The sequence below is a fragment of the Pleurodeles waltl genome, chromosome 4_1, assembly GCF_031143425.1.
Source record: "Pleurodeles waltl isolate 20211129_DDA chromosome 4_1, aPleWal1.hap1.20221129, whole genome shotgun sequence".
Taxonomy (NCBI): domain Eukaryota; kingdom Metazoa; phylum Chordata; class Amphibia; order Caudata; family Salamandridae; genus Pleurodeles; species Pleurodeles waltl.
Window position 1 is genome coordinate 776,190,204 of NC_090442.1, and position 72,089 is coordinate 776,262,292.

Sequence of the window (72,089 nt, forward strand, 5' to 3'; positions counted from 1 at the left end):
GAACACATACACAGGATGACAGGTCCAGCAGCTATGATACCACATATGTGAGGGTCTGCATAGGCAGTCACACACGTGTGGAACAAGAAAGTTGTATCAAAGGTAACATCCTCTATTGTACACCTCCCTGGGTGGTCAGGAACAGGTACTTGCCACACAGCAGCTGACAATGCAGCATGAAATGCTTACACAACAGGACAAGGCTGATAATTATCCCTAACATATCCCACACATGTATGTATCAGCAGTGCATTACCACTACCCCTCATGGTAAGTCTACTACCCTTCGAGGTCGGAAAACAAGATGCATGCAAATACTGGCTAGTGACTGGCTTCAGCAATACATCTTCCATGTGCAGATGACATACAATTCACACATACCTGTACATCATTGAACGTTGTGACGAATTCGGTCAGTCCTGTTGTTGTGTGCCTCATCCTCATCTGCCTCCCCATCAGCATCAGAGTCGCCGGCCCCAAACACTGCTCCAGCATCAATGTCCCCCTCCTCCAACAGTGGGATGTGCCTTCTGAGGGCCAGATTATGGAGCATGCAGCATGCAACAATGACCTTGCAGACTTTCCCTGGTCGGTACTGTAGGGCACCACCAGACACATGAAGGCAATGAAATCTAGCTTTCAAGAGACCGAAAGTCCGCTCAATCACTCGTCTTGTCTGGCCATATGCCTCATTGTACCTGTTCTCCCCTCCTGTGGTTGGATGTCTCAAAGGTGTCAGAAGCCAGGGCAGGTTGGTGTACCCTGAGTCACCTCTGCGGGAAAGGGAGCATGACCATAGGTAACAATGCTAGGCAGAGTGCTGACTGTGTTATGATGGGTACAAACGTCTAACATGGAGGGCAGTACACATGCAGATGAGCCAAGCCCTTTCTCCCTGTAGCTGTGAAATCATTGCAGGGACACTGCTCTTCCTCAGGACATAGGAATCATGTACTGATCCTGGGAATTTTGCATTCACTTGTGTTATGTACTCGTCTGCAAGACACACCACTTGTACATGGAGCGAATATGTACTCTTTCTGTTTCTGTAGACCTGTTCATTGGTCCTCGGAGGTACCAAGGCAATGTGAGTCCCATGAATGGCCCCAATTACATGTGGTACTTTTGATATGTTGTAGAAGGCTGCTTCTACAGAGGGCAATTGTGGAGGTTCTGGGAACCTAATGTACCTGTGCACATGCTTGAGTAGGCCATCCAGCACATGCAGCAACACCTTACTGAACTGGGGCTGTGACATTCCTGCAGCCAGTCGCACTGTGACCTGAAAAGAGCCACTCGCCAGAAAATGACAACACCTGTACTGTTGGAGGAATGGCTTGGGCATTTCTCAGACCCGGCAGGTGCTCTGGCTTCAACTGGGTGACCAATTTCCTGATGCAGAAACTGTTCAGTCGATAGGTCAGGATGATGTGGCGCTCTTCCTTTGTATCAAGATCCACAAGTGGCCGGTAGACTGGTGCATTCCTCATCACTCCATTGTGGCGATATCTGTGCAGGGACACAAACAACAATCTGGGAACCTCTCACAATGTAGGGCACCATGTACGACATATGTCATTCATGCAAGTTGGCTGTCAAGTTGTGGGAAGACACATTACTCCAGACTCCATTCCTAACCAGACAATGTCACATGATCTCTGTGGCAATGGACGTATACAGGACATGTACATGTATCCTTCCATGTGTTCCACTATACTGATCATATATGCTGACAACTGAAGTGACAAATGTGGTTATGTCACCAGACACTCACTACATGTGTCATTATCCACAAAGTGTTACCTGATGTATCTATTTGTGACGACATGCAGGTAATGTTAGAGACTAATGTGGCATCCGCCTGTCCGGCTTGAAGTGACCTCCTTTTGCCGGCGGATGTCGTAATGGCGGAAGGTGGTCTGAACCGCCGTGCAACTCCCCATTGGTTAATATTGATGTTTGTGGGAGACTGGGACCAATGACGATCACCGCCGGAGTTGATGGTCATGATCGCTGTAGTCGTAACCACCATTTTGTATGGGCCAGCTCACTTGACTCCTGGCTTTCAGGCAAGACAGACCTTCACTTCGTGTGCTGCAGTGTCCTGGCACTTGGAGCAATGATGGCGCACACTGCAGGGGATAGGACCCCAGCCTTCACTACAGAAGAAGTGGAGACATTGGTGGAAGGGGTCCTACCCCTATATAGGCGGTTGTACGGTGCTCCAGGGCAACAGGTCAGTACAACGTCCTTTGTCCCCCATGTCCAGTGGTGTTTGATGATGTATGTGTGTGCACATTGACAAGTCATGACTGATCAGGTGTTTCGCAGGCACAGGATATGTTTGGAATATTGGCAGTGTGCATGGTCCCTGTTTGTTGTGTGTTGCCAAAGGTTACTGCTGCATTGTTGTAATTAACATCATGTCCACCCTTTTCTGACTGATTCCCATGAAGGTCGGCGCCCACCAGATAAAAGGGTTATGGAGAGCCATTGCCAAGGTAGTGCGGACCCTGTGGGTCCATAGCCAGCAGAACACCCACAGCAGGAAGCGTTGGGAGGACCTGAGGTGCTGGGGCTGAACGACCGTGGAGTCACATCTGGGGATGGCCTCCCAACGTGAAAGGGGTGCCCGTAGGACCCTGACCGCCATAATGGCCTGCATACTGGTGGTTTCATACCCAGAGTTGGATGGGCACTTGGGGACAACACAGCAGCCACAAAGGGGGATAAGTGTTGACTGTCAGGTAATAACTGCATGGTTGTGTTCTGTGACCCTCACTGGATTAGGAATTGACATGGTCAGAGGTGACAGTCCTGGTTGTCACACCCATCATGTAGGAGTGTGTGATGATAGGTATGTTGAGCCATGTAGGAGAAGAAGTGGTGGTACTGTGACACACATTCACCTGTAGGTATGGGTCCCTCATGTATGCAATGATGTCACTGGCTGCATCCTACAACTCTGTGTGTACTTTTGTAGGACAAGGTGGTCATTTAGGCACTGTATATGGGTTATGACAGGCATGTTACATGAACATTGCAATTGATTGACTTGCTGCATCAATGGACCTGTGTAGCACATGTACTTCACACATTCCTGTCAGTTAGTTAGTGTTCCCAGCTCCTCTGTGCTCAGATTTGTATCATCCCATAATGGATGACATGTGGATGGGCATGGTGCTGGGCTGGTTTGTTGGATAAGTCATTCATGCAGTTCATAGCCATCTAGTGGTCTTCATTCAGGTGTTTAGGCTGCAGGGATCAGGTGAGTTTGGGTATCGCTTACATGACCCAATAGTACATTATTGCTAAATGGCCTCTTGTTTCCCCAGCAGGGGCTGTAATCTGTATTGTTTGTATGTGAAGTGGATGTGTGGGTTAACATAATTTCCTTCCTTCTGTTCCTCCCACCCTCCTTCTCTCGCTCCACCTCTATGTGTGCATTAACATCATCTGGTGAAGGAGGAAGGACACCGGCGTGTGGGGATCCAGCAGCCTGCATGACCCAGGAGGCGGACACCAGTGAAGCCGAGGGGACCAGTGGGACGCAGGGCAAGGGGAGCACCATGGGGGAGACTGGAGCTATCAACACATCTGATTCAGATTCCTTCTCTAATAAAGGCTCCCTGGTGGTGGCAGAGCCATCTGGGTTCACCCCTATACCATCCATGTCCGCCACTCCCCTTACCAGCACCGCCCTCCCTGTGGCACCCACCCAGTTGCCCATGCCTGCTCACCCAGGAGGGTGGGCGTCTCCTTGGCGCAGGCACCTCTGCCCCTGCCCCAGTCAGCCCTGCTACCCTCAGTGAGAAGGCTATTGACCTCCTGAATGTCTATCTCTGTGGGGCAGACAACGATTGTGAATGCTACCCAGGGACTGGCATCCCAGATGCAGCAGTCCAATGCATTCCTGGAAGGCTTTCAGGGTGCCTTGTCTGGCCTATAGAGATCGTTTCAGGCTCTGTTCTCCTCGTTGACGGTATCCCTTCATCCTCCGTCCTCCCTACAGCTACCTGTTCCCAATCCACATCCCCTCTCCTTACACCCGTCCAAAGCACACATACATGCCATAATACACCCACTACAACAGACAAGCTGCGCAGAGACAGTCAAAGGCATCACAAACGTTCCCACAGGCATGCACACACACAACACACATCTGCAGACATAACAACAGATACTTCCCCCACCACTTCCTCCCTTGCAGTCGCATCTCCCCTCACACCTGCCAACACTGCATCATCACACACTGGTCCTACTACCATTCCTGTCATGCCCTCAATCAGCACAACAGCAGACTCACAGACACACACCCCACGCACCACATCCACACTCACCACAACTACCGTCTCAGCCACCTGCAGAACATCCACCTCACTTTCTCACACCACCACAACATTCACTCACACATCTCCCATTCCCTCTCCCTGCATCTCTACCCCGTCCTCGCAATGTATTCACACACACCCGCTCACCCACCCAACATTCAGCCACCCCACACATACAGACATTGCACCACCAGCATCCACATACAGCACACCTTCTCATCAGATGAGCACTCCCTCTACCTCCACTTCCAACCCTCAATCATGTGACCACCCCAGTGTACCTAAGAAAGTTTTCCTTGCCACCCTTGACCTCTTCCCTACTGTTCTCCCACCCTGTTTTCCCCATATATGTAGTGTTCCCCTTCTCCTCCCAGGATCTTCCACCTCCCTTTCCTCGGGTACCCCCTCTGGTGTTCCCCCTGCTCCTCCACCCAGCAAGAAATCCACCCCTCCCAGTGCCAAAGTCAACCCTCCTAAGCCCAAAACGAAGTGTGCCCCTTCTACATCCAAGCCTCCCCTAGCACCCCCACACCCCTGATGTGCCTGCCTGTCCCATTGATGCCCCTATGATGTGGAGGCCCATTTGCTGTTAGAAGTCAAGTTGGGGCCATGATATCTGGACAATGTATTCTGCATTACCGGACATTGAATTTGCCATTTGCCACATTTTGCATATAGTTTTTTAATACATTTTGTATATGAATATATCTGCCCACATTGCTATGGTTGGCAAGTTGAGATGCTTGACCTGGTACATGGTGGTGTGACATCTGTGTGCAAAAATATGTGAGGTTTGTTGTATGGATTGTGTCTGTGTTGTTGCATGCGAACCATGGTGATGTTGTCATGTGTCTGACTGCTTGCTTGTGTGTGTACGTGTGTATGGTGCTGCATGTGTGGATTTCCTTGATTGTTGGTTGTACGTGTTGTGTTAACTGTATCATGGTTTGGATGTGTGTTCACAGCTATTGATTGTGTGTCATTGCTAAATAGGGTTTATGGTGTATGTATTTGTGGTGTTGCACGACGTGCCTGTGTGTGCGTGCGTTGAGGTGTTTGTGGTCTTGTTGTCATTGTGTGGTTATGGGGTGTGTTGGTGGTGTTGGTGTGCATTATGATGTATGTTTGGCACGTATCAGCTTGGCTTTGTGTGTGTATTGGGTACTTGCCATTGATGTATATTGTGTGTGCCTGTATGTGGCCTTAGCTGTCTGTGCGAGGAATGTGTGTTATGTGTAGGATTGTATCACTGCCATTTCCTCCCCTCTGTGTTAGGCCTACTTATGGTTGTCATCTTCATAGTTCTCAGTGGCCCTGCAGGTGTGTGGTAAGATACAATGCTGGGAAGACCATCAGTTTGTCTGCCATGGCTGCCGCAGAGGCATCTCTGTGCCTGGAGGTGGGTGTCTCCTTTTGTACTTTCTGTTTCCACAAAGTTTTTCGTGGCAGCCAGCCCGCAATGCATATTCTGGCGGTGTGGTGACTTGGAATATGGCGGGCGGGGCACTGACTTCCGCCTGCATGAAGTTGGCTTCCGATGCCAGTTGCTGCTCGTTGGAGGTGCTGGCGGTGAGTTGTCTGTGTTACATTGGGTTCACCACTTTACTTGTTATATGCACCACCAAACTCAGAATGGCCACCTTTGTCACAAACGGAATGGCTGTCCCGTCCGCTGTATTACAATCTCCTTAGGATATATTGGATTGTAATACGAAGAACAGGATAGCCATCATGTTTGTGACAGAGTATTCCCCTCCACCAAGATATAAATCTACCCCTTAATCACAAATAAAATAATACATAACTTGCATTAAAGATGCTAACACATTGAACACAAACTTAAAATAAAAATAAACTTTAAAAAAAAATCATCAATAATTTAATAATATGTTGTTTTAGTGTGGGTGTGTTGTCCCTTGGCAATGTGGGCATTCTAGGTTAAAAGAAGTTAGTAAAACATGTTTTAATTTACTTTTTTTTTTATTTAACATAAATGTTTCTTGAAAGTTCACATTACTTGGTATTGGGAGATATCCTCCTTGGTGGCAGAGATCTCCACCAACAAGCGCAAAGTTACTAATAGTAAATTTTCAAGTGTAAATTCAGTCATAGGAGTCTCATAAACCTACATCTAAATGAACTTCTAACCCGGATCTGGTTAAATCTATCCATTACGATATTTACTCTTATGTAAATGTGTAGATCTATAAGAGAGTAGAACTACACATGCAAACTTACTTTTATGAATAGGGCCCTGTGAGTTTAAAAGATATTTATATGAAAAACAATTCAAGTAAAATGTGAATTTTCTCCAAAAGTTAACCTATATTACTAAAACATGTTTATATAAATTATATCATCCATGGTTCTCAAAATGTTAAACTAACTAAACTGCACAGCATTGCAAAAAGTGCAGTCCCTTTCAAGCTAAATGGGATATACATACTCAATCGAAAGCACTATAGAAGTCCACTAAATATTACTCCAATAGCTACTATAGTTATTTCATTAAAATAAATGACAGCACAGAAAATGTAAAAGAGCTCAACTATGTACTTTCAGTGACAGAAATGAAAGTTAGAAACATTGCAATGGACCTAAAGGAAGCATTTACCTGCAACAGTGGCAGAAACAATAACTGAAACTTATGCCCTAAAAATCACACCTCAAGCGGTTGGACAAACCTGAATGGAATAATAAGCCAGAAAAGGAGAGAGACATGTCACTCCAACATCTAAAACCTTTTCTGAAACAGATATTCCACCCCCATTTACTGTTACATACACCAAGGAAGAATTGATTACATGTAGCATTAAAAAAGACAATACAAGAATTATTATATTCTGTCGTACTAAACTACATCCAATCCTTTAGGGCATTTAAATCATGATCATCAGCAACATGTACACAATCAATGGACAGTGCCACATTAAAAACATGACTTCAGTATTTGAAATCCTCCCAAACAGTTTAACTGTTACCATGCATTTATTTCTATAATGCAGCAAAAATAACAAATATGCCCCAACCATGTTTTAATTCTGAACAGGGTATGATACACAACATTTTATACCCTATTTCCATTCTAACTAAGTACACCACCTCAGCCAATTTGCCTTTGTGTTAAAAAAAGTTAATTGCCTAGTACTAGTCCCTACTAACACAGAAGTGAAACACTATGATCTAATAGTTGACCCCCAATATTTTAAAGCTAACGAAGACAAACAGCCCTTTCATTGGCTACTTCAAAGACACCAGAGTTTATACTCATATTACAATTAGGGCACAAGTGTCAACCCAGATTCCTCATCTCATGGAGCAATGTCTTTGAAAGTATCCTTAACAAGGAAGCTAAAACAAACAATGGAACAGAAGGGAGACATAATTCCTTCCAAGGAACAATTGGTAGACATCACCCCATCTTTTGCCCATTTGTGGAGGTATTACAAAATGAACATGGCTACCAGGGCCACTGGCAGAAATAATCTCTAGCCCTAACTTTATGAATTAAAAATTGTAAGTAAACCAAACAAATGCATCACAATCTTTCTCACACAAGTCCAACTATTTGAAAACTTCAGAGGCCTAGATTTAGAATCAAAGGCCAACAAATTAACCAAACCTCAACTTAAAAATCATTAATAAATCAAACAAATCTTTATGCCTACAAGCTGGAGTGTAAATTCTGAAAATAACTTGTAACAGCTTTCCCAGTGTAAATTTACCTATGTGATTTTTATGGAAATAATTACTATATGTCCCATCATATAGTACAAAGGAATACTAGATAATATATGAACAAATAATTCAACCTGAACAGTAAAAAGTAAACCCTAAGCTAAAACCCCCCCCACACACAAACACAAAAAAGGAACATATTTGCTAACAGCATTTAAAATTAAATACTATGATAAAAAATAACACATATGCTAATATTTCAATATTAAACACACATCAAGTTCATGACAAATCAAACCCTTTTAAGTTAATTCAACCAATATAATATGACTCAAATACTACCAGTTCTGGTAATGTAATAAATCTCCAACCCAGAAATTCCACAATATAATTCTCAGAAAATGTAAAAATAAAATTCTCAAAATAAAATACATCAGGAAGGTAGTTTTATATCAAACCCATCAAATCTTTTAAGAACCCCAAAAAAAAGTATTTAAAAAAAAGAATACAGCAAAACCAAAAAAAGAGAATGATGAAATTAGTTGAAAATGAAAAATCCAACTAATTTTCCTAAAATAAAAAAATGAAGTAAGAAATGAGAGCAACTCCCCAAACAATATTTTCCAAAGATATGCTTCTTTTTTGATAAACCAATTTTTATTGTTTTCTTTATAATCAATAACACAGCATATTTCAAATGTAGCACATCAAAAGTATGGACATACCACCCTACTGCCTCCCTGTCACATGCCTATCATCTGCATTCTACTGACCATAAAAATACTGCCACTTGCCCCAGATTTTTGTGTTTATCTGTGGATAGCCCCTGGAGTTGTATATCGGCTGTTCCATCTTGGCACACCAGTCTAACCCCCTTTGCTGTTCTACCAAGGTAGGGATTTGGGCAGTCCTCCAATTTCGGGCAACATCCTGCTAGACAAATATTGTGACCACGTCTATCTACCATTATCCACTCATAGCAGGGGCAACTACGATCCCCCTGAACAACAAGTAGGCCCGCCCTCAGTGTTAGGTCCATTGCTCTGTCCAAAATTTGGGACAACGTCCGTGAAATGACTTGCCAAAAGCCCATTTTTTGGGAACAGGACCATACCACATGAAAGAAGTCAGCATCCAATTGGGAGCAGCAAAAGGAGGTCAGTAGAGAAATATTTCCCAGCTTACCATGGGTGCTTCAGTATGAAGTAGGCAGCATGTAGATAATCCAGTTGGATCAACTGCATCCAGGAGGCGATGGCTCTTTTACAGGGGGCCATCTGGGCATCCTGCCAGTCCACATCCGCCATGGGACCTATCCATCCCTCCCACTTTCGTTTGAGGCGTAAGTACACCTTTGGCCAAAGATGCTCTTCTTGGAAAACAAAGCAAGACATATTTCCCACTCCCAGCAGTCAAACCAAATCACTAAATACAACAAGCAATATCCATTACTTAACTTCTAAAGTTACACTAATATACTATTTAATTGCTAACCACACATTGCCGTATAAGGCCCACTCTAAAAACACAAAGTGCTAACAAGTCTTAACTGATACAATATTGCCCACCCAATCACATTTAAAATGCTTTGATGAACACCCACTCAACTCATTATTTATAGAATCATAAAATTTTGGTTTCTTAATTTGATCCGAAGTGCCAGGAACCTGAATCCACCAACCTCGACATCCAATGGTCAATGATGGTAAAACTACGAACAATGGACTTTCTATTAAAACATAATGGTAGCAAAATAGAAAATAAAAATAAACCACAACTGCATTTGAGTAAATGGAAAAATAATAAAGTATATTTGTTTTAAGTACTTGAAAAGCAACTTAAAAACTTTAACATCATAAGTACAAAGCATATGCCATTTTTAAATGCATGTAAACATATTTTAAACAAGGTTAATTTGAAAAGCATACTAAGTCAAATTGTAACTTATCCCTACATTTTCCTTATCATTAAAACTATTAAACAATCCACCTCCCTTTCATTTTTTCTAATTTTGAAATAAATGTGTAATATTGTCTACAACTGACATTGTATATACTGTGAAGAAACAGCTTTTTTTTAAATATCACTTAATGCATTGCTAAGATTTTTTTCTGTTCATATTACATAAAAAATACCTCTAATGTTTGTTTATATCTATTTATACACAACTGGTGACTGATGGACTAATGAATCCACTCAGGTAGTTGTCTTTGACTTTATAGCCATGTAGTCGAATCCCAGCAGGTTCTCTCAGTCTTTCGTCTTTGCGAGGTCAATGAGTACCAATAAGTTCGGTAACAATAGAGGGGGTCATTCTGACCCGGGGACGGAGGAAGCACCGCCAACAGGCTGGCGGTGCTTCAGGGGCAATTCTGACCGCGGCGGTAAAGCCGCGGTCAGAAAAGGGAAACCGGCGGTTTCCCGCCGGTTTTCCCCTGCCCCAGGGAATCCTCCACGGCGGCGCTGCAAGCAGCGCCGCCATGGGGATTCCGACCCCCTTCCTGCCAGGAAGAGGCTGGCGGGAACGGGTGTCATGGGGCCCCTGGGGGCCCTTGCAGTGCCCATGCCACTGGCATGGGCACTGCAGGGGCCGCCTAATAGGGCCCCATTAAGATTTTCAGTGTCTGCAAAGCAGACACTGAAAATCGCGACGGGTGCCACTGCACCCGTCGCACACCAGCAACTCCGCCGGCTCCATTCGGAGCCGGCTTCATCGTTGCTGGGGCTTTCCCGCTGGGCGGGCGGGCGGCCTTTTGGCGGTCGCCCGCCCGCCCAGCGGGAAAGTCAGAATGACCGCCGCGGTCATTTGACCGCGGTACGGTCTTCTGGCGGGGGAACTTTGGCGGGCGGCCTCCGCCGCCCGCCGAAGTTGGAATGACCCCCAGAGTCTGTTATTACAGGGCCAAGATATAGTTCTGGGCGAATTGATGCGTTATAAATACACATTTTTTTAAAACTATATTTTCTATTGAATGTGGATAAATTGTTACAACGTTATGAAGAACATAACTGTTTTTCATACTAAAAATGTTTTTTGATTTTATAATAGAAATATGGCTACATTTTAATTAAGGATTAAGGAAAATCAAATTAAATGTAAATTTGTCTTTTTTATTTTAGGCATATCAATGTCTAACATTAATAGTTTGTTGAACTTTTAATCTATTTACTAAAAGTATGTGTTTGTAAAAGTACAATATTGCAGATATTAAATTATGATACATTAATTCCTCTCTAGTCATTATAACAGAAATTGCACACAACTAAATTTTTTTTTTTTAAATGCATTCATATGGCGTTTAGCATGATAATTATATTTCCACATATATCGGGGAAAGTGCAAATCTTGGGGGGCGTCAGATGTAGAATTCTAACTCAAGTCACAGACATTTTGGGGAAAGTGCATAGGTTGGCAGGTGAGTTGAGGTTTACTCTTCTAACTCAAATTCCACAAACCTTGGGTAAAGTGCATATATTTCATGCTGATTTACTTCTCTAAATCCATCCCCACAAACAATGGGAAAAGGCTCAATTTTGTGAAGATTGAAAATTCTCTTCCAACTTCAATCTCACAAACATTGCAGAAAGTGCATATATTAGGTGGAGTGAGTTTACATTTCTAACTCATTCCCACTAACATTTGGCAAAATGCCTATTTTGTAGGGGTTATAGTTACTACTCTAACTCCGAGGTTATATTTACTACTCTGACTCCAGTCCCACACTCATATGGAATCTGAATTCTTTAGGGAGGTCCAAAATGCTGTTCTAATCCCACAAGCTTGGAGGAAAGTGCATGTATTTAGTGCACTCAAATTCCCATTCTAAATCAATTTGATAACCAGTTGAAAAAATGCACAGATTGGGGAACAGGGAGTCAAATATGCTATTGGAACTCCAACCCCACAAACATTTGCTCAAGTGCACTAATAATTTGTTGAGGTTACTAGTGTAACTCCAAACCCACACTCATTGGTGAAAGATAATATCATGGGGGAGCGGGGTCCTCATATTTACTATTCAAACTCCTCCAATCTCATAAACTTTGACAAAGGTATATATATTTGTAGGGGTCATACTTTATAATCTGACTCCAATCTGACAAATACTGCTGTAAGTGCATATACTGAAAGGGTTACATTGACTACTCAAAATCCAATTCCACATTCATTAGGGAAAGTGCATATACTGGGTAATGAGGGTGGCGGGGTCAAATTTACTACACTGACTCTAACAAACACTTGAGAATATCCTTAAATGGAGTGGGCCATATTTACTATGATAACCACGATCCTACCAGTATATATTGGGGGGTTATTAACTATTCTAACTCCACCCACATAAACAATGTGTATAGTGCACATATTGGAGGGTTTTATTTATTACTCTTACTCCAACCCCTAAGACACTGGTGAAGTATGTACATTGGGAGAGAGAGGGAAGTTTAGATGTACTATTCCAATTCCCATCTAACAAACAATGGGGAAAGTGCATCTATTAAAGAGCCAGAGGGGTCAGATTTAATATTCTAACTGCAATTCCATAAACATTAGAGAAAATATATTTTGAGAAAGGGAGATTTAATATTCTAACTCCAATAACACAAATATTAGGAAAAGTAAATCTATTTGGGAGGGTGGGGTGTAATTTACTAGTCGAACTCCACACCCTCAAACATTAGGAAACTTGCATATATTGAGAGGTAGATTTACAATTCTTACTCCAAAGCACTGCGAAAAGAGCATTTATTGGTGGGGATGGGGTAATTCTGTTACTACTAACCCCAATCCTGCAAACATTAGGGAAAATTAATATATTGGGGGGGGGGGTTGATTTACTATTTAATACTAGTTCACTTTCCCACTAAGCCTGGGAATATATACATATGTTGGGTTGGTTCACATTTATTACTTTAAGTCAAATCCTATAAACATTATGCAAAGTGCATATATTGGGGAGTCAACTAACTACTGTAACTGCAACTGTTCTTCAATATTACATTTCGCCACCACCAGGCAGTACAGATCGCCACGGTCTTCCGGAGGCACACACAGGCCTGTGGAGACCTATTACGAGGTTGCACACCACCAATGTGACCGCCGACATGGATCAGCAGGCAGAAACGACCAGAATAAAAGGAGACACTCATCTGCAGACAGCCTTACATGTCTGAAGCCGCCATGGAGCCATTCCTGAACGTCATGCCGCTGCTCATGCTCATCCAAAGACAACGATTCCAACGCTGATGTGGATGACACCAAATGTAAGTACACTCATCTACCTGTAACATTGACATGTATAACAAAATTGTACTGCTACGAAAAAACATTTTAGGGGGAGAGCGCCAAGGACAGCAGCTTCAGCTATCATTTCAGACACACACTCACATACTGCAACACACACCCACACCCACACATTCACAACATGCATACTTCAGCCATCACACGCACACACTGCACGGCAATACCACATATATTGGAATGGCCACACAACACAGGTTCAGGGACACTGAAGGCCACACAGCACACACACACAGCAACAACAACACACTATGGCACAAATACAAATACATTCCACACACTCACACCTAACACTGGCCACACATACAACATAGAAATACATTCATCTGCCATGGCACACACACAACACCACCAACAAACAACACTGCAAGTGGCGCATAATCACACACACATACATAGCACAATGGACCAACAACGCCATGCCCAATGCAAACAGAGACAAATAGACAAAATATATAAAGCGCCCCACCACAATAACAGCTGCACAGCTGTGATGGGAGCAGCAGGACCATACTTGGAAGGAGGCTGCAGTGTGACACATATCATGCTGAACAAGGCCCCAAACAACATGCGCACAGCAGTTGACCACAATTGATTATCAGGAACAATGAGTACCAATATTAATTGTCATGCATAGGCATACAATGGGCGAAGGGTAAGGCAACAGAGCACACACAATTCACACTCCATGGGACATACTCCTAAACCAACCAGCTGTGAGGGACACACACCTAAATGGACATGTGCACTCAAATGCAAAGAAAAACCACCACAACTCAACACATTCCAGCTCTGCACTGACAAACTTCAAGGACACGCACACCACATGTAGACAATAGCCATATCAGAGGACAAGTCAGACACAATACATGCGTGGATCACACCACACAAAAAGAAACACATACCACTGCAAACACAACACAATCCCATTACACCAACATTCATTCTACATAAACATACCCATCACACAACACACATCCCTACCCTTGGTACCGCACACAAACTCACATACTGCACAAAACACCACATGGAGCAGCAAGCAGCACACACACACACAACTGAAGGCACAGAATCAGTGTCAGCCAGGAAGAACAGAAATCTAGGGAATGAAATGCAGGACAAATGTGTATCCAAAACACCAACAACAGTTAGGTTTTAATTAAGCAATAATACATTTGCATAAATGCAACATCCAAGCCCACATGCCACTCCATTAAATCCTAGGGCCAAAAGCCACAGTCCACGGCCCCAAACTTAGTTCCTGACTGCCAAGTAATCTCCACATTTCGGGGCATCAAGGGGCGGCAAGCACCTCTGGGATGATCTGGGGGAGTGGGGTTGGGAGGGGTTTGGGCTTATGAGGGCGGGTCGGGTTTGGGCTTGTGAGAACCTTCTTGGGAGGGGTTGACTTCTTCTTGGTGGAGGAGTGGCATGGGTGCTTTCAGGGGGGACACGGGAGGCTTTGGAGGTGGAAAGGATGGCCTTGGGGAGAGAAGCCGACCTTCTGGAGGTGGTACGGGGTGAAAAGGGGTACGGTCAAGCTCACAGAGGAAAATTTCTTTGACACACGGGACGGCCATAAGAAGGGGGTCACGATTTGGAATTTGAGGGAGTGGTTGTCTGACGTGTCAGTGTGGATGTTTTGGGTGTGTGTTTGTGGGAGGTGTGCTTGTGTGTGTTGGGTGTCTGTTTGGTGGGCGAATGAGGGTGTTTATATTTTTTGGGCTGAGGGGGTTATAGGTGCTGGGGGATGCCATAGTGTGTGGGTGGGTGTCTGTTTGGGTGGTGTCTGCAGGTATGGTGGATGTGTTGCATGTAGGTGTGTCTGTGGTTGTGGTGTCTGAGGGTGTGGAGACTGAGGTGGATGTCTGAGGGTCTACAGGAGTGGTGGTGTCTGCGGGTATGATAGGATTGATGGCTGGATCAGTGACTGTTGATGTGGTGTCTCTAAGTGTGCCAGATGTCATGTGTGTGATGCTGGGGGTGGGGAAGTGTCAGGGCAAGTTGTGACTGTTGCTGTGTCTGCAGGTGGATGTTGTTTGTGTGTATGCCGGTGGTGGATCTTGTGGTGAGTATGTTTGTCTGCACTTCCCTTGGCTGTGGATGCATGTGAGTCTCTCTGTGTGCTTTGGGTGGATCAGGTAAGAGGGGATTTGGACTGGGATGAGGAAGGTGGAGAGAGGACGGAAGACAAGGGGTGACTGGCTGCCATCAATGTGTAGGCCAGAGCCTGAAATGATCTCTGTAGGCCAGAGATTGCACTGTGAATGCCCACCAGGAAAACATTGCTCTGCTGGAAATGGCTTGCCAGTCCCTGTATGGCATTCACAATTGCAGTCTGACCCACAGAGATTGACCTCAAGAGGTCAATAGCCTCCTCACTCAGGGCAGCAGGGCTAACAGGGGCTGGAGACGCCCACCCTCCTGGGTGAGCGTGCACAGCAAGCTGGGTGGGGAGCAACAGAGAGGGCAGTGATAGAATGGGGTTGGCAGACAAAGATGGTACTGGGGTGATCCCCAATGGGCCTGCTACCACTAGGGACTGGCCACTGGAGGAGGAATCCAATGATGTAGAGGCAGATCCGGTCTTCACCATGGAACTCCCCTCGCCCTCCGGGCCAGTGGGTCCCTCTCTGTCAGTGGTCTTGTGACCTGAGGGCCTGTGGCCAAATGCTTCCCCACTTGGCTTGGCCCCGTCATCTTTGCCTGTCGGTGCTGATGTTGTAAAAAGAAAGTGGAGTAAAGTCACAAGGTGTACAAGAATGACACATCAATTACAACTCTGATAGTCAAAATATTCCATCATGTCAAGTGGCCCATCACATGAGCTGACAGTAAAGTGACACCATCATGTGACAATATAAACCCATGCATGCCATCTGAAAACACAAAGGTAACACATGAGTAAATCTTGCTCTCAGATACCTACAATAGCATGGCTGAAGTCAGGGTACTGCACTGACCACAACACAACCTAGTGACCTCTACACCCCAAAACTGTGCCACATACAGCACACCTCAGTGAACCAGTAGCCAACAATTAGATCCCTTTGTTAGGTACCATATAATTTACACTGACACAAACCTAGTCACACATCTAATATGCACCAGTATGATGTTTCTACAATAAGTGATGGTGGTGAGGAAAGTCAGACAACACTGCTTCAAACAGGCAATACCTGGATTAGGTGACATGGAAATATCCATGTCACTATGTACACCTCACAACATTGTACAGCTCCACAAGTCACACCTTTCCAAAATGAGTCAGAGAGTTAGTAGCAAAGTTACCCACATGTGCACCACATGTGGTTATGAATGGAACAACAATGAAGTCAGGTCCAAAACCCGTGGAGGAATGTCTCCAGCATACACACATGAATGGTCTAGCTAGGCCCAGGATATCCCCCACCAATGTCTCACGCCCAATTCCATGTTTACTTCTGAGAGTGGTAGTAGTAGGCAACTGTACAGTGCAGGAAGGAGCGGAACAGACCTTGCTATCACTTTCAGGAGGATACCAAAGTATTGAATAGTGAAAAGCAACATCACTAACCACATCTCAGACATGTCAAGCATGGCTTCTGTCTGTGGATGAATCCCTGACCCCAAACACATGTCACCCAAACTTCACTGGAAGTCAATTCACGATGGATCCATACAATCAGGGCAAAGTTCCCAAACAACACACAGATGCTGTGGATCTACAACAAGCATACCACATCAAGGATACACATCATTAAGTGGATCAACACCCTGTCCCTACATGTCGTGTCTATCATAGCTACTGCAGTTACACATGACTAAGGACATACTATTAGGCATGAATGTTTCTGTCTGATTACACATGATGGTGACACAGTCCTTTCTGGGACATGACAGTAACTGGACAACCATTGCAGATGTATCATAGCAACAACAGGACCACATAAACATATATGTAAGAGTATTTCAACATCATCCCATCTGCATGGCTAGCACAGGTCTACACCTACTGCATACATATTTATCCTAGTGAGAATGGAGCACACGCAGACACATTGGCACAAGGTATTTTTGCTACACTGATGACACATCACCCATGTCAATGTACATTCCCCACTTAATAAGGGAAAGTACTATGCTACAGCTGCCAAGATTTAGCCAGGTAAATCATGTCATATGTATGATTGACACCCATGCATCACAGACTCCTGTGAGGCACCAGCACCCAAAACACAATGGAGAAAACTTGCACCTGGTTTGCAGATGTCAACCTACACATATCCCCAGACACATGACAGAGGACAGTGACCCACATCCTACTTACCTTGGGACTGTAACATTTGTGAGGAGTGATCTGTTGGTGGAAATTAACAACCACCAGGGCAGTTTAAAAAGTGTATTTGGACACTAAAAACAGTCATAGCTGCTCCATGCTGGGCAATTCGACTGAGGGTTCACCTTAGTGTAGTCCTAGGTCTCACGTCCAAATGGATAAGCACACCAGTTGGAAACACATGGCCTGTCTACACCTATTTGACTCCAGAGGATATGTAACACATGACATATGCCACATTGTCACGGGGAGCAGTCTGTCCCTCTCTCAATCACCTGCTAAAGATTCAATCAAGAATTTGCCTTGTGCTCACTCCCGTGTGGTTACCGTGCTACCATCAAACGCCCATCCAAGGTTGGGTAGGCCACTGACAAAATGCGGGCTATTAGGGGGCCATGATCCGACAGTCACCCCGTCCTCGTTGGGAGGACATCCCCAGCTGGGCTTCTGCGGTCTTCTGTGCCCATAGTCTCAGGTCATCCCACCTCTTCCGACTGGGCGCTCTGTCAGCTGTGGACCGCCCAGAGTCAGCACCTTCTTAGCGATGGTTCGCCAGATCCTCTTCTTATGATGGGTGTTGACCTGCATGGATGCAAGTGACAAGACAAAATATTATGTCCACAAGTCGCATACAAAATGGCTGTGTCACATATATGGCAGTGCACCTAGCTAATGACATATTGTCCTGGCAATCCTCTCCACCTGTGGCACATAGCATGCATTGTACACAAGAACCTGACTGCAAACACTCCCTGTTATGGTGCACTACACACACCATAGCTGAGGCCCTGCAATGACCAGGTAGAAAAGCAGTGACCTTGGTGGGGCATGAGGCAATCACATGACATTAAAAAGGAACACAATGGCACACATCTCACAAAGTGGCTAGTGACAAGTAAAGCACACTTCAAAACAATGGACAGAAACATCCACAACCTTTAAATGTCACACGCTGCACACAGTCCTGACATGTCACAATAAGCCTACATACAGACCCACTGTTCGTTGACCACATTGAAGGGAGTGAAATGTTGAGCACACAAAGAGGCAAGCCTCCCCATGTGCGGACAAGTGCAGATATAGATGGAAGGCACCTGCTACTTCTGGTGGTGGTTTGTGTGTCACATCAACATTAAGGTACACAAATGCGTATTCACTAAACTTATAGTACAGAGAAACCTGGCCATGCAGTGTACACATCCAGCTTCACTAAGCACAGAGTCTTAAATCACAGCACATCATTCACCAGCACACTGCGTGCAGGGGTGCTATGTAAAAATTTAAAGGTGCCTGTGCTGGATGAAAGAGACACCAGGGCTGTGGGACCAATGGATCTATTAAGGCTATGTGACACACATAGTCAAAGATTATATGAGCATATCAGTTATAGATTATGTGCCTCCCCCAAATCAATTGAAAACAGTCATCATTGGGCATAGACTCAACAAGAAATGTGATGGCAGTGAGGCATGGTTTGGGCATTACATGCTGTCCAGGGATACACGGAGTGGGAACAGTGTCACACTTGTAGTATAAAATGGAATCAATACAAACCAAGATGTCCAGTTGTGGAGTGAGTGACAATACACTGGCCTCATTCTATGCAGGCTGTAAACCATGCCCAAACAATCACATGCATCACAGTACATAGGCCCTCATTACAACCATGGCGGTAAATCCCGCTTTCCGCCGTGCTGAAGGCACCCAACATACCGTGGCGGTGGTGGAATTCCACTACAGGTATTACGACCCACATCTCGGAATCCGCCACAATACAGACACCGACACAAGTCCGCCACACCAAAGGTCAGTGATAGATTGGCGATACCAAAACCTACACCGTCACGCCAACAAGAATTTGCCCTCACTCTCACGACCCACAAATCAACGAGGTGGTCTTACAACCGCAGTAATCCATTGGCGGTACACACCGCCGCGCTCAAAATACACACACATTTACAAAACACAACCACATTGGACAAATCGAAATACACACACCTGATACACATACACACACCACACCCACACACTCACTCCACTATAAAACACACACCCACATTACCCACAAACCCTTACAACAGCATTTTTTTGAAAAAGCTGAGAGAGAGAATAGCAAGCACAACACCAGCATTCACAGGCACACAACACCATCACTCATACAACATCCACGCACCTCAAAGAATACACACCAACACAACACATCACACAGCACAATAAACAGCACCTCACACACCACCCACACAACATCATGGCACCTCAAAGATACTCCAGGTTTTCAGAGGAGGAGCTCAGGGTCATGGTGGAGGAAATTATCCGGGTAGAGCCACAGCTTTTCGGATCACAGGTGCAGCACACCTCCATTGCTAGGAAGATGGAGCTATGACGGAGAATCGTCGACAGGGTCAACGCAGTGGGACAGCATCCAAGAACACGGGATGACATCAGGAAGAGGTGGAACGACCTACGGGGGAAGGTGCGTTCAGTGGTATCCAGACACCAGATTGCTGTACAGAGGACTGGCGGTGGACCCCCACCTCCTCCACAACTAACAACATGGGAGGAGCAAGTCTTGGCAATACTGCATCCTGATGGCCTCGCAGGAGTAGCAGGAGGACTGGATTCTGGTAAGTCATATCTTATTTACCATATCCCCCCACCCCACCTGCATGCCATCACATACCCCCACCCTCACCCTCACCCCCATCACTCCAACACCTCACATATGCCCCACTATCACAACCCACACATCCCAATACCAAGGCCTTGCATGCAACACCTATGCATGGACCCCATCACCAAAACGTGTCCAGTACAGATACCCACACAGACCCTAAACCAACTATCACAAAAGGGCAAACACAATAATGCAAGCACAGGAGTAGAGGGTACCTCACCCAATGCACAAGATGGCACACACAGATACTACAACTATGCATTTACACCCCAACAGGACCCATACCCAACGTCACCAGACAGGAGGTGCCAGACATATCCAGTACCCCCCCCAAAAGAAGAGGCCCACAGTGATGACAGCAGCTCTGCACGCCTGGATCAAGATGACCAGCCCGGCCCATCAGGGACCTCTGGACAGTCGGTACCCCTGCCACTGTCACAAGCCACCGCAGACCCTCCCCCGTCAGGATACACCACCACAGCGCCCACCCAGTGGGCCCATCCCCCTGTCCCCAGGACACATCAACCACCACTATAGGGACCCCAGGCAAACCCACCAACCCAAGACAATCAGGGACCTAGGATCAGTGGCAGTGGGCACACGGTTCAGGGGACATAGGCACAGGATAACAGGGAAGCTGGGAGGACTGCTGTGCGACAGGGGAAGGACAGTCCCAGGAAACCAACCTTCCACGAGGCACTCTCCAACATCCTGGGAGCATACCACCATTCCCAGGAGACCCTAGGCACAGTACTGGCCAAGTTTCAGGAGAATCAGCCGCTGCAGGAGGAACACTACCCTCGGATCAGGGAGGACTTGAAGTCCATTAACACCACCCTGGTCACCATTGCAGGGCGGCTGGCAGACCTTGTCAACACCATGAGGGACACAGTGGCACACAAACGGGCCCCTGGCACTAGCCTGGACGATAAACAGCCCTCCGCCTCCGCCGGCGCTAGTGGACAGGAGGCACCGCCACATGCACAACAGGCCACCAGCACCCCACCCACTGCAGAAGGAGAACCACCCAGCAAACGGTCCCTGAGATCCAGGAACAAGACAGAGAACATTGCCAAGACCCCCAAAAGGAAATAAGACCCTCCTGAATGTCACCCTTCTGTCCCACTTTGTCACCCTGTCCACCTTAAACTGCCATTGCTCCCCTTCCTATGCCCCATTGGACAATGCACCTTTGAGACCAAGAGACTGGACTCAACCATGGACATTCCTCCATCCCAGCCCAATGCACACACCCCTCCACTTATTAGCACAGAAAGAAGCACCCTTGAATCACAAATCAATCTGGAGTCAGTCCGTGCTTTCACAAATGTGTAATTGCAACCTCTCTGAAATATAGCAATGTCAATGTACTTGTTCCCATACCAATGTTACACAGTTGTTGGCCATCAATAAACATAGCAGAGGGCACAAAGTGGGACCCAGATCTGTGAAACAGAAAGTCAAAGTGACATGTCAGGGTCCATACACAGAGGTAAGAATGCAGATTTATGCTAGGTCCTACAACAGTATGAGATGTGGGAAGCAGTGCCATCCTCTTACCTGTGTCTCACTGGAAGTATTGCATGATGATGTTGTTACGGTTGTCTACATCTTCTTCTTCTGCCTCCTCTTCTTCACTGTCCACAGGCTCCACAGCTGCCACAAGACCACCATCAGGCCCATCCTCCTGCAGAAAAGGCACCTGGCGTCGCAAAGCCAGGTTGTGCAACATACAGTAGGCCATGATGATCTGGTACACCTTCTTCGGTGAGTAGTATATGGATCCACCTGTCAGATGCAGGCACCGGAATCTGGCCTTCAGGAGGCCGAAGGTGCGCTCTATTATCCTCCTAGTTCGCCCAAGTGCCTCATTGTAGCGTTCCTCAGCCCTTGTCCTGGGATTCCTCACTGGGGTCAATAGCCATGACAGGTTGGGGTAACCAGAGTCACCTGCAAAAATCGAGGAACAACTGTTAGACATCCTCCAAACATTAGGGAATCTCCCATACCCAGACACCAAATTAAACAGTGTGGGGACCTTGGGCTCACCTATGAGCCACACACGGTGCCTCTGGAGTTGCCCCATCACATAAGGGATGCTGCTATTCCTCAAAATGTAAGCGTCATGCACAGAGCCTGGATACTTGGCATTCACATGGGAGATGTACTGGTCTGCCACCACACCATCTGCACATTCATTGAATGGTAGCTTTTACGGTTTCTGTACACCTGTTCATTCCTGCGGGGGGGGGGAAATGCCACATATGTACCATCAATGGCACCAATTATTTTGGAGATATGTCCCAGGGCATAAAAGTCACCTTTCACTGTGGGCAGAGCCTCCACCTGAGGGAAAACGATGTAGCTGCGCATGTGTTTCAGCTGGGCAGATAACACTCTGTACAACACGTTAGAGAACATTGGCTGTGACATACATGATGCCATGGCTACTGTTGTTTGAAAAGACCCACTTGCCAGGAAATGGAGCACTGACAGGACCTGTACTAGAGGGGGATTCCTGTGGAATGGCAGATAGCTGACATCAGGTCTGGCTCCAACTGGGCACACAGTTCCTGGATTGTTGCACGATCAAGTCTGTAAGTGATAATGATGTGTCTGTCTTTCATTTCGACAGGTCCACCAGTGGTCTGTACACCGGAGGATGACGCCATCTCATCACCTGCCCCAGGGGAGGTGCCGGGCAGACACCACATAGGTTTCAGAAGGCTGTTTAGCACAATCGTTACATTTTCTCTATGTGCCTTTGTCTGTCCGTATTCCTGGCCTAAATAGGTGTGACGCAGTTAGTTGGCCTGCCATGTGGCCCCCTGAAATGGCGGCTGCCTGACCTGTAAGGTGAGACAAGGGGAAATTAGGTAACTGCGCTGGCGGTGTGCAGCATTGCGGTAGGCGGTCGAAGATCACTACGCAATTCAGCATTGGTTATCATTGGGCCCTATGGGTTCCAGGAGCCAATGACGATGTACGCCGGAGGTGACGGTATGCACCACCGCGGACGTGACCGCCATTTTCTATCTGTTCCCTCACTTGATACCTGACCTTCAACAGGAGAGGACCTACACTGCAAGTGCTGCTGTGACCTGCGTCTGGAAGCGACAATGGCTATAGTGTCTGGGGAAAGGGCCCCTGTCTTCACTGCGGAGCAGCTGGAGAAACTGGTGGATGGGGTCCTCCCCCAGTACACACAACTCGACGGTCCTCCAGACAAACAGGTGAGCAAACTGTGTGCATGGTGGATGGCACATGAATGTATGGAGTGTCGTGGATGGAAGAGACAGGGGGGGACAGGCCAGCATTTGAGGATGATGTGTGAATGTTTTTCATATGGGAGGTTTGTGGCCAATATGTGATAAGAACTGTACGGAGCACCCACTGCCGGAAAAGATGGGAGGACCTGCGCCGCTGGAGCAAGAAGACGGGGGAGGCCCAGCTGGGGATGGCCTCCCAATGTGGAAGGGGTGCCCGTCGCACCATGACCCCCCTGATGTACCGGATCCTGGCGGTGGCATATCCTGAGTTGGATGGGCGCTTGAGGGCATCACAGCATCCACAAGGGGGTGAGTACACTTTCATTCAGCTGACTCTGCTCGCATGACGAGGTGTCTGGGTGAGGAGGTGAGCTGTGGGTTTCCCTAGGCCAGGGTAGACGTGTAAAGGTAGATCCATTGATTTGCAGGCTCTGTCCCACTCCAACCCCAAAGGTGGTATTTGCCCTCTACACCTAGTCAGACTCCTATGGGTTCCAGCTGTGCATGAAATGGATCTAGACAGAGTCCTCCATGGGCATGTGCTTTTCCCCTGTCCTGTTAGTGCATGGCTTAGTGCATAGGGCTGCTTCCTGTGTGTTGTGTCTGCCAATGGTAGTGGTGTTGCACGACACCCAGCACTGTTTGTACCTGCATGTGGCAGGCGAAGTCGCAGCACGGTGGAGTGTGTCTCTGCCTCCATGGAGTATCATGCTACCTGTTCCCAGGCACTCTCGTGGCACATACACCCAGGTGAGGGAAAGGGACCTGCCACACTGCATGTGAAGCACAATGCCCCCTCCAGAACCAGTGGAGAATCACATCCACTACCTCTGTCTTTGGCAGGATGAAGCACTCTGGGCACAATGCCCCCTCCAGAACCAGTGGAGAATCACATCCACTCATCTAATCCTTGGCAGGATGAAGCACTCTGGGCAGAATGCCCCCTCCAGAACCAGTGGAGATTCACATCCACTTTAGAGACTATGGGGGTCATTACAACATTGGCGGTATAAGGCGCTTACCGCCGTGCAGAAGACCGCCAATAAACCGCTGTGGCCGCGGTAGACCGCCACAGCAATTAAGACACACATCACGGAATCCACCGAAATTCAGACACCCACACAACACCGCCACACCAAAGGTCAGCGATAAACATGCGGAAACAAATCCTCCACCTCCACGCCATCAGAAACACGCCCATGCTATTACGACCCACGAATCCACGTGGCAGTCATTCAACCGCGGTATTCCATTGGCGGTACACACCGCCGCGCTCAAAATACACACACAGCTCCAAAACACCGCCACATTGGACAATTACAAATACACACACCTGATACACATGCACACACCACTCCCACACACCCAACACAATATAAAACACACACCCACATCACCCACAAACCCCTACAACCAGAAATTCTGAGAGAAGGCGAGAGAGAGAGCACAGCTATTGACAACCCCATCACACAGAGGCACACAACACCATCACCCACACAACATCCACGCACAAAACAATACATACCACTACACTCACCACACTCATCACCACATACACCACTCCACACTCACACACACCACCCCATGTCACGCCAAAGACACCCCGCTTCTCCGAGGAGGAGCTCAGGGTCATGGTGGAGGAAATCGTCCGTGTAGAGCCACAGCTATTTGGCTCACAGATACAGCACACATCAATAGCCAGGAAGATGGAGTTATGGCGCAGAATAGTGGACAGGGTCAACGCCGTGGGACAGCACCCAAGAAATAGGGAGGACATCAGGAAGAGGTGGAATGACCTACGGGGGAAGGTGCATTCCACGGTCTCCAGGCACAACATTGCGGTGCAGCGGACTGGCGGCGGACCCCCACCTACTCCCCCACAACTAACAACATGGGAGGAGCAAGTCTTGACCATCTTGCATCCTGAGGGCCTCGGAGGAGTCGGTGGAGGATGGGACACTGGTAAGTCAAATCTTAACTATCACATCCCCCACCCTACCTGCTGCTATCACACACCCCCACCCTTACACCCTCCCTTTTATCACCACAAATCCTCACTAATCTACCCATAACACAAACCACCCATCCCAACACCAAGCCCTGCATGACACAACTAAGCATGGTCACCCCTCACTAAAGCATGCTCACTGCACATACCCAGAACACCCCCCCCAACCATCATCACACAAGCCCCCACACAGGAATGCTTGCACTGGGGTACACGCACACCCACCCATTGCACACCATGACACACACACATGCAATAATCATGTACTTATACCCCTGCAGGAACCCGAAGGTCCGTCACCACACCTGAGGGTCCAGACAACACCACTCCACCCCCAGAAGAGGCCCACAGTGACGACAGCAGCTCTGCCCCACTGGATCTTGATGACCAGCCCGGACCATCGTGGGCCTCAGGACAGTCGGTTCCCCTTGCCCAGCCACAGCCCAACACTGAGCTTCCACCCTCTGGTAACACCAGCACAGCACCCACCCTGCGGGCCCAAACCTCCCTACCCAGGACAGGTCTATCAGCGGTGTGTCCACCACTACAGGGCACTCAGGCTAACCCACCACCCCAACAACAACAGGGACCTGGGGGCAGTGGTAGTGGGCACACGGTCCAGGGGACGGAGGCACAGGAACACCGGGGAACTGGGAGGGCTGCTGTGCGACAGAGGGAGGACAGGCCAAGGGAACCAACTCTCCACGAGGTCCTCTCCTCCATCATGGGAGCCTACCACCACTGCCAGGAGACGATGGCGACGGTCCTGGACAAGTTGCAGGAGAACCTGCGTCTGCAGGAGGAGCAGTATTTGGGGTTCAGGGAGGAGCTCAGGACCATCAGCTCCGCCCTGGGCACCATCGTAGGGGTGCTGATGAACATTCAAAAGACCTTGAGGGACACCGTGGCACTCCAAGGCGCCCCTGACACTAGCCAGGATGATGAACTGCCCACCACCTCCGCCGGCGCTAGTGGACAGAAGGCACCGCCACAGGACCACCACACCAGCACCCCACCCCCTGCAGACGGCAACCACCACGCAAGCGGTCCCTGAGATCCAGGAACAGGACAGAGCAAGATGGCAAGACCCCCGCCAGGAAATAAGACCACCCTGATTGTCCCCCCACTGTCCCACTTTGTTACCCTGTCCATATTCGAACTGCCCAAGCTCCACTTCCAAAGCCCAGATGGCCAGTGCACCTGTGAGACTAATAGACTGGACTCTGCCATGGACATTCCTCCACCATCACCCATCACCATTTTACAACCCCCCAACATTTTATGAGCACTTAAATAAACACCCTTGAAATACCAAAAAATCTGGAGTCAGTCTATGATTTGGTACTTTGTATTATCAATCACAGTGTCATAGTGGGTTACCCATTGTAAGGCTAACATACCTATGTCACACATCACAAGCCCTTGAAGGATGCAAGCAGTTGACACATATGTTACCACACTTGTGAAACTGAAATGGAAGGGTACAACTCAATTAACAAATAGTGAGTGAAATGTAGGTACAGGATAGAGGTAGACGTGTGAAAGTTAATGTAATGTCAAACCAGAAAATGTTCTCACCTGTGTGTCACTGGAAATATTGCTGTATGACTGACTCCCTGTTGTCGTTTTCTTCTTCCTCAGCTTCATCCTCATCACTGTCCACAGGCTTCACAGGCTCCTCAGCTGCTACAACACCGTCATCTGGATCATCCTCCTGCAGAAAAGGCACCTGGCGTCGCAATGCCAAATTATCGAGCATGGAGCAGGCGACGATGATGTCGCACACCTTCTTCGGTGAGTAGAATAGGGATCCACCTGTCATATGGAGGCACCTGAACCTGGCCTTAAGGAGGCCGAAGGTGCGTTCGATAACCCTCCTAGTCCGCCCATGGGCATCATTGTACCGTTCCTCTGCCCTGGGATTCCTCACTGGGGTCAATAGCCAGGAAAGGTTGGGGTAACCAGAGTCCCCCAATAGCCATACACGGTGCCTCTGGAGTTGACCCATCATATCAGGTATACTGCTATTCCGCAGGATGTAGGCGTCATGCACAGAGCCAGGGAACATAGCATTTACCTGCGAGATGCACTGGTCTGCCAAACAGACCATCTGGACATTCATGGAATGATAACTCTTCCTGTTCCTGTACACCTGTTCACTCCTGCGGGGGGGGACCAGAGCTACATGGGTCCCATCAATGGCACCTATGACGTTGGGGATATGTCCAAGGGCATAGAAGTCACCTTTCACTGTAGGTAAATCCTCCACCTGAGGGAATATGATGTATCTCCTTACGTGTTTCAGCAGGGCAGACAACACTCTGGACAAGACGTTGGAAAACATAGGCTGAGACATCCCTGATGCCATGGCCACTTGCAAAGAAATGGAGCACTGACAGTACCTGCACGTCAGGAGGGATTCCAGTCGGATGGCGGATCGGTGACAACAGGTCTGGCTCCAACTGGGTACATAGTTCCTGGATAGTGGCACGGTAAAACCTGTAGGTGACGATGACATGTCTTTCTTCCATTGTCAAAAGGTCCACCAGCAGTCGGTACACTGGAGGATTCCGCCATCTTCTCATATGTCCCAGCTGACGGTGCCTACGAAGGACAACAGCGAAGAACCAGTCACTATTCCTCCAGGTATGTACCCACAGTTACACACAAGACTACACCAGACACAAAACCCTTCCTGTATGTGTGTTGAGTGTAGGCCTAGCTATGTGTGACGCAGTAGTAAATGAAGCCATGTGGGCCCCTGAAATGGCGGCTGCCTGACCTCAATGCTGCATTGGTTAACATTGGACCCTATAGGTCCCAGGAGTCAATGAACAGGTGCGCCGGGGGTGATGATGCGCACCGCCGCGGACGTCACAGCCGCGGACGTCACCGACATTTTCTATCTCTTCAATAACTAGATACCTGACCTTCGACAGGAGAGGACCTACACTGCAAGTGCTGCTGTGACCTCGGTCTGGATGAGACAATGGCTGCTGCATCTGGGGAAAGGGCCCCTACCTTCACTGCACAGAAGTTGGAGAATCTTGTGGATGGGGTCCTCCCCCAGTACCCGCTACTCTACGGTCCTCCAGACCAACAGGTTAGTACACAGGGAGCACGTTGTATGGGCTAGGCCTGGGTGGAGAGGGCTGGGTGGAAGAGAGAAGGGGGCAGAGTACATAGAACATTAATGCATGTGAATGAATGGGCCACATGGCCAGAGTAGGGAGGGGGCCACTCACATTGACGGTGCAGTTGGTAATGACTGTTCCTCTTCCCTTGTGCATGTCATGTAGGTCAGCGCCCACCAGAAGAGGGACATTTGGCGTGCCATTGCCAAGGAGGTCCGGACCCTGGAGGCCCACCAGAGACGGGGCACCCACTGCCAGAAGAGATGGGAGGACATTTGCCGCTGCAGCAAGAAGATGGCGGAGGCTCAGCTGGGGATGGCCTCCCAACGTGGGAGGGGTGCCCATCGCACCATGACCCCTCTGATGTTCCGGATCCTGGCGGTGGCCTACCCGGAGTTGGATGGGCGCTTGATGACATCACAGCAGACACAAGGGGCTGAGTACAACCTCATTCTGTGGACTTTGCGTGCAGTGGAGGTGTCTGGGTGGGGAGGTGGGCTGTGGGTGTCCCTAGGCCAGGGCGAATTCGGTAGGCAAGGCCCCTCCGTAATGTAGGCCATGTGGCACTCAACCCCACCTCAGCAGAGTGCCAAGTTGAGGTATAGTTGCCCCTGTGGCATCCATGTGCGCAGATGTCCACCATTGCCATGGAGGCCATATCCCAGAAATTGCATGTGCAGAGGGCAGGAGCACGGCGTTATGCAGGGGGCTGCTGCATCTGTCTTGTCCGCCAACGGTAGCGGAATGCCATGCACTAAAACTCTCTTTCTTCTGTCTCCCTCCCTTTTCCTGCTCTCCCTGTCCTCTTGTACATCAGCATCATCAGGCGGAGGTACAGTGGCACCGGAGCACGAGGGAGCTGCATCCCACATGGCCATGGAGGGCCACACCACAGACTCTGAATGCACCAGTGGGACGGAGGGCGAGGGGAGCTTCACGTCGGCCACTGGATCACCAACCAGCGACACGGACTCGTCCGCTGATGGGAGCTCCCCTGTGGTGGCGGCACCATCTGTGCGCCCCACTTCTACAGGCACAGCCGCCACCTCCCCTACCAGCACTGCCCTCCCAGCAGCCTCTCGGCATTCGCCCCGTGCCCGCTCACCCAGGAGGGTGGGCATCACCTTCGCCCCAGGCACCTCAGGCCCTGCCCCAGTCACCCCAGCTGCCCTCAGTGAGGAGGCCATTGACCTCCTCAGGTCACTCACTGTTGGGCAGTCTCCTCCTCTTCTCCCCCCTCCCTCCCAGTCTCGTCTACACACACACCTGCATGCACCACATCTACAGGCACTAGGACTCGCACCAGGACACCCAGCACCACAAGCCGCTCACCTGCACTCACCACCTCCACTGCCATTTACACGTCCCCTGTGTCCTCCCCCAGTGTGTCTGTGACACCCCCTCCCAAAGTACACAAACGCCGGCAATCACTCACCAAACATCCATCCACCTCACGACAGCCTCCAGTACCTGCACCTGCACCCAAAACACCTAAAGTGACACCTCCTACAACCACCTCCTCTTCCTCCACTCCCAGACCCCCTCCAGCTACCCATCCCAGTGTCCGTCAAAAACTGTCCCTATGTCAAATTGACCTTTTTGCCCCACCCCCCCCTCCAATTCATCAGTCCCGTCGTAGCGCCTCAGCCAAAAAGCCTCCAATACCAGTGGTGCGTGTTCAAGGTTTGTGGAGTGCACCGGCCACCAGGGCAGGCAGTAGGACCCGGAGCCAAGGCACTGGCAGCCCACCCCCTGTAAAGGCTCTAAAATTGGAGAGTGGCCGACGGGACCGTGTTAAGACTCCTGGTGGGACTACAAGTGAAATGGGTTCAAAGGGGATTGGTGAGTAACCTGTAACTCCAACAAAGGTGGGGAAGGTCCAGAGGAAGTCTGCCCAGCCAGTTGTGAGTGTCACGGCGGAGAAGTGCGCCATCATTTCCGGCGGTCCAGACACAACCGCCAGCACTGTCGTCACTGGTCCAGAGACTACCGCCACCGCCGGAGTCACAGCCCAGGAGGGCCCAAGTATCGTCACTGGTCCAGAAACCACCGCCAGAGTCACAGCCCAGGAGGGCCCAAGTATCGTCACTGGTCCAGAAACCACCACCGGAGTCACAGCCCAGGAGGGCCCAAGTATCGTCAGTGGTCAGGAGACCACTGCCGGAGTCACAGCCCAGGAGGGCCCAAGTATCGTCAGGAGACCACCGCCGGAGTCACAGCCCAGGAGGGCCCAAGTATCGTTACTGGTCAGGAGACCACCGCCGGAGTCACAGCCCAGGAGGGGCCCGGATGCCACAGCCCCGCTGGGCAATGATGGAACGTCATGCCACCCACCAATGCCCATTGTAGAGAACGTCATGCCACACACCAATGTCCGTATCAGAACCGCCATGTCAAAGCACCGATGAACAGTCCAGAACCGCCATGTCAAAGCACCGCTGAACAGGGCAAAGACCACCATGGCAAAGCACCGCTGAACAGGGCAAAGACCGCCATGGCCAAGCACCGCTGAACAGTCCTGAACCGCCATGGCAAAGCACCGCTGAACAGGGCAAAGACCGCCATGGCAAAGCACCGCTGAACAGTCCAGAACCGCCATGTCAAAGCACCGCTGAACAGGGCAAAGACGCCATGGCAAAGCACCGCTGAACAGGGCAAAGACCGCCATGGCAAAGCACTGCTGAACAGTCCAGAACCGCCATGTGAAAGCACCGCTGAACAGTCCTGAACCGCCATGGCAAAGCACCGCTGAACAGGGCAAAGACCGCCATGGCAAAGCACCGCTGAACAGGGCAAAGACCGCCATGGCAAAGCACCGCTGAACAGTCTAGAACCGCAATGTCAAAGCACCGCTGAACAGGGCAAAGACCGCCATGGCAAAGCACCGCTGAACAGGGCATGCACCGTGTAGGAATGAAGAGGCCGCCACATCAGGCATCCTTCTCCCATGTGCAGCTGGGACAGTGACAGGACATGAACTTTCATGGGGAGACTCATCCAGTCTGGGCACCAGTCCCACCCAGTACCAGTAGAGAACTGCATCTACTTGAGAGACTGTGGCTTTGCACTCCCCAGGATGGCACAGTGGGCAAGCCACCCACTGTAGAGACTTGAGAGACTGTGGCTTTGCACTCCCCAGGATGGCACAGTGGGCAAGCCACCCACTGTAGAGACTTGAGAGACTGTGGCTTTGCACTCCCCAGGATGGCACAGTGGGCAAGCCACCCACTGTAGAGACTTGAGAGACTGTGGCTTTGCACTCCCCAGGATGGCACAGTGGGCAAACCACCCACTGTAGAGACTTGAGAGACTGTGGCTTTGCACTCCCCAGGATACATCAATGGGCATGGAGCCCCGTCGTGGATCTGGCTTCGCATTCATGTGGCTGAGGTGCCCCCCCTTCCCTTGCCCCTGAGGTGCCTGTAGTGTTCCTATCTGATGCCCCGGCAGTGTTCTCTCCGATTTTGGTCAGGTATAGTGTGTGGGCCTCGCCCATGCATTTTTGGACTGTTGGTGCACGGACATTGTTGTGTACATATCTGCACTACTTCTCGGATTGTATGTGTAAATAAGAGTGATTTTGAGATATATATATCTGTATATTTTTGTATGACATGTATATTGCCACATTACAATGTTTGCCCGAAATTCGCTTTGTGTTTTCATTCTTCCGGGGGGATTGTGGGTTGTTAGTGTGATTTTTGTGACTGCATTGGTGTGTATGTTGTAATATGCGAGGGTGGGGGAGGGGGTGTTTGTTGGGTGTCTCCCTAACTTTTGCCTCCCCCCGTGTCGTAGGTGCAGTACTCACCGGTGTCTTCGGCGCCTACGTAGCTGTTGGTCGTAGAGGAGCAGAAAGACAAGGGCAGGTAGGATTTGTAATTCGGGCTCCATGGTGTCCTCCTTCCTCGTGGGATGTGTTCAGGTGAGCGTTTTCCATTAGCAAAAGCTGTTTCCGCCGTGTTTTTATCCACGGTGAATCCGCCCTGGAAAAGGTGGCGGATTGGCGGGTTGTAATTGTGTGGGCGGTACATTGTCTCCTGCCTGTCTGTTGGCGGTAACCGCCGCGCTGCTTGTCTGTACCGCCGTGGCGGGCGGTGTGTTAAAGTGGCTGTCTTTGTTGGGGGTTACCGCTAGGGTCATATTTCCCTTTTTTTGTCCGCCGGCCTGTTTGCGGTATTTATGCAGCTTTAACACCGTCCGCCTAGGTTGTAATGACCCCCTATGGCTTTGCACTCCCCAGGATAAAGCAGTGGGCAAACCACCCACTGGAGAGACTTGAAAGACTGTGGCTTTGCACTCCCCAGGATAAAGCAGTGGGCAAATCACCCACTGGAGAGACTTGAGAGAATGTGGCTTAGCACTCCCCAGGATAAAGCAGTGGGCAAACTACCCACTGGAGAGACTTGAGAGACTATGGCTTTGCACTCCCCAGGACCAAATTGTGGGCATTGAGCCCCCTCGTGGAGCAGTGGTGTAGTCCGTTCATCCGGCTTAGATGTTCCCCTCCTCCTCCCCCTGAGGTGCCTGTTTATTTTCCATCTGATGCCCCTGCAGTGTTCTCTCTGTTTCGAGTCAGGTATCTTGTGTGGGCTTCGCCCGTGCATTTTGGGACACGGATCCACGGACAATGATGTCATTCATATCCGGACTTGTGTAGTTGGTGTACATATTTGTATATACTGATATTTTAATTTGGCCTGTCTGATTTTTCAATGATTACACTCGTTACAATCATTTCCTTTTATCCTTGCGTTCTTCCAGGGGGTGACGGGGTGTATTTGTAATGTTGCTGCTTGTATTTGTGTGTATGCTGTTGCGTGTTGCATCTGTGTGTCACTCTCTTTTCCCTCCCCCGTCCCCTGTGTGCTAGGTGCAGTACTCACCATGGCTGTTGCCGGCGTCTTTGCTGCTCCTGATACAAGAGGAGGTAAAGCAACATGGGCAGGACCTGTAACTCGGTCTCCATGGCGTCCTGGGTCCTCGTTGGGTGTTGAAAGGTGAGTGGTTTCCGTTCCACAGACTGTTTCCACTGTGCTTTTGATGTCGTTGGTACCGCCCCGGAAAAGGTCGCGGATAGGTCTTTTGTAATACAGTGGGCGGAACCTTGTCTTCCGCCTGTCTGTTGGCGGTTACCTCCGTTGTGTTTGTTTCTACCGCCATGGCGGTCGGAGTGTTAAAGTGGCTGTCTATGTTGGTGGTTTCCGCCATGGTCGTGATCTCATTTTTTTTAACGCCGGCCTGTTGGCGGTATTACCGCCACTTTAACGCCGACCGCCTGGGTTGTAATGAGGGCCATAATGTAGCCTATAGCCAATTAACATTGGCTGCCTAAGTGCAGAACTGAGAGGCATAATGAGTCAATACTTGGCTTCACAACAACAGTCCAACAAGGCCAGATGTGGCCAGAGATCACTGTTCAACCACAGGAAGAGCTCAAATGTTGGCCAACCTGCACATACAACATACATTCAACCCTCCTGCTGTCATGCAACAACATGTGACTACACAATACAAATATTTAGTGGCAAGATTTCACAGGGGATGGCAGGCCTCAACACCACACCTAGCCATGTGCATCAAACACAAGTTGTTTCTGGGAACACTCAAGGCACACTCACCACATGGTCTCTGGGCTACAAACCTGTCACTTGACATAGCTCCATGCCCATGAACTCAACCATTAATGCACACTGACAGCACTTACAGGACTTAGCAGAAGCAATCACTGGATTAAGCCTAGGATGACTAAAGCTAAGTTAAGTAGAGGCACAAAGTAGACTGTGCACAAGGTGCACTTTCCTGCTCTTCTGGTGCACCGTAAAGCTGTCCATACAGGGGTAGGAACTCCTCCACTATATTCCCCAGCTCTTCGGTGAGAAGGCAGGGGCTCTATCACCTGTTAGAAGTGGCATGATTGCTCCCAGAGGCAGAACACAGCAGCTCAGGCCGTGGAGGTTTTGCTGGCAGCAGTGTCAGGAGTCAAGTAAGAGTTCTGTAGAAAACAGTGATCACATTCACCAAGTAAGCGCTCGTCACTGCCAGCAGACACAGCCATTGGGCCACGACCACTACAGGCAGAAATATTATCATAGGACAGTGCCCGCCGCAGTGGCATTCGCCTACCACTATGACAACTTCCACCAGCGGTCGCGGGCGGTTCCTAATGTCCAGGGGAATAGATCAGGCAGCAGCCATTTTAAAGGCATACTGTTAGAGATGGGGTCTCTGGTTGGCAGTCAGTTTGCACTCTGTCCAAGCAGGGACCCTCACTCTAGTCAAGGCAATGAAGTTACACAATAAAGATAACCCCTGCTCTCCCCCTTGGTAGCTTGGCACAAGCAGTCAGGCTTATCTCAGAGGCAATGTGTGAAGTATTTGTACCAACACACACAATAATACAGTGTAGGTAATATTTATCTAAATCAAACATGACCAAAAATGACAAAAATCCAACATACACAAGTCAAGATATTAATTTTCAAAAGAAAAAGAGTCTTACTCCATAAGAAACTATGGAAATGTTGTTGTTACACAAAGTAACTGGTTTGTGTCACAAATACAGCTGCACGGGCGAGCGATGCGTCGATTCCTTACACGCAAGTGAGGCCGTGCATCGTTTCTTCTCCGGTCAGGTAGGCGATGCATCGTTTTCCTCCCTGGCAAGAGAGCGATGCGGCGATTTCTGGACAGGGCACCCCGGATCCGCGCAGATTCACAATGACTTTGTCGCCCAGCGACAGCGCGTAAGAAATCCGGTCACACGGTCACACGGTGTTGGGAAATCACACTGTGTGGGGTTTGTGTCGTTATCAGCAGCCGCAAGTGGGTGTTGCGTTGTTTCTCCAGCTGCAATGCATCAATCTCCCAGTCGCGATGCAGGTGGGGTGTTGATTTCAGCTGCGTTGCAGGTGGTGCATCAAAAATGTCCTTGCACGGGGTTCTGTGTGTGAACTTCAGTCCTGGTTCTACCAACGTCACTGCTCAAGGGTCCAGGGACTGGACGGGGCACCACTTGGCAGGGCAGGTGTCTCAGCAGAGTGATAAACACATACAGGGTACACTGTTCCTAAAGAACACAAAGGTCTAGGGAACCTGGAAGTTCAGGAGCAAAGCCCTCATGCATCACATTGGATGACAGGCATCATCATTGGGAGTTGCTCCACGTCAGGCCGGCACTGCAATGCCTGACGTGCTCCAAAGGAGGGAGCTGTCAGCCGTAATTGTTAGTGGAAAGGCTAGTGGAAAGGAGCTAACCACCAGACCAAGAACAGGAGAGCAAAAAGGAATAAGTTAAAATTGGTTAATCACTTCCAAATTCCATCATCATTTTAATCAGAAAGGGGAAGTGACGACCAAGGTTAAAAATGCAAAAGGAAAGCAGAAATAGAGTGTAATGCTCAACTGCTTTCAAAAATAGACATGGAGGATCCCAAAAAGTGTGGTGCCTCTATCAAAAGGTCAACGTGTTTCGCGTCTGTTGGTCCAGATGGATCTGTTGACGCTTCTTCAGGACCAGAATGACGCTTCTCCAATTAGCATGAAAAAGGTAAAAAGAAGCAATCACTTACATTAAATCTTTAGTTAAGTGACATCTAGAATGGTAGCCCTAGAAACCAAACAGAAACACCAAAAATGAAAACTCAAACGTGCATGTTAATTCAATTAGGTGATCATAATAACCAAAAGAGTGCAACAGTGCTTACCAACCCCTATTCGGGGAGAAGGCTCCATGGGAAGCGCGAGCCCAAGGACTGCACAGAAATTATAAAAATTATTAAAATAGATAAAAGGGAAGGATAAGAAAATCTCCAAAATACAGGAGCAAAGTCAGCAGCAAGAAAGATAAGTTCTTCCATATGAGGTAACCATGCACAGGTCTATAGTCGACAGTAATAGAACTACTCATAGAGAAAGAGAACAGTAGTATGAGGAACATTACACTGACCCAAAACCAAAAGGGTGGAAAATGTGTCAAAAGACATATGACAAAGCATATAAATTAATATGCTTGAAAATAATCCTAAACAATTTCGAAGACTGGAAATCATTATCCATGGGTAACGAAAAAATAATTTTTTCCTCAGTCCTGGGATACTGAGGCGCCTACATGAGAATTACACAAATGATATCAGTAAAAGGTGACAGGTACATTTTCCTGTCAGTAGTAAGAATCGAGGCCGGAATAAAAGATTTAATTGTAATTATAATCTATAAAGAATGGTAATTCTAGTTAACCGTGAAAGTCTAGTCCAAGGTACAACAACACACAGCAAACTCAGAAAACCTGACGTGGTCCCAAGTCGGGGCAACGCTGCGTACTCACGCTATGTCTGGATAAGGGTATAGCAGTTAGCCTAGCGCGCTATAAATAACTTACTTATCTTAGTGTGGTCCTCTGCGGGGGACCTACCCTCCGGAGCGCATTCCCATCAAATGACAGGGAGTGCGACCGGAGACATCCTTATGAATGCGGCGATAACGCGGAAGTGGAGAACTTCCGGTTTGCGCGTCATGCGAGAGTGTCATGACCATAAAGGAAGGACCAAACCCTAAAGTAAAGGGAAGGTTCTGAAAATAAAGGTGGGACACGATAAGGACGAGTATCATGGGCATAGAAGTAGGACCACAAACTTGGATCGAATGAGAATAATAGAAGTAAAAAAGGGACTATAGACTCCACTGGAGGAAAAACGAATAGAAAAAACAAACATGGGAAAACCACTATTAAAGTATCCAGTGAATGCAATACAGAACGGGAAATGAGAAAAAAGGGTTTTGAAGTAACCCCACACTAGAAAGAGAGGCAGAAGACAGGGTACTAAGTAAATGGTAATATTTAAATCAAAATTATATCACAAGAGACCAAGGTATCTCCTCCTTTAGACCCTGTAAATGAGTCTTTAATTTGAACACCCATCTCTGTTCAAGTCTGAATAGGAAAGCCGGATCATCAGATCGTAATCTTGGAGCATCCAAAACAGTCCACCATAAATCATCTGGAGTATGGGGAGTATCAAGAAAATGAGCACTGAGCTTCGTTGTGACCCTATTACATCTGATGTTGCTCCTATGTTTGTTGATGCGTATCTTCACTGGACGTGATGTCATGCCAATATATCGCAGATCACAGGGGCAAGTAATCATATAGATACAGTTTTTTGTGTTGCAATTAGTGTGCCTTCTCAGTTGCCAGTCACCGATAGGTTCTAAGTTCAATGTCGTCAGATGTCTAGTTAAAGAACACACATTACAAAGGCCACAAGGATGATGTCCAGTGACTGGAGGAAGATCCCATAGCGTTCTCTGTGTTGAGATAATCTGTGTGGTTCGGGGACGGGTATGAACCACCATATCTTTAATATTTGCTGTACGTTTGAAGGCAAATATAGGTCTCTGTATCTGGGTACCAACACTGGTCAATATTGACCATCTTTTGTTGATCAGTTTTTTAATCAGGTTAGACATAGGGGTGTAGGTGGATACACAAGTTAATCTAGTTTGGGGAGACTTTTCAATTGTTTCTAACAAAGCCCTGCGGTGGTTATTTCTAGCTCGTTTACGTGCTTGCTCTATGACTCGCGGGGGATAATGTCGATCAAAGAGTTTGACTTGTAGAATATCTGCCTGGCGGTCAAATTCACGGGATGTATTACAGTTTCTTCTTAATCGTAGGAATTGCCCTATTGGTAGGTTGTCCCGTAAGGATTTTGGATGGTGACTTTCATATAGCAGGAGGCTATTGCGATCAGTAAGTTTTTGGTAAACAGAGGTGGATATTTTACCATTATTAATAGTCAACAAGAGGTCTAAAAATGGTAAATGAGTGGAAGAGACTGTCGAAGTGAATTTCAAAAAGGGATCAATGGTGTTGATCCAAGATACAAATTTGTTAGTGGCAGACAGAGAACCTTGCCAAATAATCAGGATGTCATCAATATATCGTCGCCACAGTTTAATATAGTTTAGAAATGGATTAGATGGTGGTAAAATATGTTTCTTTTCAAAATCATACATATATAGGCAAGCCAAACTGGGAGTAAAGGTGCTGCCCATCGACGTGCCGCGGATCTGGTGAAAGAGCTGGTCTTCAAAACAAAAAAAGTTTTTTGTAAGGGCCAGTGTAGCACAATCCATAATGAAACATACCAAAGTGGATAAAGAGTCAGAATTTTCTGAGAGTGCTGGTTCCACAACCAGTAAAGTAGCCTCTTGGGGGATGTTAATGTACAAGGCTTCAACATCTAAAGTGATGATGCCCTGTACCTGCCCAGTGCTATTAATCTCTTCAATCAGATTCAAAATGTCTTTTGTATCCTGTAAGTAAGTGACCGAGTTTTTTTACCAACGGTTGAAAGAAATGGTCGCAAAAAATAGATAGAGGTTCCAGAACAGAGCCCTGACCGGATACTATCGGGTGACCTGGTGGAGGTAGTGTACCTTTGTGAATTTTTGGTAAACAATAGAAATATAGAGTCCGTGGGTGACTGGTGCCAAGGAATTCAGCTTCTTTTGCAGAAATCCACGAGTTGTTTCTTGCTTCTTCAATTAAAGTTCTAATCTGAATTTGTAATCGCCCAGTAGGATCACTTGATATTTTTTCATAGTAAGTCGAGTCACTCAGGAGACGTAGACATTCATGTCTGTAATCAACAGAATTTTGAATGACAATTGCACCGCCTTTATCAGCCTGTTTAATAGTAATAGTAGAGTCTGTTGATAGAGATTGCAACGCCCTTTTCTCTATAGTAGAGATGTTATGGTAGGGATGTTTTTGATGTAAGTGCTCCAAGTCAGTCAATATAGCTTTCTCAAATGTGAGTACTTCACTAGGCAGTGACGTAGGTGGGGGAACAAAGGTAGAAGGTTTTTTCCGTCCAGAATTAACTGGTGTTTCATTCACCTGTTTATCCTTAGGGAAGAAATGTAGTCGTATCTTCCGAAAGAACATAGCTAATTCTGAATGTAATCGAAATGAATCTTCATTGGGAGTTGGTACAAAACCCAAGCCTATTTTAATAATTTTTATAGTTTCTGTGCGGTCCTTGGGCTTGCGCTTCCCATGGAGCCTTCTCCCCAAATAGGGGTTGGTAAGCACTGTTGCACTCTTTTGGTTATTATGATCACCTAATTGAATTAACATGCACGTTTGAGTTTTCATTTTTGGTGTTTCTGTTTGGTTTCTAGGGCTACCATTCTAGATGTCACTTAACTAAAGATTTAATGTAAGTTATTGCTTCTTTTTTCCTTTTTCATGCTAATTGGAGAAGCATCATTCTGGTCCTGAAGAAGCGTCAACGGATCCATCTGGACCAACAGACGCGAAACACGTTGACCTTTTGATAGATGCACCACACTTTTTGGGATCCTCCATGTCTATTTTTGAAAGCAGTTGAGCATCACACTCTATTTCTGCTTTCCTTTTGCATTTTTAACCTTGGTTGTCACTTCCCCTTTCTGATTAAAATGATGATGGAATTTGGAAGTGATTAACCAATTTTAACTTATTCCTTTTTGCTCTCCTGTTCTTGGTCTGGTGGTTAGCTCCTTTCCACTAGCCTTTCCACTAACAATTACGGCTGACAGCTCCCTCCTTGGGAGCACGTCAGGGATTGCAGTGCCAGCCTGACGTGGAGCAACTCCCGATGATGATGCCTGTCATCCAATGTGATGCATGAGGGCTTTGCTCCTGAACTTTCAGGTTCCCTAGACCTTTGTGTTCTTTAGGAACAGTGTACCCTGTATGTGTTTATGACTTAGATGGGAGAACGTACACTGGACCTTTAACCTCCCGGTCCCTCCCCCTCTTGTTGATTTTGTGTGTCTCAGCAGAGTGTCCAAGGGCCAGATGTAGCAAATAACCAATTTGCGACTTGCAAATTGCGAGTCCCTGCGACTCGCAATTTGCAACTCGCAAATTGGTATGCAGTACGGTGTCACAGACACCGTACTGCGACTCGCTATGGTGTCGCAATGACCCACCTCATGAATATTCATGAGGTGGGTCGCAAATTGCTGCCCCATAGCGAGTCTAGGCACCTGCAAACATGGAGGCCTGCTGTAATCAGCAGACCTCCATGTTCGTGACTGCTTTAAATAAAGCAGTTTTTTTTATTTTTAAGTGTAGCCCGTTTTCCTTAAAGGAAAACGAGCTGCACTTAAAAAAAATACCGAAACCTTTAGTTTCGTTTTTTTTTTCAGGACAGGTAGTGGTCCCTTGGACCACTGCCTACCCTGAAAAAATATTTGTGGGTCCATTCACAAAGTGGAAGGGGTCCCATGGGGACCCCTTCCAATTTGCGAGTGGGTTACCATCCACTTGAAGTGGATGGTAACTGCGACACCATTTGCGACCGCATATGCGGTCGCAAATGGTATTGCACACCACTCAGAATCGCAAATAGGAAGGGAACACCCCTTCCTATTTGCGATTCGGAAATGCATATTGCGAGTCGGTCCCGACTCGCAATATGCATTTCTGCATAGCAAAGAGGCATTTGTGCCTCACAAACGGCGATTTTCGCCGTTTGCGAGGCGCAAATCCTTTGCTACATCTGGCCCCAAGTGCTGGCAGAGGAAGTCTTTGATGGCCCTGAGACTTCAAAATAGGAGGCAAGCTCAGGCCAAGCCTTGGAGATTCTTCTCAAGCAGGAATGCACAATAAAGTACAGTCTTTGTCCCCTTTCACAGGCAGAAACAACAACTGCAGGATAGTCTAAAAAAGCACAGTCACAGGCAGGGGCAGCACTTCTCCTCAGTCTTCAGCACTTCTCCTTGGCAGAGGTTCCTCTTGAATCCAGAAGTGTTCTAAAAGTCTGGGGTTTTGAGTCCAATACTAATACCCCTTTCTGCCTTTGAAGTAGGCAAACCTCAAAGTAAAGTCTCTGTTGTTTACAGGATCCTGCCTTGCCCAGGCCAGGCCCCGGACACACACCAGGGGGTTGGAGACTGCATTGTGTGAGGGCAGGCACAGCCCATTCAGATGTAAGTTACTACTCCTCCATCCACTCAAGCGCAGATGGCTCATCAGGATATGCAGGCTACACCCCAGCTCCCTTTGTGTCACCGTCTAGAGGAGATTCACAAACAGTCCAACTGTCAGTTTGACCCAGACAGGGAATCTACAAACGGGCAGAGTCAAAGCATGGTTTAAGCCAGAAAAGGCCTGTGTTCTAAAAGTGGCATTTTCAAACCAACAATCTAAAAAGCAACTCCAATAACAGATATATTTTTTAAATTGTACGTTCAGAGACCTCAAACTCCAAATTTCTATCTGCTCTAAAAGGGAAACTACACTTTAAGGATATTTAAAGGCAGCTCCCATGTTAACCTATGACAGAGATAGGCAGTATTTCACTGTTAGGACATGTAAAATACATCAGTACATGTCCCACCTTTAACATACACTGCACCCTGCCCAGGGGGCTACCTAGGGCCTACCGTAAGGGTGCTTTGCATGTATAAAAAAGGAAAGGTTTGGGCCTGGCAAGTGGGTACACTTGCCAAGTCGAATTGGCAGGTTAAAACTGCACACACAGACACTGATACAGGGCTACCCATGTGGGTGGCACAACCAGTGCTGCAGGCCCACTAGTAGCATTTGATTTACAGGCCCTGGGTTCCTCTAGTTCAGTTTACTAGTAACTTACTATTAAATCAAATATTATAATCATGGAAAAGCCAATTACACACATAATTTGCACAGAGCACTTGCACTTTAGCACTGGTCAGCATTGGTAAAGTGCCCAGAGTATCAAAAACAGCAAAAACAGAGTCCAGCTCACAGTCAAAACATGGGAAGCAGAGGCAAAAAATACAGGGTAGACCATACCAAGGATGTGAAGTCCAGCACAGACAATCCAATTACACTATATAAATTATGTCCTGGCGAATATTGAGTGCTGGCCCTGTCCTGTCACATAGGTCAAATATTTTTGTCATCATGTAGCTTTGTGGTCCAGCAGATGTGACAACTTTTTTAGGGGTACAGCCAGCACCCTCTCCCCCACTTGTAATCCAGGAGTTTGGCCACTGAATCACAGGCAGTATATGGAGTGAACTGGACATTAGGTTGCTGTCCAGATAGAGATTTTGTACACATATGTAGAGAAGAAATGCTTTAACCTTACACAAATGTGCATGTGTTAGCCCTGGTTTGTGTTGAGTATCATGTTTACAGTGACTCATTACATAATTGACATGTAGTATATAAATTGCTAGGGACACATTGAATGACTGCCGATTTTTCTTTTTGGCCTACATAGTAATGCTGGGGGGAGAAGGCTCAGACACCCTCCAGTGTTCACTAGTAGACTTGCTGAGCAAGGACAACAGACATGTCATTCAGATCTTCTGAATAGACAGACAATAATGGATCAATGTCGTCAGTTTGAGCCAGATCTGATGCCAGCCATAAGTCATCCAAATAGCATACCACCCATAGTCCAAATCATGGCAGTGTTGCACTTCCTGGCCACAGGGTCCTTCCAAAACACAGTGGCCCCAGCCTATGTTCAATTTGGTGTTGAAGGATGTTCTCTTAGCACAGTAAAAACACCTGGACAGCTACATTTGTTTTCTTCAATGTGAGGATTTTGCCTATGTAAAAGCAAAGTTCTATGGTTTGGCACACATCCTACATGTGGTGAGAGCGGTCAATGGTACCCATGTAGCCCTGGTTCCACCCCATGGCAATGAACAGGTCTATTGGAACAGGAAGAACTTCCATTCCATCAATGTCCAATTAGTATGTTTGGTGGACCTCTACATTTCCCAAGTATGTACCGAATACCCGGGATCAGTCCATAATGCCTTCATCATGAGAAACAGCGCAATTTCCCAGCTGATGACATGACTGTACCCATATGTCATGTGTGTTTGTATGCTATGTCTGCTGCTAGTGAGACATTGCTCTGGACTGATGGTTGCACATATATTGTATTTCCTTACAGGGGATTCTGACCACCAAAATCGTCCTTGGCTGTTGACACCAGTGAGACACCCAATTACGCCAGTGAAGTCCGCTTCAATGAGGCACATGGAAGAACACGCCGTGTCTAGAGTGGGCTTTTGGGCTACTGAAGGCAAGATTCCGCATCATAGATGAATCAGGCAGGGCCCTCCCCTAAATAACTGTAAAAGTGTGTAAGATCATTATGGCCTGCTGCATGCTTCACAACTTTGCCCTGAGGAGAAACATCCCATAAATCCCTTATGAGGGGGAGCTGGCAGTACCACCAGGTGAGCCTTCTGAAATTCCAGGTGAGGATGACAGTAAGGAGGATGAAGGTGGAGACATGCGGGCAGATCTCATCAATCGATACTTCACTTGAGTGTCAGTATATGAATTTTCTGTGATTACTGTGACTGCATGGTCCGGGTCCGGATTTGTGGAGAGGGGTATGACAGTCACCATGAGACAGGGCATCTCATGCGATACATCATACAGCCAAGGTTTGCTGGCTACATAAGACTTGAAGATGTGCTTCTCTTGAGGATCTTCTTTGTTTTGGGCAGTCACATTGCACTGTCAGAGAAACAACAGAAGTGTAAAATGAGTTTAGAGTCTCATGTCTGCCTTTGCCCACCTAACCTCCTTGTATGTCACTTTTTCCTTCCAGGTCTCTACACCATGCCATCCTTGTGTGGGCATTTAAGAGTTGTGTCATTGGCAGGTAGCTGTAGCTGGTCTGATATGTGAAGGGGACAGGGAATTGATCCAGGTACTGTTTGTCGCTACTTTGGGTTGTGTGAGTTCCATGCCCAGGCTGCCTGGACATTGGGAGGGCAGTAATTTGAGCTACAGATTAGACCTGTTTGCCCTGGTATGTTGGCCCAATGGTTTCATGTGTGTGATTATGTGGCTGGGTACATCTCATCCTGTGCAATCCATCCATTCCCCTTTCCCATTGTGTTGATAATGACCCGGTATCCCATGTATGTAACTTTTGATGTGTTTCCTCATTACAGGCCATAGTGCCTGTGCCACAACACTGACATATGTGTGTAACATGCCACTAGATGCCTAACCATTGTGATAGGATGGGCCTCTGACTAGGGGCTGTTGTATTGTCCTCTCTCTGTGTCATGGGGTATGTTAAGTTGGATGTAGCTGGATTTGGTATGTGATAAGGGTCAAGCTGATGACAACATCTACCAGTCTGTTTGCCTATACTATGGGACAGGGTCTGCCTTAGCCGTTTCCCCTGTGGCCAGGGGGATGTTACTTTGAGATAAATAGTAAAAAGCAACATTTATTTCTCATTTTTGGCAATGACAGTCCAAACATTGTTGCAGCCCATGGGAAGTACAGTGTAAATAAACAATTTGGTGTGAGTTACCACTTGTGTTGTTGTGTTGCTTGTAATCCTCACCCTGACACTGCCTGTGACATATCCCTCCTTACATTACCATCTTAAGAGTACCTCATCACAATGTTCACATTGTACATCCCACAGTGAAGAGAAATCAGTAATAGGCATTGATTGTGTGCTAGTTGTGTTCATTCACATGTGCTCTGAACATAAAGGTGGGAGTTATGTACAAAAGAGAAGTCAAACAGTGAAGGGATCAGTCATTGTGGATGTAATCATTAGAGTAGCTGCCACAACATTTGAAGGCCAAAGTCCAGTGCACTACTATCCTGGAGATTGTTAGTGTTCGAAGAACAGTCAACAGAGTGAATCTGGGTCTCCATCAGGAAGAGGTCACTTCCTGGCAGTGGTTGAGGTAGTGGCATCTGCACCTCCTCGAAGTTTGGGTAGATGTCCCAACTTGCAGTGGGGTTCCTCAGCTGCAGAGGCAGGGGTGTCTGAGGCAGGTCCTTCCCCTGGCAGGGCCTCCCTTCCACTGGTGGCCACAGAGGTTGAAGGAGATGATAATACAGGGCCAACGGGAGGAGTCTGGTGTTGTTCTTGATCCCTCCTCAGGGTGATGTTAATGTCCCTCAGAACCTCTGTTAGGGAGGCCAAGGTGGCATTATGAGCCTAGAATATTTCCTGGTGTGTTTGCTCTGCAGCTGCTTGATCTTCCTGAGTTCGGTGAGTAACTGGCCCATCATGCTTTGGGATTGTTGGTAGGCTCCCAAAACTTGGGTAATGGTGTCTTGGCCAGTACCATCCACAGCAGCCTCATGCCGCTGGCACACGCCATCCCTTCCACACACCCTACCCCTATGTGCCTACACCCTCGGCACAGTTTGGCCCCTACCACTGGGTTCAGGCCTATCACTGTCAGATGTGTCTAGATGTGACTCAGGTACCTGGACTGGGGTATACATGCTTGTTGAATCTGCCCTTCGGACACAGGTTTGGGGGTGACTGGTTGCCTGTGATGTTGATGCAACAGGGCCGGGAGGATTCGATGTGGTCAGGATGAGGCTGACAGGTGTTGCCTGACCAGGTTCCTCAGATGGGCCAGCGCCTTCCTCAGTGTCCGCACATCCCGCCTTGATGTCCTCACTGAGGGCTTCATCTATGGGGAAGTGGCAGTCTCCTGACTGGTGTCTGTGTACCCAGTGGCAGGTAGACCTGTTTAAGTGAGAGACAAGATGTTATAGGTTGGATTGTGACATGTACCTCCAACAGTTTGCAGTGACATTTGATTAAGGCCATGTACACATTGGCTTTGGATATTTTCCCTCATGTGAGAGGCACACCTGCTATCACCTGTATAGCCCTGACATTTGGGGAGCTGACCAATTCCATGTCAAATTACCTCACTACAGGAGGTCTGAGTATCTTGGCACTTGGATGTCAGCTCATAGACTCCTATCATTCACCACATTCACAACATGGCTGGCCATGATGTGGCTTAGGACATTTCAAGACCTAGCAGACTGTTATGCGGGCAGCCCCAGATCTTTTTTTGTTGTATATGCTAGTTGTCATCATGTGGTCAGTGCAATGTGTATATGTGTTGTGCCACAAGCATTTAGCTGAAGCATCTTGGTACCTTTGAGTTGTCCTTCATTCATTGTGCACATAGGTTGGGCTGTCCTTCCTATCCACATTATTTGCCTTGTGCCTTATCTACTTAAGATGGACCTATTTGAAGAGGCACATCGCAGAGTGTACTATGATCTGTATGTTGGTCCCTCCCAGTAGGTGACCTGCATTTGTGAGTTAACAGATAGCAGCACAATGTCATTGTGGACAGTGACCTGGTAAGTGGATTTGGAGGGACTATTCCTCCTGGGATTTGCAATTATGTTACAGCAAGTACTGCACAGCATACATATGTCATCCTCTCAGGTAAGTAGACTTTCTTAGAAAGCTGATGTCACAAAGATGTTAGGACTGATACACAGTGAGGTTATATCACCATAGGCGAGTACATGGCAAAGGCTGAGTAGAGGGACAATAGTCCCAGTAGCAGAAAACACAGAATTAGCTGAATGGACTGACATTCCCGTGCCTACAGACCTATCATTGCTGTCATTGTCTGCCCCCCTCAACCACCATACAGCTGATATCCCCATAGGTGAGTACATAGCAAAGGATGAGTAGAGGGTGAATGGTCCTATTAGTAGATAACACAGTCTTGGCTGATTGGAGTGATATTCCCAGTGCCTGCTGACCTTTGCATTGCTGTCTTTGCCTGTCCCACACACAGACTGTGCAGTTTAACTCCCCTCAGGTAGGTACACTCCAATGTGGAGTTGACAGAGGAGGTAATTTAGATTGAGCTAGAATGTTCAGGTATTAGTGATAGTAGGACTGTGCCTGGTGGGATTTGTAGTGCTGTCAACCCCTGTATGTACTACACCCACTATGCAGAGTTGTTGTTCCCCCCAGGTGGGTGTGATAGGCATGTTGGAGGACAGACAGGGGTTTATGGACAGGTGGACACTAGACTGTTGGGTGGGGTGACATTGTAGGTGTGGAAAGGTGATCAGTGAGCATGCATGCGAATACATTATGGTGGGCTGATTTTGTTGTTGTGACTTATCTGACTTGACACCTCCGGGTGTTCTTGTCAAGCCCTCAGGATGCAGGATGGCCAAAACCTTCTCCTCCCATGATGTGAGCTGTGGGGGAGGAGGTGGTGGACCACTGCCTGTCTTGTGGATTGCGGGCTGGTGCCTGGACACCATGGAACGTACCTTCCTCCTGAGGTTGTTCCACCTCTTCCTGATGTGGTCCAGTGTGCATAGGTAGCAGCCTACAGAATTCACTCTGTCGACTATTCTTTGCCACAGTTCCATTTTCCTTGCAATAGTAGTTTGCTGGATGTGGGCTCCAAATATATGTGGTTCTACTCTAATGATTAAATCCACCATGACTCTTAACAAGTCATCTGTGAAACGTGAATGTTTTGGTGGTGACATGGTGGTGGTAAAGAAGTGATACAAATCGATATTTTGTAGGTGCTTTGTGTTGGGGGTGACGCAGAGTTACTAGTGTGATGGGATGCAAATATGTGTTTTGGGGGTGTTTTGAGGATGTGTGACGTGCCTTGTGAGAGACGGTGGGGTACCTAATCTATGCTCTGTTTTTGCTCTGACTTCTGTGTTTGGTGTGGGAGAAGCAAAGAATTGTGGTGTGTGGAGCGGTGTGTTTTATAGTTTGATTGGTTAGGTGTATTGTGTGTTAACGTGCTTCAGCTGTGCTGTTTTCAAATCTATCCAATGTGGTGTTATGTATTACTGTGGTGAGCGCCGACCTCTGCAGTTTGCACCGCCATTGGAAGACCACCATGGCAAGACCACCATAGTGATTTTCGACTTGTAATAGGTTCGTTGTTGGTTGACAGGCTTGTGGGGCCGGTGGTCAAACCGCCTCTTTCCCGCCTTCCTGAGTCTTGGTAGTGTTGGGAGTTTGGCTGTCTTTTGGCGGTGCTGGCTGTGTACCTCCCAATACAGCAGTCTGTATGGCAGCCAAAATGGCAGTCTTTTGGCAGCTGCCACCGCAGCGGTCTGCTTGTCAGACCGCCTGTGAGACCGCCAAACTCGTAATGAGGCCCTAAATGGTCAATGCAAAATGTCTCTAATTAAATAAACACACAATTTATTGAAAATCAACACATAAATACATTTTTTAGAACAAACATTTAACCAAAAAATCGAAAATATGCTAATTACTTATCTAATTGTTGACAAAGCACTCAGATCTGGTAGGACTCAGAATGTAGGATGACCTAAACAGCATCAACAGTTGCTCCTGGATAGAATCTCAAATAAGCACACAGGGCTAGAAAAATCTACCAGATCTCTACGGTGAGTTTTATTTTATGAGGTCGAGCTATTTTTAAATTCCACTGGACCCTTCTGGCAAGTGAACAAAGAACAGGTGTTCTATTCAGTCAGAAACTGAATTAACAATTAAGATGCCTTTAAACCTTTTTCTAGTCATATTTGCTGTGTTCGGAGACAGAAGTCAAAAGTCAGTTTGTGAGTCAGTTTGTCTTATTGCAATGCAAATACATCTCCTTGTGACTGCAAAGTTCCAGGATTTTGAAAGGGGAACTGTCTGACCTATGTGAAATGAAAGGCTATCAGGTTTTTCCTAACACATAACATTTATATAATTAAGTCAACTTTACAAACATTTAAAAATATATTTCAGTAGCTTGAAAGACCATTTTTTCTACTTCTGTGTGATGAAAAAATATTTTAATAGAATGAAAAAAAGTCAGAACACTTTACTTGGTGATGTGAAAATGATAAATGTTTTCTGAAACCCAATTTTCACTGATTATTGTTAATACACTATACAGTTTTATCAGTAAAACTGCAGGTTAGTGGGAAGGTTTTTGGACATTTATTGGAAATTACTGTCTGTAAATGACAGTGTGCTACCACATCATGCTTTCGTAATATATTTATTAAAAGTGAGTGTTTAAAAATAAACTGAGAAACTATCCTGCTCTGATGGCAAAGCTATTAGTTAACTAAGAGGCAAATCATGCATGGACCATGTGTACACTATATGCCGGATAGATCTATTGTACAAGAAGCAAAAGTTTTATGTATTTAATCAAACAAGAGTATTTTTTTACAGCAGAAATGCTGAACTCACATATTTGAAGGTGCACTCAGATGGGAGAATGAAGAAAAAGGTGTCGGTAAAATACAGTATTTGCCGAGGATCACACAATTTGAGATTCGTATCTGGGTCAAGTACATTACAGTTAGGCCGACTAGATTATTCGAGCTACTCGACCTGCAGGTCTATTAAAATTTTTATGATTTTTCAAGGCCTGGCATAGGGCATCTAGTATCAGTGGGTAGAATACATGGATGCAATCAAAGTTGAGGATGCCTACAGACTCTGGCAAATAATCATGCATGGGACCAAAGAGAACCTTGCTCTATATAAAACATGTGTAAGAAAGATGAATAGTTTGTACAGTTTTCCAAACTTTATACTTGTCATACCATTATGCAGGAAAGGGATGATATCAGACTTTGAGAATTCAGCTTGTGCTGAAGTAACAGTACACAGTGTTAATTATTTTCACACAGGATAACGTCATTACATCAGTGCAATGCTCAAAAAAGTGGTCATGCCTCTGGTCTATATAGTATTTCCTCTGATATGTTTAAGTCTGTATGTGCAATCTAGGACTGTCCTTACTTTTCCTGGCTTACGCTGCTGTCCAAAGGGATGTCGACCCATCTACTGGGCCTAGGGCAGAAACAGTCCCCATCCATTGGAAGGGATGTAAGAACTATTCAGCCAATCAGCTTCATGGATAACACCCAAAAAGCTTTTGGATGCCTATAAGTGAATCACACTTTAAGAATGTGTTAGCTCTAACAATACACTTTTACACTCTCAGGTGAGATTTTGCAAGGGGATTGGCACCATAGCTTTCAGATTCCACTTACAAGTGGAGAAATATGTGGAACTCAGATGAGAGTCGATTTATGTGGTTTTGTCAGCTTTTCATAGCATCCCTCCTGAAGGTAGCCACCTGGGCTCTTCAACACTGTGTTGCGAGCTGTTCCAAATAGGCAGGGCATGGAGGCAAGGGGTTAAATAAATGCAGCACTATTGAGCCTGGCAGTTGACTGTGACTGTGTTGTATATGCCTGCCGCTAGTGTGATGCCACACCTCCCACGGCGCTACATTGGCGACGAGGGTGGAGCGTCCTGCAGTGTCCCGGTCCTGTCTGTTGACAATCACACTCACCCGGCAGGACCTGCCTCTCAATCCCTGAGACGCGTGGCACGCGGTTCTACCTTAAGGCACTTGGCTGTCCTCTGCTGGGAAAGATACGGTGGCCCAGCAGCTCCCTGCTGTGCCTTCCATCGTGCGTTGCTCCTACTTGCAGCGTGTGGCTGCATCTGCCCGCTGTCCTGTGGAGGTGCTGGGGGCATGCCCATCACATGCTGCCTTGATTTCAGCGTGGGAGCGTTGCAACCTGCAGACCGGTTCTCCCCTTGGCCTGTGTGCCAATTGAGTGTTTGGGAGCCAGTCTTTTCTCCTCCCTGAAGGTACCCACCTTGCAGCTGCCTTAGGCGTGCCTGTTTGGTTGTCTGGCCAAAGGAAGGCCCAGGAATTCCACGTGAGTGGAAAGGTGCCATCTTTGAAGGTCGACACAGGTAGCTGGAAAAAAAAATCTTTTGCATATGAAAAGTGAAGTCTTTAACACAGACACAAGAGATTGTATGAAGAACTGAGACATTTGGTCATAACTCCGCTGCAGGAGCGGTGTCCTGGTGTGCACAAAGCGCAATGAGCTGATTACAGCAGCACCGTGACTAGCAGAAATTGGCCCCCAACGCCGGGGCCCACTCGTCACTGGCGGTGTTGCCCGCTTCAGCCAAGTGGCTGACCCTGCCACGTGGTGTCATTGGCTCGGCCGGCTGCACAACAATTTTCACACCACCAGAGAGATGGATGGTGCTGTTCGAAGGTCTCTCATGTTCCACATGGGTGACGATGAACTGTATGAGCTGTTTGAGACGCTACCCAATGCCAGCAGTATTGAAGACTTCGATGCTGCGTTGGCAGCCCTAAATTAATTTTTCAATCCCCAGCTGAAACCGGACTGTGAACGGTTTAAGCTTTTCCAAGCTCAGCAAACTGACACAGAGTCAGTGGACATGTTTTACGCCAGGCTACAGAAACTTGCAAGCACCTGCATGGGCATTACCAGCATGAAGAGATACGAGCGCAGGCCATTCAAGGGTACCGTTCTAACATGCTGTGGAAGCTTATACTGCGAAAGCCGGGAATCACGCTAGACGAGATCTTGATCTTGGCTCGCTCACACGAGCTCTCGGCCAGCAGGGCAGACGATATGGCTGCTGCAAGAGGCCAGTCCTCGTCAACACACAACACAGCCAGGAAAAACAGTGTGAAAGAAGAACAAGTTGATGCCCTGCAAGCACACCAGTCACCCCAGCGCCTGACGGGTTCCCAGAAACCGGCTGAGATGGAGTGTGGGAATTGTGGACCTGAGCACATGGTACCTGGGAACTGCCCTGCGAGAGGAATAACCTGCGCCAAGTGCGGGAAGGTGAATCACTTCGCCAAGGTGTGTTGAGGTGGGTGGCCCAAGCAGAAGGCGGCACCTAACAAGACGGCCGCTGTGAGGCAGCTGATGCCCATGGACAGCGCGGTTACAGATGCCGGTGAAATGGGTGCAGGGAACATTCGCTATGAGGATGAAGAGGAGGAAGATATATTCGTCATCTCATTTGCTAGATGGCAGGGACAAAAACGGCATTCGCCTCACAGGTGCACAGTGAACATCATCAGTGCCCCAGCAGCTGTTCTGATTGACACTGGTACAGCAGTCAATGTGATGGACATTGGCCTATACCAACAGCCATCTCCTAGACCGACTGTTATGCCCTGCAACACTAAGATCTACACCTGTGGTGGATGTGACCCCCCTACCTCTCCAAGGGGTGATCGAAGTGATGGTCACCAGCCGAGGTCACTTGACAAAGGTGAGGTTCCATGTTGTAGAAGGGAACCGAGGGACCATCCTAGGATGCCACACCGCTGAGGACCTTGAGCTCATTTATTTTACACAACAAATTCTTGCCGCACATGCCGAGGCCCTGCTGAATGACTTCCTGCAGCTGTTCAAAGGACTGGGTAGGCTAAAGGGCAAACAGTTCAAGTTACACATTGACTCGACCTTGCAACCCACAGCACTGTGACACCGAAGAGTGCCATTCCACCTATGGCCATTGGTGGAGAAAGCTACAGGCTCTGGAGGGTCAAGGGGTGATTAAGAAGGTTACTGGGCCTATTCATTTGGTGTTGCCACTGGTGATTGCACTCAAGCCAAAACAGCCAGGCGCCTGTGTGTGGATATATGGTTACTCAACATCGCCATTAGGAGGGAGAGGCACATTACACCCACGATGGATGACAATATCGTGGACCTGAATGGAGCCCAATGTTTCTCCAAGCTGGATCTGAATTCTGGCTATCATCAGCTGGAACTTGCCCCTAAAAACATGAACATCACCATGTTTTCCACACCAATATAAGCGGCTCATCTTTAGAATCTCCACGGCCGCAGAGTTTTTTCAAAATGCCATTCGAGAGATGCTATCCGGCCTGGAAGGAGTGCTTATCCTCAGTGACGACATCCTCATATTTTCAGAGACTCTAGAGGATCATCATCGCCGTTTATGAGTCACGCTCCAACGACTCTCGGACGCTGGCCTCACACTTGCGCAAAAAGAAGAGTGCCTTCTATCAGAACTTTATTGACTTTTTTGGCTATATCTTTTCCAGAGAGGGGTTGCAAGTAGATCCCAAGAAGGCGGATTTCATCCGGAGGACACCTGTACTGCGAAACTCAGCAGAAGTCTGGAGCTTCCTTGGCATGGCGACCTAATGCAGGAGGTTCATCCCCTGCCTAGCCACCATGGCTGAACCTCTCAGGTAACTCACAAAGACCATCACCAAGTGGGACTGGAGCCAGGAGGCTGACAAAGCCTTTCATGCAATGAAAGAGGTGATTCTGGATAAAGTTACTATGATGTATTTCCCCCTAGGAGGAAGACAGAGGTGGTGGTTGATGCCAGCCCTGTTGGGCTAGGAGCTGGCCAGGAGCAACAGGATCAGGAGTGGATGCCCATGGCTTATGCAAGCCGGGCTCTCTTGGCAACGGAGGCTCGATATGCGCAGATCGAGAGAGAGCTGCTTGCCATCCACTGGGCCTGCCAGCACTTCCACCTGTATCTGTGTGGACAGGAGTTCCAGGTGGTTACCAACCATAAGCCTCGCATCTCATTTTTTGCCAGGTCAGCCTGACTGGCCCCTCCGAGGATTGAGCATTAGGCTGTCCTACTCCAACCCTACTGGTTCCATGTCACCTACCGACTGGGGGTGAACAACACAGCCAATTATCTGTAGCAGCACCCCCCAAAACAACAGCCGAGCGACCCTCAGGAGGAGGAAGATGAACGGATGGAAAGCTTTGTGAGGATAGTGGTGCAAACTGCATGCCCAGTAGCCATGACTGTACACGAGATAGCTGAAGCCTTTGGCAGAGACCCTGTTATATGCTGAGCCAAGGAAGCTTTGGTCCGGCGAGAATGGAGGTGATTCCTAAATGGCACGAGGTCACTTGACCCAGAGGAACGGGTGGCCATGCAGATAACCTGGAATGTGAGAAATTAGCTGTCAGCGGGAAGCGAGGGTCTCCTTTTTTGGGGCCAGAAGATAATAATTCCCTGATGTTTGTGGTGTTGTGTAGCCATTTTAGTTATAGCTTCATAAAAAGCTATTTTAGCAAACTAGGCCTGCCGCTGTGCACTTCAACCTAGACATATTTTATTCAGCTTTGTTTTTATTATTTTAACAATAGCTGCATTTGCGGTCTTGTTTTATTTTCTCTATCTAGCTGTTCTTTGCCTAGGCCAGCACTGCATTCTTAGTGACCCCTTACCTGTTTCAAGGCCAGACTCGACTCCTCGCGTCAGGTGGATCCTCCATTCTGCCCCCGTGTCCCTTGACCCCCCTTGCTGCCGCTGCTGTCTTAGTAAGTGCATCCTGCATTTTCTGCACTCACTCCGTATTTTGTTGCAATTTTATCAAATTTCGTTTTGAACTGTGTTTTCCACCCCTTCCCTCCTCCCAACTGCTCCTCCCTCAAACCTCCCCTTCTTAATGGCGGCCGGAGGCACGCCAGAGGCAAGCCGGTCCGCGCCTGGACTGCGCATAAAGCCAGGACCCCTGGTCCCCAAGACCACCACCGCCAGCAACACCATTACACCGCCAGCACCCTCCACGCACTCAACACTGGACGAGCACACGCCTGCTACCTGGCCTCCCCTGACCACACCCAGGGACCCTTTACCTGCTGGAACTGCAGCCTCACCAGCCTCGAAATCGCCAAACCACCTGCTGAACCTGACAACAACTACCTCCGATGCATCCTACTAACCACCCGCTCCGCACACAAACACAACTTCGAACTTTGGGACCTGCTTGACACCTCCACCCCAGACGTTGCCTTCATGACGGAGACCTGGATGAACGCCTCCTCAGTCTAGACATTGCCATAGCCATACCGGATGGCTACAAGATCACCCACAGGGATCGCACCAACGGAATCGGAGGCGGAATCGCCATTGTCCACAAGAACACCATCAGGGTTACGACCTGCACCGACGACACCCTCAACACAGCCGAACACCTGCACTTCCAGATCCACATCAACCCCAACTCCACCCTCAGAGGAACCCTCATCTACAGGCCCCCCGGATCACGGCCTCAGTACTGCGACTCCATCACCGACCTCGTCAGCAGGCCCGCCCTAGCCTCCACCGACTACGTCCTCCTCGGCGATCTGAACTTCCACCTGGAGAATAACAACGACCCCAACTCCACCACCCATCGACAACTTTGGCACCCTCGGACTCAGACAACTCGTCACTACTCCAACACACTCCGCTGGCCACACGCTGGACCCCGTCTTCTCCGCTAGCCCCCACGTCACCTTCAGCCACACCACCGAACTCCCATGGACCGACCACGGCTGCATCCACTTCACCTTCCAGAAAACCACCACTCACCACTGCACCCAACAGATCCCCCGCCGCAAATGGAGCAAAATCAACCAAGACCAGCTGAACACCAACCTCGCCCAAAATCCACCCGCCGAACCCACCAACCCCAACCTCGCAGCCTGCAACCTCTGGTGCTGGATCGACGACTGCGCCAACACACTCGCCCCGCTCAATAAACCTTCCAACAGAGCTGCTAACAAGAGGGGCAGCTGGTTCACCCCGGACCTTCAAGCCTCCAAGCAAACCTACCAGAAATTGGAAAGAAAGTGGCTCCTCGAGCAAAACACCGGACAACCATGCCGCCTTCAAGAACGCCATCCGCAACCACCATCGCCTCATCAGATCTGCCAAAAAAACCTCCTTCAAAGACCGCCTGGACAACAATGCACACAACAGCAAGGAGCTCTTCAACATCGTGAAGGAACTCTCCAACCCCAGCTCCAGCACAAACGACATTCCACCTTCACAAGACCTGTGCAACTCCCTCGCCGCCTTCTTCCACCACAAGATCACAGACATACATGACAGCTTCAACAGCCAGACCACCCCACCAACCACCGATGCCCCAGACTCTCCACCCACCTTCAACTACGACCCCCTGCTCGTCTGGGCCAACGCGAACAAAGACGACACAATCAAAACCATGAGCACTATCCACTCTGGATCTCCATCAGACTCATGCCCGCACCACATCTTTAACAAAGCAAGCACCACCATTGCACCCCACCTCTGCAAAGTCATCAACATTTCCTTTGAGACCGCGACCTACCCCGAGAGCTGGAAGCATGCTGAAATTAAACCCCTACTCCAGAAACCCATGCCGGACCCGAGAGACCTCAGGAACTTCCACCCCATCTCCCAGCTCCCATTCCCTGCCAAGGTCATCAAGAAGATCATCAACTGACCCACTACCTCGAAGAAAACAACATCCTGGACCCATCCCAGTCAGGGTTCCGCAACAACCACAGTACCAAAACCGCCCTCATCGCCGCCACTGATGACATCAGGGCCCTGCTTGACCACGGCGAAACCGCGGCTCTCATCCTCCTGGACCTCTCGGCCGCCTTCGACACCGTCTGCCACCGCATCCTATGCACACGCCTCCACAACGTAGGGATCCAGGACAAAGCGCTAGAGTGGATCACCTCCTTCCTCTCCGGCAGGACCCAGAGCGTCTGCCTCCACCCTTTCCACTCCGAAGCCTCCAGATCATCTGCGGCGTTCCCCAAGGATCGTCCCTCAGCCCTACACTGTTCAACATCTACATGGCCCGCTCGCCCACGACGCCCGGCTACACAACCTCAATATCATCTCCTATGCCGACGACACCCAACTGATCCTCTCTCTCACCAAGGACCCCCTCTCCGCCAAACCCAACTTCCACAAAGGAATGAAGGCTATCTCCGAATGGATGAGGAACAGCAAACTGAAGTTGAACTCAGATAAGACAGAGGTCCTCATCCTCGGTGCCAACCCCTCAGCCTGAGATGACTCATGGTGGCCGACCGCTCTAGGAGCAGCCCCAACACCCACCAACCAAGCACGCAACCTGGGCGTCATCCTTGACTCAACACTATCCATGACCAAGCAAGTCAGCACCGTCTCCTCATCCTGCTTTAACACCCTCCGCTTGCAAGATCTACAAATGGATCCCCACAGATACAAGAAGAACAGTCACCCAAGCCCTCGTCAGCAGCAAACTTGACTACAGAAACGCCCTCTACACAGGAGCCCAGGCCAAACTCCTCAAATGAATCCAACGCATACAAAACGCCTCTGCACGCCTGATCCTCAATGCGTACCGCCACAGCCACATCACTCCCCCTTCTGAGAAACCTACACTGGCTCCCCATCAACAAAAGGATAACCTTCAAGCTCCTCACCCATGCACACAAGGCTCTCCACCACACCGGCCCAGTCTACCTCAACAGACGACTCAACTTCTACACCCCACCCTGCCAACTCCGCTCAGCCGACTTCGCCCTCGCCACCATCCCCTGCATCCGAAGAGCAACTACCGGAAGCAGATCCTTCTCTCACCTCGCCGCCAAGACCTGGAACAACCTTCCACTGCCTCTACGACAGACCGAAGACCTGCTGACTTTTAGGAAGCAGCTCAAGACCTGGCTATTTGAGCAGTAGCAGCACCCCTCCCCCCCAGCGCCTTGAGACCCTCGCAGGTGGTAGTGCACTTACCAAATACACTTATTGATTGATTCTTAAACAAGACATTTCTTTCACTCTGTGCTTTTCTCAAGGCTGCAGTAAGATAGGTTGCTGGCAAATGTGGTACTCTTTGTCTCTAATGTTTACAGAAACATACACACATGTGGGGATCCTTTCTTAGATTATCAGCTGTTTTATTATTAAAAACACTACTTTGACCTATGTACATTAGAGGGAGATTCCAGCCAGATGACCACTACTGTATGCTGATTGCTGAGTGCTTCGCTGCAGCTGCTTATGTACACTACAGGCCTCTTGCTCAGGTGTAAGGGATGATGTCTTCCCAGGGGAACCTGAAGGGCAGAATTAGAGCTTAACATGCTGTGCTCTAACATGGCCTATGTAGGAGCTATTCTTAATGACCTTAGTGACAATATGGAGGCCTTATTTTTATGTTTCACTCTCCTTGTCACAATTTTAATCCTGTCATGCTTCATCGTTCTAGTTACTGCAATACATGCTTTATTATCTAAGATACAGTTACTTCAATAAAACCTTATTGAACTATACTTTGCCTCTGATTGTCATTGCATATGTGAGACTAATGCAACTGTAAGAAACGGATGAGATCTGACTGACCACGATTTCAATTGTGTCATGCGCTTGATTGCCCAATCATCTCTTCTCTTGGATGGAGATGAGGCACTGATAGTAAGCCGGAACAAAACCTGGATTAGGCCGACAGGTGTCAGCTGTAGTGGGATCAGACTCAGTCCTCCACGGCGCAAGTGATTCTGTTGCCCAAATCCAGTAGTCTCATTAGGATAATGAGAGCCTACACAACACTGGGACCGGGTAGTCGAGGTGGCTCACCAAGGACACCAAGGGGAAGCCAAAACAAAAGCTCGCCTCCGGAGCAAGGTGTGGTTTCCAGTAATGGATGCTCTTGTTGATGCCCGAGTGAGAAGATGCCATGCCTGTGCCATCACAGCCATCGGGCAACCTACTGCTCCGGTGGTTACGGAGTCACCATGCACCAAGCCGTGGTCCAAAAATAACATGGACTTTTGGAGGTTTCCTGAAGGGCATTTGCCCTTGGTCATGATTGACTCCGACACTCGCTTCCCCAGCATTTAGTTGGTCGCGTCCACGGCCTTTGGAAATGTTCGGCCTGTGTTAGAAAAAACCTTCACCACATTCGGCCTCCCTGACAGGGTGAGGACAGACAATGGGCCTCTGTTTCAGGGTCAAGAGTTTCGGGACTATCTGGTGCAGTTGGCTATACATCACTGCCAAATTACCCCTCATTGCCCTCATGCCAGTGGGGATGTTGAGCAGTTCATGAGGACCCTCAATCGAGCCCTGAGGATTGGTGTGGAACAGGGAGACAATGCAGAGTGGTGTATGCACATGTTCCTGAGTGCCTACTGGCAGACCCTTCATAGCACGACCGGCTGTGCTCCCTCAGCGCTACTGTTCTGACAACCCCCACGGGACTGTATCCCGGCGGACTCACAGTGGCAGCTGAGTAAGCTGGACGTGGAGGCAGCACAAGAGAAAAGGTTGAAAAAAATCCAAAGGCGAGTGACTACTGGAGGATGAAGCGCCCAGATCTTCAGCCATGTTGTGATGAAGGACAGATATGAAAATTCTGAACCGCTTATGAACCTGGCGTGTGGAAAGTGAACAAAATCAAGAGGACAATGGTATCTATTTGGATGGGAGAGCAGCAGGTCACCCGAAACGTGTCCTGGTTCAAGCAAGTCAAGGCTTCTGGTGTTGCGCTGGAGGTGACACCAAAGAGGAAGAGGCTGTCAGCGGAGAAACCCTGGTAGATGAGATGGGCACTCACCGAAACCCCAGCGGAGCTCAGCTGTAGCCTACAGATGATGTGCGCTGAGCGGAGCCAGCTAGTTGGAGCGAGAGATATCACCTGCGACCTCACCTTGGCCCAGCCAGCGGTTGAAAGACTTTGTGTGCTAAGCAGTGAGCTATTGTTTGGACATGTGTTATCCCTACAGTTCTCTCTTTTCTCATGTTTACTTCTCTTTCCTCTTCTTTTACCTCATGTTACGACCACCTGCTCTCGGGCAGTGTAGCTGGGTATGTTTCTTTTGATGAAAACATGGGGGGGATGTAGAGAGCCACCCGGGCTCTCCAATACTGTGTTGTGAGCCGTTTCAAGGGGGAAGGGCCAGAAGGCGATGGGTTAAATAAACACAGCACTGTCGACCGTGGCAGATGCATGCTAGTTGTGAAGCACACTGTGTCTGTGTGGTATATGCCTGCCGCTAGTGTGACGTCGCGCCTTCTGTCATGCTACACCTCCTTTGTAAATGCTTGTAGAAAACACTAAACCCTTCTGGGATGCCTTAAAATTTATTTACCATCTTAATCTTGATATTTCTGCAAGAGTGCTATGAGGCTCTAAAGGGGAAACTGGCAGTTCTTTCCTGGTACAGTTATATGCACCCCATGATAATGTTCTGGCACCCACCTTTTTCATTTTGTTTCTCGGTAGTGTGGCAGATTAGGTGAACAACTGCATCAGTGATACGCCTATCTGGGGCGGCTGTGTCGGATTACCACCCCTTCATTTACTGATAACATCCAATTAGTGTTCTGGAGAACGGCTCATTAATTAAAAACTCACACCAAATTCAAGGCTTTTAACCCAAAGAAGTCCTTTCACAGCAAGTAAACGCTCTATAGCGCATGCCAATGTTATCCTCTCTCACACAGTCAGGGGTTGCTTAGTTCCCTTTTCCAAATAATTAGGATGCCGAACAATCTCACTAGCAATGAAAACAGATGAAGCACCGGCACTTGCAGCAGCAATCTACGGTGGAGAAATTTGGGGATATACCTGGAAAATATTTATTATTGAACATAGTTTCTGAAGGTATTAATGGGACTACCCAGAACATGCCAAACAAACGTGTCCACTCCAAAGAAGTATCTCAAAAGAAGACGTTCTAGGAATAGAAAGTGGTTTTGCCTGTATCCATTTGGAGCTGCTAGGATAACCTTTGGACTAAAACTAATTAAATTGACAGGGGCTCAGTGAGTGCTTAAAAACAAAAATACAAACTGGGGAGTGAACACGTGATTTTAAGAAACCGGAAATTAGGCAGGCTAAAAGATCAATAACTTATGCACAAGAAGTGCCCCACTTTCAAACATTATTTGAATCATCAGCATGTAAAGAGACTGATTTTCCTGCCTCCTGTCTATGGATATTACTGTTAGATGACCTAACAAAAACACCATAGTACAGTATGCAACTGCCCATTTTGCCCTCTTCCAGACACTTCTTGTTTTCGATTCCTACTGCAAGAAACTCACTGGAAGAGATAGCCAGAAGGATTTGCAAATCTGACACATCTCTTGCAAACCCGAAATACTCGTCTTCAGCCTGGCAGTCATGGGAACTTACTTTGATTCCGTGGAAGTCTGCCCGCCTGAAAGGATGACATCTAGGATGAAAAAGGAGGCAATTTTGTTTGATTTTTGTTTTCTATTTATTGTGCAGTGCACACATGGGGAACTGCACATTATGTCAGACATATTTAAGAGGTGACCATTCAGGGTGAAACCGGGTTTTATGTGAATTTTGTGGGTATTGTAATATGTGAGAGCCATATGGGGGACTGCACAATAAGGTCCCTAGATATATTTATGACTTATCAGTGCTTGCACCTCATTTATTTTTTAGAAAAGAATAACATAAAAATATAGCTATTGAGAGCTGGAGTTTTCACTTAATTCGGATATTATCGAATGTTTTTACAGATGTAAACTGATTTTTTATATTTGTGTGCTTGATTGTATATTTGTTAAGTAATGTTTTAAGGATTAGCAATTATCCAAAATACTTTATTATGAAAATAGTACATCTGCACACTCCCCATTCAGATCCCCAAAACACCTCACAGTTCGTCTAAAAAATCTGAAAAAATGAAATACTTTTGGCACAATATGGGCATATCTAAATTTATGCCAAACCCCATACACATACTGACATAAATGTAAACTATATTAAATACCACTACATTTTTGTATACTATATTTGTACCATTGTTTTTTATTTAGAAAAATTTAAAAAGCAATATATTTTACTCCTATATTAGCTCCTACAATGTTCTGACATTCACAATATTTTAACTATGAGGCTATGGTCAAACTATATTCTAGCTCCAATATTTAAACACCATCCCAAAAAGAAATCTCTATTAGTTAAGCCTAGGATAACAGGGGAAATAAATAATCATAAACTCTCAATTTGGCAGCTCTAAACCAAGAGCAAAGCCTTTCTCTGTTGGGTAGGTTTACAGGACCAAGGAGAAGGGCAGTGCGTCTTGCTCTAGCAAGTTCATTCAATCGAAGTCAATCCATGCAATAGGAAACTCCCAAAACAACGAAGCAAAGTAAAAGACCATGGGCATTTACTCTAAGTGCTCTAATCCTGGCTAACTATTTGAAACAAATCAGTGTCAGTTGAACCCCTCTCCCCAAAAAATCAACATGTTCCTAAACAACGTATTAATTTAATGCACAAACTCTGCATGAATTGTTACACTGGCAACCAGAATTTGAACCTCATACAAGGGGAAAAGTTGTCATGTTTTGTCACAGGTGCTTGCCTCTGCTGCCAGCCTCCTCAGATACTAAGTATTACTCTCTCCCTCTTGCATTCCTTGCACAGGGCATTGCCATTCAGGGTGCCATTTGTGATGCCATCTGTGATGTGTGACAGGAGTTGACGGTTCCCTCCACCTAAGTACTAAGATTCTATCAAGCCCTTGTAGTTGTACTGTGACAACGTCCTGTTGGGCCTCAACAATGTTATATACAGCTCCTATGTGAATCATTGTTTTTGAACTGTGTCTTAAGTTGTAGAGCATTAACAACAGTTACAGGATATCAGAACAAGACCAGTCTCACGATAAACGTACTGTGCCGCTGATATGCTGAATGTTTACCATAGGGCATCAGTTACTAGAGTACATTTTGTGTATGTCTCATTTCCTGTGGAGTGTTATCATTCATGCAAAATCTACATAAATGGCAACATTTTTGTTTATTCAAAGTTAATGTACGAGCCGAGAGTAACAGTAGTCTTGTGTTGTTTAGTAAACAAAACCTTTCACTTGTGTGAGTTTGCAGAAAATCTGAGCAAAACTCCCTCTGGTGAAACAAGCAGTGTGATAAAATGATGTCTCTTGTGTGTCTTCTCTTATGTCCCTGTCTCCGTTCCCCCCAGTTTGCCATCATCACCGAGTGCAGACCAGCGCATGCTGGTGAGCCTCCCTTAATGTGGACAAGGCTCCATAGGATTGCGTGGATTCTGCTGCTCGTACGTATTTTGTGACTGGAGATTCTGCAGGCCTATTCACCTACCCCTTCTCCACGGCTCCGGCACTAGTATGAGACGACCTTAATATTAGACACACTTTTAAATAAGGGTTAGGTTCTTGTTGTTTTGGTCCTTTTGAATCGCTAATAGATCCTTAGGGATAGGGGCGTGAAACATGTAGACCGATTGTTGTTTGTTAGTATTAGGAGCATACACGCAGTTTGATAGGGACTCACGGGTCATAGATTCCACTTTTTTGTCCCTCGCTTGCTTTTAATCTTGGCATAGGTCCCAACAACCTTTAGTAAAGTGATAATGTAGGCACCTACAGCCATTTTTTCCCACTTTCCCAATCCTTTACATTTTCTTTACACTTCACCCACAACACAGAATTAGGTGTCACAGCATTTTCAGACAGAAAGATCTCCAGTAAACAGGCCCCTCCAAGGGATCCGTCGGGCATTGCAGTGTCGGCCCAAGGAGCAGTAATGCCCGATGATGAAGCATGCCACTAACTTGGTGGGTGAAAGCTCTTGCTTCTACTGAGCAAATGCTCTCCCTGACTTGAACAGTCTCAATGAATAATTTTTTAGATAGTTCATACTTCGGAACTGTGTACTCTATTAGTTTATATAATGTACTACTTATGCTTTGTTTTTTTGTTTTATTTTAATTTTTGAAAAATGTAAATATCAAAACAAACATTTGTCCGCTTCACGCTTTGTAATGTTTTCTCTCCCTTGTAGCATTATAATGTTCATTGAATGTGTTTTGATGCTTGGTACCAAAATGTATGTTATATCACCTATGTATTATTAAAAAAAGTAATGAATGGAAACATTAATTAAAATAATATAAGAAATAACAAAACTAGGTAGAATTTAACTTTTAGGTACATTATTTTAGATTATTCCATATGTGTCTTTTTATTTCTATGCAGTTCCAGTGATTGGCTATGTGTGGTGCTTGATGTACTCCAAGATTTGGCAGGAGCAGATTTGAGTCTACTTAGTCAGTAGTACTACTGCAGTAGAGGCTTATGTAACTTTTGTGAATTGCAGTTGTCTTACTCATTTGTGGGTGTATTTTAGTATTTGTAAAATGCACAGTTAACAGGGCCCTTTGAGTCTTAAGGGCAGATTCACAAAAAAGTAGCGCACCTACACTTGTAGGTAAATACTTACATCCTTGGCCCTTGTAGGTAAACATTTACATCTAAGACTAGATTTACAATGTTTTGGAATTTACAAAAATGTCCAGGAATCCACGTGGAAGGCTATGCCAGACACAAGTTTCCGTGCAGATGCTTCAAAAGTTATATGATTTCACAATCAGGATCCCATTCCTGCTGAACTGACTTCTCTGTAGCGAGACATTTTGCACAAAGGGGATTTCATTCTCTATGCACTATCAATTTTTTTTTCTCTGCAAGGAAAATATTTTTCTCTGTGGAGAAGCATTTTCTCAATACACCACCTCCAAAGATGGCGATGTTTCATTTCCCTTTGCACCCCGACTTAAAAGAGGACTATTAGGAGTTTGAAAATACCAGCAAACACAGCTGTGTGCATGCATTCATAACCTTCCAAGGCTAAACATGCATTGCAATGTGTAGGAACTCCCACAGTCACTCTCCCTGGGTGAGATTTATGATGTTGAGAACTTAGTACTCATGGTGGCGGTCTCTGCAATGGTAAATTGGCATGTACCTGCCAGAAATTCCTTTGTGAATTCCTTGCAGGTTCAAGTAATTTAAATTTGGTCTTAAGCGTAAGTACGTTCATGACAAAATATATATATGTGAATAGGTCCTTAAGAATGTAGTTCATATACTGTTTATTGGATCTCATGAGAGACCCAAACAGAATCGAGGAACTTATGCCGACTCAGCAATGATCAAGAGATTGGTAATGTATTATTTTTTTGATGTAGTCAAACTCTGCAAAAACTTTTTTGCAGGATAAAACGGGAATCATCACTTGGTCGACTTTTATTTCAGAAAAGCAAGTGTGGGAATCTTTATGAATATTGCTGAAAAGGGCAAATCTGCGTTTTGAAGAAGTTTTGTCCAATACACCTGACTAAGTTTAAACTCTTTGGAAAGTTAAAAGATATAGGCCCTCATTACGAGTTTGTCGTTTTTCAGCAAATGGGAATGGGGGCCTTGGTAGGTGGCAGTGTGAATGGAGCATGGACATTCGTGAGGGGCTGAGGGCTACGTTGGGTGACAACGTGTGGGTGTGATAGTGTGATGTGTGCTGTCCACTCCTGTCCCAGGAATGTCACCTACGTATCTTGTTTCTTCTGTCTGTGTCACCTATGCATGTCAGAAGGGGATTTGGCGTGTCATCGCCAAGCAAGTGCGAACCCTGGGGTCCATGCCTGGCAGAGCACCCACTGCAGAAAGCAGTGGGAGGACCTGAGACACTGGGCCCGGAAGACCGCGGAAGCCCAGCTGAGGATGTCCTCCCAATGAGGGAAGGACGCTCGTCGGACCCTGACCCCCCCTAATGGTCCACATATTGGCAGTAGACTACCCTGAGATGGATGGGCGCTTGAGGGCAGCACAGCAGCCACATGGGGGTAAGTACTCACTCCCACTTGTGACATGTGTTGGCATGGTGGCTCTGGGTGGGCACCATTGGGTAGCTTTGGCATGGATGCTAGGTACACTTCCCAGATGTAAGTAATGCCATGCAGTCAGTGGTAGCAGGGCAGGCTCCTACAATGAAATACTGTGTGGCCACCTACTTGTTAGATCTGCTTGCCAGCACATGGCAACTGGATCGTCAGAGCTGGGGTGATTGGTCCTGGTGGAATGGGTGCACCAAGTGGTGACAGTACTTCTTGACAATAGCCAAGGGAGCCTGCCAACCAGCCATGGAGGATCCTGTTGGGTGTCATGGGTAGTGGGCAGGTACTGGATAGGTGTGGCAGGTATGACACTCCTCATGTCGATGTTTGCCTCACTCAGACCATCAGCGGTTGACATGTGCATTGTTGCGGTTTCCCCTATGGTGTTTCCAAATTGTAGGATGTTCAGAGGTGGGCATGAGGTATCATGTTATGGCATCAAATGCAGCTGTTCTATCCTGTGTGACTGTTGTGCTGGCTTTGACCGATTGCACCCTGTCTCTTTCTCTCTCTCTCCTTCCCTGTCCTCCTCTGTTTTTGTGTGCATCAGTATCATCTGGCGAAGGAGAAGGCGCATCGGCGAGTGGGGAAGCTGCAGCCCATGGAACCCAGGAGGCTGACGCCAGCGGAGCCAAGGGGACCAGTGGGACAGAGGGCCAGGTGAGTGCCACGGGGAAGACCGGATCAACCACTGCATCTTCAGATTCCTCCTCCAATGGTGGCTCCCTGGCGGTGGCGGATCCATCTGGGACCACCCCAGCACCATCCTTGCCCACCGTCTTACCACCTTACCAGCACCGCCTATAGCTCCCCACCCAGTTGCCCGTGCCCGCTCACCCAAGAGGGTGGGCATCTTCTTCGCTGAAGGCACCTCTGCATCTGCCCAAGTCAGCACTGCTGCTCTCAATGAGGAGGCTATTGACCTCCTGAAGTCCAACTCTGTGGGGAAGACAACTATTGTGAATGCCATCCAGGGACTGGCATCCCAGATGCAACAGTGCAATACTTTCCTGCAAGGCATTCACAGTGCCTTGTATGGCCTATAGAGATCGTTTCAGGCTCTGGCTTCCTCCTTGGTGGCAGCCAGTGTCCCTTCTTCTTCTGTTCCCCACTCCAGCTACCTGTTCCCAATTCCACATCTCTCTCCCCTCACCCATCCAAGGTACACCTAATGACCCACATGCATCCACATCAACAGACACGGTACGCAATGACAAACATAAGCACCACAGACGCCACCACTGCCATGCACACACTAAACAAACACATGAAGACATGACAACATCCACACCCTGCACCGACTCCCCAACCACCTTGTCCCTCACAGTTGACACAACACGCACACCTGCAGTCAGCATTATTGCCACATGTGCCCTCACTGCCACCATCACCAAATCTTCTGGCCCCCATTCATGCACCCCATACACCACTGGCACAGGCACCACAGTTATCAACACAACCACATGCAGCACATCCACCCAACCTGCAGACACCACCTCAAAATACACTCACACTTACCCCTGCCTTCTCCCTGCATCTCCTCCCCACCTCCTCCCAGTACATCTAAACGCACAAACTCACCCACCCAACAGTCCCTCAGCACATATATTTCATCCACGCACGCACCTGCACCCATGGCACAAATACGTACACACCTCACAACCTCCCACTCCCTCCACTTCCAAACATCTTTCCAGTGACCTCCCATGTGTTCCCAAAAAATGTTTCCTCTGTGAGTTTTCCCTGTTCCCCACCACTGCCCCAATCCCTGTTCCCCCAGGTGCCCGTGCTACCCTTCTTCTGCCCCAGCCTTCCTCATCCCAGTCTGCCACTGCCCCTGCCCATTCCCCTCCACCACCTGCCACTTCCACCCTTGTCATGTCCACTGCTCCTGCTGCCAAACCCAAGCCCAAGCCCACTCTCTTCTCTTCCCAGGCCAAGCCCATTCCTTCCACTTCCAAGGCCAAGCCCACCATACCAACCTCGTTTGCTAAGCGCCCCCACCCAAGGCCAAGCCCAAACCCCCCCTTGCTAAGCCACGCCATCCAAGGCCAAACCCAAACCCCACCCTTGCTAAGTCTCCCTCACCCAAGGGCAAGCTAAGGGACCCCCATCTAAGCGCACACCTGAGAGGCCCCTCTCAGGCCAAGATGGAAGGACCCCCCCCAAACCCAAGGAGCCCCCCCGTCCCCACCCCTCCACTCCTGAGGTGCCTGCATTCCCCATTGATGCCCCTGCCCTGTGGAGGTCTGCACTTTACAGTCAGGAGTCAAGTTGGGGCGTCATCTTGTGTCCAGTGTGCTCGGGCACTATGTATTTTGGACTGACCCTTGGGCCTGTGTGTACATTTGTTTTAGCACATTTTTGCAATACATGATATTCATGCGGCAATACACCATTGGTGTCCTTGTTACCTACCTATTCCTGGCTTTCATTCACCATGTATGTGTGGTTGTTGTGGGTATTGGTGTGTTTGTATGTTGGTACGGGTGTTTGTTTGTGTGTGTGTGTGTGTGGGCATGACTTCCTGTGTTGTGTGTGTGTACTAACGTCGTTCCCTCCAGTGTGTGCTACGCTGGTGTACTTACAGTTGGTGTTGTGGTTGCCTTTGCTGGTCCGGGAGTTGCAGGGTCAGGTAGAGGATTGGAAGGAGTTGTAATTCACCTGCCACGGTGTCTATGGACGTGCCTTTGTTCCTGAAGGTAGGTGTTCCCTTTATATTGTTCATTTCAGCCAGGCTCTTGGTGGCGGTGGTTCCGCCCTGGAAATTCTGCGGTGTGCAACCTCGTAATATGGTTGTTGGATGCTGCCTGACTGCCAGGCTGGAGGTGGCTGCTGCCTGGAGCGCCAGCCCTTATGCTGTGGTGGGCCAAACGGTGACTTGGCTGTGTTCTGCAGGTACCTTTCCAGGACTTGTTGTATGGTGGTCTTCACCGCCAGGCCCGCAGATGTGTGGCCACCAACTCCACCCGGGCAGTACGCTGACCGCCAAACTTGTAATGAGGGCCGTAATTTTTAGAAACATTCTAGCTGGAAAAATAAAACCTTGCAAGCCCCTACTGAACAATTCCATTTGGCACTTTTGTATCACTTATTTTGCCTTTTCCACTTGCTGATGTTTGGTGAGAGTTTTCACAATAGCCAAACTCATGAGTGTAACAAAAAGATACAAACAATGCAGTCAGTCAGTTACCTGCATGGCATCATAATTGAGGATCTTGAACCTAATGACAAGTTATGGTTGGCCTATTACTAGGAAGAATCAAATCCAGTGATAGGATCAATGAGTAAAATCCTCCTGATAGGCAGAATAAGAGCACACATGGTGGCAACGGATCCATGAAGAACAGGCAGGATTTCAAAAAGAGAAATTGTTTCTTGATAACTAATTACCAGAGGCATAACTGCAGGGATGTTTGGGGTGTGACACCCCTAAGTAAATGCATTGTTGTCTTGGTAGGTGTGTCTGGGGGGGGCTAATTTGGGCCTGACATCTCTATGTCAGTTTTTCTTGTTGTGGCCAGCAATGAAAGATGAAACAGTGACCTTTTATGTAAAAGAAAGAGAGAGGGAGAGATACACATCTGCTGGCTGAATTTCAACATGTGAAACTTGATACAGGCTTCCATGCTTGTCTAAACTGCGTGATCCTATGTAGATGTATTATTTAACAGAGCCTCCTTTTCCTTTATTACCACATATGAGTGCACTTTTAAATACTTGATTTCAGGTTGTGTGCTGTACAATCACCACTTATATTTGATTTAATATACTGTAATGTTGCTCCATCTGTAATACGAATCTAGCCACATTTATGGTTAACATGACTACTGACTTTCTTGTTAGTTCACTAACTGTGTTGTGTCTGGGGGACAGGTGTTATGGTTCTTTAGTCTTTAGAATACTTAGGTCAGGTTGAATTAGATTTTTGTACAAGGGAAGTGGAATCTTGGGGGAAAGCATAGAGGCAGTTGTGGAATACATATTTTCAATCTAACCTATGTGTAGTGGATCTTTACACATAACAAAGTTGGTGATGAGTTGGAGCAATCCAGAGGAGCAGGCAATAGCTAACATTCAAATGAAAGTGAGAGAGGAACTTCCAGGGTAACAAGAGTTCCTAGACCATTTCCATATCAGGATTACTTCGCTTTAACAGAAACATTAAAAGTGAGACCTACCAGCTGTGAGTATTCAACCTAATTTGCATCCGCAAACGAATCCCCAAAGTCGGCCGTTTGAAGTCGCAAGCTCACTGGAGTTTCTCTCACCGCATCAGGGAGTTCTTCGGCACATGCACTGAGCATCCAGCCGCACGCAAATTAACACGCACTGCTTCTGGAGATCTCCTGCGTGGACAACTTCAAACTCATAGGAGCGAACCTGTCACTAATTTAGAGACATGAGGTCACGCTTTAATGAGATGCAGTGGCCATTTGTAATTGGAAATGTTTACAATGAGAAAAATGCAGCATCTGGTAAAGTCAGTCTCTTAACAGTCATGGCGGCTACAAATAATTAATTTGGGAGAATGTTATTTTCCATTCTCTTTTGAAAGTGCATTCTTGTGGAAAATTCTCTGCTGAATCAATTGAACTTTGGGTTTCACAGGAAGAAATTGGGCTTACACAGTCAGGAAATAATTTATTTCTTGTGTAGTATGGTCAAGTTGGGATGGTGGACTAATCCCGTGTTTAATGGTGAAGTAAAGGATACTGAGCAATTCCACATTACATTCATTATGAGTAAGCAAACATTTTCTTTTTGTCCTCCACAGGCATTTTGGCCTTCTGGATTGGACCATACATTACGGTGCAGTGAATGGAAGGAGTATTTTCTGAAATACAATTAAATGTGGATGGCAGATGTTAAAATGTCACCAGAACGCAAGAAAATAATTTTATTGCACTCTTTATGCCCTCAAGGGCTGAAAACCTTTAATCATATCCATAAATTCACTGCAGGAAGTGCTGATGTCAATGTATTAAGTCTAGCTATTGAATATGTAGATAAGCATTTTGCTCCTAAGGTTTGCAAAGGCATCATACATTGCAAGTTATTTCAAAGAAAACAACTTAAATATGACTCAGTTGATGATTATGTCAGTGAAAGTTAGCTCTAGATTGTGCATTTGGAGGGTTGCAGGAAGACCTAACTTGGGATCAGGTGGCTCTGCATGTATACAATTCTGCCATTCAAGAACATCTGTGGGTGAATGGTGACGCATGTTTAAATGATGTCTTGACAATTGTTCACAAATTAGTTAGGTGTGCTAATGCCTTGAAAACCGACACAAAAGAATCTGACATTGTATCAAGGATTAAAGTAATGCTAAAATGCCAAGTACAGAAAGGATGGTGGCAGTTCAAAGTCTGGGAGCCCACGTAAGAGCCCTCCTAGGTGTTATAGGTGTGGCAATTTACACCATTTGGCTTTTTCTAATTCATGTTAGGCCAGGAAGTGTAGCACCTGTGGAGTTATGGATCATTATGCTGAAGTTTGCAGAAAGAAGTCCAATAAAGTCAAGTGTGCTAATAGCCCTAAAGATGAATTAGAGGATTCTGCAGGGAGTGAGGAGGATACTGCTGACTGTGTTTCAAATTTGAAGGGAAAATTCATTTAGACTATTAAGGATGGATGTTTGCTAGTTAAACCTGAGTGTTGGATGAAAATTGGTGGTATGAACTTAAAATGTTTGCAGATTGCCTATACTATTGTTAATGAGGAGACCTGGAGAAAAACATTTGCAAGTAAGGTAGGAACAAAGGGCCAGATGTAGCAAAGTTGGGAATTGCGACTTGCAATTTGTGAGTCGGAGCGACTCGCAAATTGCAAGTCGCAATTTCCAATGCAGAACGGTGTCTCAGACACCGTCTGCGACTGGCTTTGGGGTCGCAATGACCCACCTCATTAATATTCATGAGGTGGGTCGCAAATTGCGGCCCCATAGCGAGTCTAGGCACTCGCAAACATGGAGGCCTGCTGTAGTCAGCAGACCTCCATGTTCGTGACTGCTTTTAAATAAAGCAGTTTTTTTTTTTTTAAGTGTAGCCCGTTTTCCTTAAAGGAAAACGAGCTGCACTTAAAAAAAAATCCGAAACCTTTAGTTTCGGTTTCTTTTCAGGGCAGGTAGTGGTCCCTTGGACCACTACCTACCCTGAAAAAATATTTGTGGGTCCATTCACAAAGTGGAAGGGGTCCCATTGGGACCCCTTCCAATTTGCGAGTGGGTTAC